This window comes from Camelus dromedarius, chromosome 15 (genome assembly GCF_036321535.1).
Source record: "Camelus dromedarius isolate mCamDro1 chromosome 15, mCamDro1.pat, whole genome shotgun sequence".
In the NCBI taxonomy this organism is placed as follows: Eukaryota; Metazoa; Chordata; class Mammalia; order Artiodactyla; family Camelidae; genus Camelus; species Camelus dromedarius.
Genome location: NC_087450.1, coordinates 58,809,192 through 58,880,283, shown reverse-complemented (window position 1 = coordinate 58,880,283; position 71,092 = coordinate 58,809,192). Strand labels below are relative to the sequence as shown.

The window sequence follows — 71,092 nt, the reverse complement described above, 5'->3', positions numbered from 1 at the left end:
GCCACGTAGTGTGTCTAACTCCCAGGTGCCAGGCAGACTTCAGGGAGACAAGGATCCCCGTCTTCATTTGACAGATAAGAGCCCTGAAGAGCGGAATGATGAGTCAACACAGTAAATGGCAGAATTGGGGTGCAAACCAATGGACACACAATTCTATGAGGGCGGGCTGTATCCGTCTGATTCCTGGCTGTGTCCCCACAGTTGACCTAGCGTGGTGCCTGGCACAGTATAGATATTCAGGAAATTTTACTTATTTGATGAACAAACGATTAAACTCCTGAGTCAGTCATCCATGCTGCGCAGGCAAAACTCAGCAACTTCTCAACAAAGTCAACTTAAAAAAATAATAATAATTGTGACTTTAAATGAGTCTCAGCATTCAGGGAACTGGGAAGGTGAGGGTACTAATGTCTTGATAAGAGGCACTAATCACCACCACCCCCACCCCAACGCATGGCCCAATTCTTCCCCCCGGAGGCACAATCAAATATTTTTCATAAGACAGAATATGAGTGCAGGAAATTAGTGGTCTATGGTATGAAACAATTATGGTTTGCTTTGTTCTGCAACAATGGGAAAATCAGAGATTTCTTCATGAAACTCCCTTGGAGAAACCTTCAATGATGGAGTCAGACCACACCCTCACCCTGAGGGGTGGTTCCCACCACCCTACACCCTTGAAGTAACTCTGGGGCAAAGGAGAAAAGCCTCAAGGCCTCATCTCAGAGGACAAGGCTGCAGATTGCAAGATAATAGATGTTGGTGGCCTTGACTGTGTTGTCTCCAGATCGTAGCCTGGAGCCAGGGGCCCAACAGGCAAAGGAGAATTTGCTCCTCCTGCGGGAAGAGCCACTGGTGGGGGCAACAAAGCTGCCCCAGGGCCACTGGGGTGGGTGAGGCCTTGCCCCTTGAGCAGAGGAAGGGTTCCCAAGAGCTGTGTGAGTGGAGAGAAGTCGGGGGGTGGGGGGACTCCCAGCGGGGTGGTGGGGCAGACTGTGGTGGGTGCATTCTTCAGGTCCAAGGATTCTTCTGGAAACTGTAGCACCTCTGTGTACACGAGGAGCTGGGGCAGCCCTGTGTGATCTGAAAGCCATTGGGGTCGGGAGCGGGAGTGGGCAGGAGAGGGGACAGGAAGAGGCTGTGGGGAGGCACTCAGGGAACTCGCTGGTTCTCAGAGCAGAGGGAGAGTGCTGGGTGCACTGTGTTCCCAAAAGCAGGCAGGCAGAGCAACAGAAGCCCAGCCACCGGCCAGTGGCCAGAGGGAGGGACACTTGTTTCCTGGGTGCCCGGTATGTGTGGCCCTGCACTCGGTGCTGGATACAATGTCTAATAATGCAGACACATGAACAGACAAGGTCACACAGCCGGATGCAAGAATCAGGGCCCAGAGCCAAGCTGGCGAATCCGGACGGAGCCCGGTGCTGCACTGTTCTCCTCGGACTCTCAGCGCTAGGCGGAGGGCCTGTGGTCCTGAGATACCTCCCAGCCCCCAGGGCCTGCGAACCTTCTTACCAGACAGCCCTCTGGGATGAGGGCACCCTGGCAGGAAGCACAGGTCACAGCAAGGCCAGGGGCGCTGGGGGAGGGAGGGGCCGAGGGAAGGTCTCACCACCTCTGGAAAAGAGACCCAAGCCGCCTGCTCCTTCTGCTACCAAATGGGTCACAGATACTCCCCCTCCTTGGGCAGAGAGAGAGGTCCCGGAGCTCAGAGGCTTCCAAGCTGCCAGCCTTCTCCTGCCCTGCCCCTCTAAATCCTTCCCTGCTCAGCAGGGCTTGGAGAAAAGGCACAGCGGCAGGAGACAGGACGGAAGAGGGGTGGCCGGCGGTCAGAGTCCCACAGGAAGCTGGGCCCTGGGCAGAGCAGCCTGGGAACTCGTTCCCGAGGAACTCTGTTCAGGAACTCCTCGGGAAGCCCCAGGACCCCCACCAGCCTCCTGACCGGGCTACCTCTGGGGCTGGGGGCAGCAAGGGAGCTCAGGACAGACAGGAGAGAGACTGGAAGGCCGCACCGTCAGACCCGGGGGGCTGAACCAGGCGGGCTTCCCAGCCAGGGACTGACTCCACCACTGGAGGGACCGGAGGAGCCACATTCATGCGAAGGAAGAGGAAGCGGGAATGTTCCAAGATCCTCCTTTCCTCTTACAGAAAATTCAGGCATTTTCCAGGAATGCTGAAGAAGTTGATGAAGTTGCTTTGCACATCACCGCTGAGATCAGAGACACTGCCCCCATCACAGATTCCACCGGTGATGGCAGCCCTGTTCCGAGGGCAGGGAGCAGATGCCCCAGGCAGGAGCCCAGAGAAACTGGGGCCAGGGCCACCCCTGGACTCAGGAGCCAGTGCTCACCTGGGCTTTTTGTAGGAAAAAGCCTTTCATTAGTCTGTTCCAGCTTCTCCTTCCACCTGAGGCCTCACCCAGCATGGGGATGGGACTGCCCAGGACAGCAGGACCCAGGAAGCATACCTGATATGTGAGCACCTGGCCGCTCAGGGCCTAAGGGCCAGAAGCTCGCGCCCCTCCAGCTGGGAGGAGGAACGTGGTCCTGCCAGGATGGGCTCCCTGAGTGTGTGCAGCCCAGCCTGGTCATGGCTAGGTGGGGATGCAGTAGCTGGAGGGAGGGGGTTCTGCCAAAGGCAGGGCTCAGAGGAGAAGACCAGCATCACATTCGTGTTCACTCCCTAGCACGCACTTACCAGATGCCTCCCTATAAGCAATCATAAAATGGAAGCGGTCTCTACCCACGGGAGCTCCTGGCGGAGGAGAGAGACGTGAATATATGACCCGAGCAGAGGGATGCAGGTAGGTGAAGGCCAGCCCAGGGTCGCGCAGGGACACAGCCCGGGGGAAGGGGACACGCAGGGGGACAGAGAGGGAGTGCGGGCCGGGGTGCAGAGGAGAGAAAGGGAGAGCAGGTGCACGTCCCGCAGGCCCCGGGGCTCGGCTACACAGATGCCTGTCTAGAGCCTGGATTGAGGAAGTTGGGGTCAGAGCTCCAGACTGGAGTCCTTGCTGAATTCCCCTTCCAGACATGAGAGGCCAAGAGGAACACACACACTGGACACCACCTGCAGCTCTTCCTGCTCAGTGGGAGAAGCCGGTCGTCCTGCATCTGGCTGCGCGCGGCAGGTTCCCCTTGGGGGAGAGCACGCGCAGATTCAGAGAGGAGGGCTGGGGACCTCCGGGAGGAGCTTGGGTAGGCCCCGCCTACAGCCCACGGCCACGCCCACCGCCCTCGCCGCCTCCGGCCGCAGGGCTCCTCCTCCCTGCCTAACTTGCCCACCTCCTGCGGGACAGCTTGCGTTTCTGCCGGTCCCGCTCCAGCTCCCACTTGCTATTCCTGTCTCCCAGCATCACCTGATCTGTCAAAATCACCTCTTTCTGGTGAAGTCCGTTTCATTGCTTTTTCTGATGAATCCTTTCATTATTCCTGAGCCCTGATAATCTTTCCCTCCTTTACACCCCCCCCCAGGCCCCACCCCACTCTCGCAATGTCTGCAAACATCTAATCCAGCAGGTCAGACTCTATGAGCTTCAAGCTTCAGGCAGACCCTGTGCCCGGCCCACTGCGGGCACTGGGGGTTCTTGGAAACCATTTATGGTGGGATGAGAGGCGACTTGCTTCCCTTCTGTTTCACATCACACCTTCCCCCTTAAGATTCTCATGAACCAGGACGGGAAACACCGCTCCCCTACCCCACCCCACCCGCCCCATCCTGCCTGTGGGAATAAAGTTTCCTCCCACCCTGACCTGAGTTCTCCATCTATAGGACCCACTGGGTGCTCCTCTGAACAGCCAGGCTTCCTTCCCAACTGCAATCCTGAAGGGCAATTCAGCTCTCCCGTCGTGAACCTATTGTGTGCTGAGCATTAGGCGAGGAACCAGGAAAGCCGTAACACCCTGCTGGTCCTGGGCAGGGGTGCTCAGCAAGGTGGGAAGAGTGCGGACCGTGGGGACAGGGAGACCCAGCTTCAAACTCCAGCCCTGCCTCAGGCTGTGATGGTAATCTTGGGAAAGGTGTCCAACTTCCTGGAGCCTCTGTTTCCTCAGCTGTAAACTAGGGACAATGATAGCTATCTTGCAGGCTTGTCATAAAGATTGAAGGAAAGTGTGGCACATGGTGGGTTCACAACAAACATGAATTATTATTGGACACCCAGGTCACTGGGGAATAAGAGCACAAGCTCTGGACCCAAATTACCTGTTCAAACCTTGGCTGTGTGACCTGGGACAAGTTTCCTCACCTTTCCGTGCCTTAGTTTTCTCATCTATAGAATGGGGATAATATGCTTAACAGTTTCAGAGTTTCTGTTTGGGGAGGGATGATGAAAAATTTGGAGAAATAGATAGCAGTAATAGATGCACAACATTGCAAATATAATTTGTGTCACTGAATTGCATACTTAAAATGGAAATTTTTATGTTATGTATGTTTTATCACAATTTTACAAAGTTAATGCAATATACCAAGAAGCAATGAATTGTATGCTTTTAATGAGTGCATTGTATGATACGTGAATTATATCTCAATAAAACTGTTTTTTTTAATAAATGGAGAAAGATAATAATACCTACCTAAGAGGGTTATTGGAGGGGACTAAATGAGCCCATACAGTGCTTGGAAAAGCTTAAAACTGTGTCCAGCACCGTGTCCAGTGTTGTATGTAAATATACCTTATCCATCATTTCATTTAAAATTCATAAGACCCCTACAAGGTTAAGAAGTACTTTTACTCATTGTATGGGTAGAAAAATTGACAATCAAAGAACTTATATCAGTTTTGCATGTAAGTTGCAAAGCCAAGATTCAAACCCCAGGTGTGTCTGACATCAAAACCCATCACCATAGACTTGAGAACTGTGCTGAGAAGACTTCTGACTGAGTCTGAGCGAGCAGCAAGCTGAATGGTACCCAGGTTGCAAGCACTGTGCCCCACAGTGGCAGTAGGCAGACAGCAGTTTACGCCATGCGGATGGAGGACAAGTAAGCCTGCAGGTAAACAGGTGAGTGCCCTGGGTCCTTGGGGGCCATGTGATAGCAACTTGGCTATCCTGACAGGACTCGGAGATTTGGTCAAACATTATTCTAGATGTTTCAGTGAAAGTGGGGTGGGTTTTTTTGGATGAAATTAATATTTAAATCAGCAGATCAGAGGAAAGCAATTAGTCTCCATAATGTGGGAATGTGGGTGGGCCTCGTCCAATCAGTTGAGGGCCTTGACAGAAAAAATCTGATCTTCCCTGAAAAAGAGAGAATTCTGCCTGCAAATGGCCTTTGGACTTGAGCTGTGACATCAATTATTTCTGGATCTCCAGCCTGCCAGGCTACCCTGTAGATTTTGGACTTGCCAGCCTCCACAATCTCATAAGCCAATTCCTCAAAATAAACACGTCTCTCCATAGATAGATAGTCCATAGGTAGGTAGATATGATATAGATACAGATACAGACACATATATATAGTTACAGAAACCTACTAATGATTTGTCTCCAGAGAACCCTGACTAACACAGGCTACAACTTCCCTGGTCCATTTGTGACCAGAATGACCCAATCACTATTGCCATGTGCCCCATCATGGCCAATGTACCTGAGATATGCCCTTGACCATATCTCAGTAAAAAGAGCTGGAAACCCTGTCACCTTCCCAAGGAAAGAGAAGCACAACTGGGTTTGGGGATCTGGGAAAGTCTGGGTTTTCTGGGGCTTTTTTCATTTTCTTTTAGGATCCTTTTTTATTATTACTCAAACCACTCAGAAATGTCTGAACTTTCCACTTCTAAGTTGGCTGTAAGTCACCTGACATGGGCGTTGCTAGGTGAGAATTAAAGATCTCAAGTTTGAGACACCATCCTGCTGGGATACAAGAGGAAAGGTTCCCATGGGAATGCTGCCCCATAAGTGATTAGACTCCCAGCTACTGAGTGTGGAGCTTGGTCCCCTAGAGATAGCACCCACATGGCACCAGACACCTCTAGAGGCTTCTCCTCTGATACCTGTGGCTGCAACCATTCTTCACAGCTCTGGGCTCAGGAGCGGAAACCTGGCCCTAGGCTGCTTGGTAGAGCAGGAGATGCTGGGCTCCAAGAAAGAGACTGACAGCTCTCAGAGGCTCAGGTAGGGGGTGGGTGAGAGGGGACCATCTTCCACATGGATCTTGAGCTCTGCTTCACCTGCCTGAAGCTGAGTTCACATCTAACCCCTAAGGACCTGGTCAAGCCACAGAGGTCACACTGCCAGGTCTAAGAGGCAGGACTCAGCCAGCAGCCAGAAGACAGAGCAGTGGGTCCAAAGCCAGAGGGTCTCCTGGTTAATTCACTTAGTTCTCAGAACAACTGCAGGACGTGAGTGCAGCAGACTCCAGGTGCAGAGGGGCTGAAGCAACTGGGAGGCCAGTGGGACCAAACCAGAGGGCAGCATGGTGGGGGAGATGGGCATGCGCAGATGGAAGTGGGGTGCGAAGGTGCCCAGCCAGGGGCCGACCCCACAAGGCAGCAAGGGTTGTCCTGGGTCAGGGCACCTCTCAGGAGCCAGAACAGCTCATTTCAAACCAAGACAAGGCAGACTAGCTCAAGACAGCACGTCTACAAATTTTAAACCAACCCCAAATCTGGGAAGGGTTTGCAACTAAATCCGAAGATGACACATTTGCTTTGCAGTGAGAAAAATGAGGTTTGAAAGCAAATCTTGAACTGAGGGTATGATTCTAAAGGAGGACTGACAGGAGTTGGAGGGCCCCTCCACCTGCCTGGCCTCCCCAGGTCACCCACAGCACGGTCGCCTCCCCAGGATTCCAGCCAGCCCAGGTGGAGGGCACATCTGACCTTCGGAGGCTGTTGGCTCTCCTGCGGGCTGACCGCGGGAGTGCGGGGCCCAGAGGACCGCAGCGTGCTCCCGAGGAGAGGAAGTGAGCTCGCCCACTTCTGCTCCCTGCTCTCTGCCCGTGGCAGAACTTCCCAGGGGAGCAGGCTTTTCACCCACATGGGGGCTGGGGAACCTCACTTTCCCCAATAAAGCTCTGCATATTGGAAAGATGCCAGGCACGATGTAACCAGGGGCCGCCTCAACAGCACAGCACCCAACACCACCATCCGTCCTGTTCCCTGTGTCCCCAACTCATTATCTCCCTCCAGGCGTCCTCCAGCAGCCTCCTACCTGGACTGCAGTGACAAAGGGCACCAAAGCTGCCAGCTCTCCCTGGGAGGGCCCTACTGTGAGTGCCCAGGGCAATGGTGTAAAACCCCCAAAGGCAGTGTGATGCCTTTGGGGGCTCTAAGAAGCACCTCCTTTTCTAGGCATAGTCTTCAGGGGACCAGGATGGAGGCTTACTGATCTACTGACTCAAGCTGCTCTGGGAGACGATGCTGGAAAACACACCAGCCACCACCACGCAGGCCACTGGGCCACACACTGTAATCCATTTCCAGAACCCACACAGAAGCTAGAAGAAGGCTGTCAGGCCAGTTGGGGACGGTAGAAATCTTAACTAAAAGAGACTCACCTAATAACATCAGTGCCCTGGGAGTGCAGAGGGGGAATGGCCCCGAGGACTGCAGTCAGAAGGTGGTGAGTGCCCGGAGCAGGCGTTGTTTAATGAATATTTGAATATTTATGACCTATTTAAACATCTACAAGCCAAGAAGGCTCAGTAAGGATGAGCCAAAGAAGCACAGTGGTATCACGGTGCCCTAGAGAAAGATGCCTGCCTTGTGCTGTTTAAAAGTGACCCAGCGGCAGCGTTCTTCTCCCAGCTCCTCCCTACCCCCCCCCCCCCCCCCCCCGTCACAGGTCTTGTGATATATAACAGCCTTTCCCGAGTCCTAAATATCTTCTCAGGGCTTTCTGGCTTCCTGGTAGGATTTGGAGAGAGTTGTCACATTGTGCTTCTCAAGGTTGCAACTTTGTAATCTTGTACTGTTAAAATCTAGCACTTGATAAACGAGCAATGACTGCACATTTGCAATGAATCTCCATGTTTTGGAGAGTTCCAGCTTGTACATGGAAGCTGGTTCTTATAAATATTGGTTAATTAGCTGTACTATAGTTTGATTTATTGAAGTAAATAGTTGCTCTCCGTCTATGTGGTGGTTAACAGTTTGTGAAACGGTTTTTACATACATTAGCCAGTGGCTGGAACGTAATCAGTGCTGACTAAAAGCTTATGGAACTGAATTGAGGTATCTAATTTGATTTTCAAAAGGGCCTATGAGGGGTCAGATATTTGTTGGAGGGAGAGGCTGCCTTTTTCAAATGTGATCACTACAAATGTTGTACAATGTCAAGTTAGCCTCCTGCCCATTTCAGAGCCCCACCCACACACACACTCTCTCTAGAGGTAACATCATCCTGGTTCCTATGGATCTGTCCAGAAATTTCCCATCTACACAAATACATACAAATACCTTTCTGCAAAGAATGGATGTGTATCTTTGCCATGAGTGTTTATCTTTTTGTTTAACTGTAATAACATCTTGGCATGCTTTCATATAAAATGTATCTTATGCATTTCAACAGCCGTGTAGTATTCCCTCTTATGGACATGACATCAATTACTGACCAAGCTCCTCATTTATCACCTTTACAAATCTTGCCGTAATGAGCAAGCCTGTTCCCATGCCTTCACTTGCATCACCAGAGTCTATCTGAAGAATAAATTTTTCTAGAATTAGAATTAGAGGCCTCAAAATATGTGGTGTTGATAGCTGATGTGAAATTCCCACCAAGCAAAGTGAAATTGGGACCAGTTTACACTGCCACCAACTGGGTGTGGGAACCCTCTTTCTTCACGCAGCTCAACACTGCAGTGACCAAACTGCCACTCCACTTGGTGAAAAATGGCGTCTCCGCCGATTGGCAGTTATGAATCAGGGAAGCTGAGCACCTTTTCATGTATTCCCAAGTTGTTGGGTTTTCGTTTTGTGAAAGTGGGACGAAGGCTCAGAGAAGATGTACAGCAAAATTTTCAAATGATTTCTCTCGGGAACTGGGGAGCAGCCACCCCTGCCTGATGTCAGCTCCAAGGTAATAACTCATAAGAATCCAAACGGACCAGCCAACAAACACCCCCAATTTTATGCTCAGGCCAAAACTATTTCTGCCAAATTTATCTGCAAACTCAGCTGCCAAATGGAGGAGAAATTGAGTTGACTTGTTTGGTGACCGGATGTAACGCTTTACGGCTCCGAGTTTCCAGGGCCCGATCACCCAAGTGTCTGTTAGCCTTTATTAAAACTCTCCCGCTGTCATGTGCAGAAGGAGCCAGCGGGGTGCCCTGACGTGCCTTTGGAACCACTGTGTCTGTTCATCCCAACTGAGCAAAGTTTGTCTCCTTTTTATTTTTCCCGTTTCCCATATTAACATCGTCTTTAATTTCCTCTCTGTGTAGGTGAGATATGCATGTGGTTCACAACTAGAGACAACAGACCCAGGTGAACACTGAGAGATCATCTACCTCTCCCCCTTCCCTCTTTAGCTTCTCATCCCTTTAGTGTTAATAGTTTTTGTCATTAAAATAACAGGAGCTTTTCTTCACTTCATTTGAAATTTCCCAAATTTCAAAATGTATAATAGTGCATCGGCTTTTTCAAATGCTTTTGGAGGCCTCTGACCCCCTTGCCCTCACCCAGAAGTCGCCCTCGTCCTCCCTTCTGAGAGTCCCTGGACCGTAGCTCTCCAAGGCCCTGCCCAGAACTAAGACCACAGGGTAAACGTGAGAGGGAGCCAGAGTTCAGCTGCTATTAAAAAAAAAAAAAAAAAAAAATCTTTTAAGTATCAAAGTTTCCCAGCAAGGAAATTGCCGTTTGGTGAGTGAGTGTCTCCTCCCTGGAGCTTCAGGGAGATGCATTCAGGGACACTGCAGAGATTTCTGCACTTGTCCAGAGGAAGGAGCGTTTCTTCTACTTTCAAAATTCCATGTTGAAATTCATTCATCTGTTTAATCAGTAAACATATATGAAGCCTCCTGTGTCCTTAGCAAAGTGATGGGAGTCACTTACGCAAAGCTGAAGCGTAAATCATACCTGCGTTCAGGGAGCTGATGGTCCGACAGACATACATCCAAGTCCAGGACTGTCAGACACAGTGGTGCCGGTTTTGCAACGCACAGATTTCCCAACTTCATGGATGCCCTGAGTCAGACAGATAACTAGTTAGCAGACAGACAGACAGACACATAGGAAAGACTATCATTAGATGCCGAGTGTCAGTGGGAGGGGGTGGGTGGGAAGCAGAAGGTAACAGGAATAGATTTGGAGAAGAGGGTTCCTGGCTGAATCCTGAGCCTCTCCTCACCCACAGGCCCCCGCTTATCAGGCGCCACAAAGGTGAGATGGACGTGCTCTCAGAAGGAAGGGGCGCCACCGGGATCTGGGGAGGAATCAGGGGACCTGGGCTCTGTTCGGGGCTCTGCCTCTGCCTGACTCAGCCTTGGGCAGCCAGGCGGCCTTCCTTCCAGAGTCTTCTCCATCTGAACAACAAGCTACCTGATTCCCACTCCCGCTTTGTGGAGCCATCAGCCATGTGCACAGGGCTCTAAAGCCCCATAAAAATCCATCCTCAGCTGGTGACCCAAGACCCAGACTCTGCTGAAAGAGGAAAAAGGCAGTAATTCCACGAGTCTCTCCAAAGAGAAGTGGCATCTCTAGGAGGAACCCAGAGGCAGAAGGGGAGGAACCCCAAACCTCTGCAGGGCCCACTGTCCTCCAGGCTGGTCCCTCGCTGAGAGTTTATCCCAAGCTGCAGAGGAAGGGTGAGGGCGGAAAACAAAGGGAACCACACGGGGTGGCATCTAATCTGGGCCAGGCCCGTGCTGGCCACTCAATATCCATCGTTCTACTGTGTAAATTTAAAATCATTACTATGGTCCCAACTGTGTGCCCCAAAACTCATTTGTTGAAGTCCTAACTCCTGGTACCTCAGAGTGAGACTGTATTTGGAGACAGAGCCTTTAAAGAGGTGAAGTAGTTAAAATGAGGTCACCCGGGTGGGCCCTAATCCCACATGACTGGTGTCCTTATAAGAAGAGGAGATGAGGCCACAGACACGCATGGCCCATGTGAGGATCCAGGGAGAAGACAGCTGTCTGTCTAGAGGACAAGGAGAAAGGTCGCAGTGAGGCAGAAAGCCCTGTAAAAAAAGACCGGCAGGACCCCCAAGCAGGGCCACTACTCTCGTGCCAGCACCATCCGGTTCCCCGGCCCAGAGGCTCTATCTCACTTTTTGCCTCTGAAATGGCTTACTTACCCCTAAAATTCTATTGGTTCCCTGAGCTCATGTCTGGTCATTTCCTTCACTCCTGATTGGTCTATTTCTACAAGGCTTGTTCCTGGTTGGTCAACTTCTGTTATACTTTATTTGCATATGATGTTGCAAAGTGTAAAACCGGCAGCCTATAAAGGCCTGTGTAAACCTACAGACGGGGTCCAGAGCTTGGAGAGTTAACTCCTCTGGGCCTGCTGGTGTAATGAACCTGAGTTCTCCAACTCTCCAAGTGCTGCTTGGTCTCTCGCCCAGACCCAGGTTGCTGTCACAACTGAGCTGTAACACCGACCTGTGACACATTTTTCCGCAACAGCAGGAGAAACCAACCCGGCCCACACGTTGATCTTGGACTTCCAGCCTCCAGAAGTGTGAGAAAATGAATGTCTGTAGTTTCAGCCCCCAGCCAGAGGCATCTTGGTAACGCTGTCCCAGCAAACTAATACAAGTATTATTTATCACCCCGATACTTTTCATCTTTCTTCTTTTTTGAGCCATGTGTGGTTGCCCTCCTTCTATGAGTTGGTAAAAAGTCCTTATAAGAGGAAGCCACAGGCTGTGTCCCCTGTGTACACACACACACACACACACACACACAGTCCGTAATGCCCTCCATCCATCAAGCCTTCTGAAAAGACGTGCTCACGTCTACCAATTCAAGCACTGATTATCATCCAGGTGAATCCTGATTCATGAGTGACCTTAAAAAATGAGAGAGCCCCTTTGCAGTGTGACAAGAGGAGCTCGAGGGACCACCGACCCGTGTGTGTAAACAGCCTCGACTGATTTCTCCTTTTCCTCCTCACTGCCCACGCCCCACCCCGGGGAAGCCTTTTCCCAGGTCATCAGCCACTTGACCAAACGTTTCCATGGCGTGTATTTGGAGGAGATGATACACTTCCCTTTCCTTTTTAATAAATAAGGATACAGATATGATTTTAAGATTGGGTTCAAGCAGGAACCAGGAGGTCCGTGGGGAGCACTGAAACGTTCCCTTCCCTCCAGGCTCCAAGTGCACACGTCCGGTGGCCGCGGTGCTGGACAGCGCCTGAGCTGACCGGGTCCCTGACCAGGAGGATGGAGACATCCGTCCAGAGCCCTGCAGATGTCCCTGAAGGTCCCTTAACTTCATTTTCCTCACAAGGGGTCACCCCAACCACCAGGAGCTCAGAAGCATCCCAGGATTTGTAACCCACTTTCGTTCCCGGCAAAAGGCTGGTCTTTTCTGAAGGAAGCCGCTGCTCTGGAAACAAGCGTCATAGACGAGCTGAAAGGGCATCTACCCACCAGAAATAGTAAGCCACTTTGAGGTGGCTGTTTTCCCTGATAAACTCTTGAAAGATACCATTTAGTCCACACTGGAATGTGGGCTTCGTCTTCTCTGAACGGCTCTACCCAGTGAAAACGTACTCCATCCAGTAAAACCGTTGACATAAAACACTTTAAATAAATTTTTGTTTTTCACGATGTTATTTTACTGAAACAGAAACAAAACAAAACAAAACAAGAGACTAAAACAAGAATCCAAATTACCCTCGAGCTCATCCCCTAATAAAAATGAATCTTTCTCTTTATCCAGACTCTTCTCATTCATAGGTAACATTCAGTTCTCACCCATAAAAAAATGTTAAATGAAGTAAATAAGATGTAGTTCATTTTTCCCTTTCTGAGAAACGTGCTGTCTTCGGGAAGTCACAAGGGTAATAATGTGAAAATGAACAGAAATCACCAAGGATGTGAGTCATGGGGTTATCGGCTGTCCTCAGATGGCCCAGGGCCTGAGGTGAGGGCCCCCGTCCCAAGCGTAAGGGGGTTCTGGCTGTGCCTGCTTCTCTCGAGGGAGGAAGCACCGCCACCAGCCCCAGAAGCGGGTCACCAGAGTCTCTTACAATTTGAGCAGCACTTTGCCTTCAAAAGATACGTTTACACACATCCTCCCCGTCAGTTACACCTTAGGCTGGTAAGACTGGTACCTATCTGAGAAAACCCACCTGTCCATGTCAGAATGTCCCCTCGCCTATGTCCCTGCCCTCCTTACCTGCACTGACTTCAGAGGAGTGGTCCGGCCAGCAAGCCAACTCGCGAGGACCGGAGGCTGACTCTCATCCTTTCCCAGACAAGTTGTATCAAGACACCTTTCCTCCAGGAAACCTCTCTGGGCAGCGGGAAGCATTTCCAGGTTTGGAGGGCCCAGCCCTCACCTGCTGCAGCTTTTCCCTCTGCGCCTGCTTCTGGGGCCTGAATTTCCCGGGAGAGCAGTGTAGACAGCGATCTTGCTGTGAGGATGCTGCAGGGCCCCCTTCCTCCCTGCCCCACCCTCAGGCTGGCCGGAGCCCACCAGAGGCTTCTGCACAGGGGCTGCAGCCCAGACGCCTGGCTCCGGCCCTGCTTCCACACCCCTCCCGCCCCATGCAGCGAGACGGCCCTGTGGCCTCCCTTCTCGGCCAAGTCTGCAGCCTGCCTCCCTCCTCGGCCCTGACGAGGAAGTTCCACTACAGCCCCCGGAACCCTTCAAGGGGAGGGGAGAGGACCGAGGGCCCCCTAACCATGTACTGTGCCACATGGTCAATTTCAGAGCATCAGAGACCAACTCAGAACTGTGGGGGACAAAGCAGGAGAAAGTGCCAACCGCTCACACCACGACAGCCGGCGCCCTGCTGTGCCCCAGCCTACGCTCCAGATTCATCTCTCTCTTTCTTTCTCCAGAATAATGCTGGCACCTGGCCAAATACAGACACACACACACACACACACACACACACACTCACACATATACACACACACAAATACACACACATATACAAACACACACATACAAACACACATACACACACAAATATACACACACACACGACACACAGACTGCCACCCTCATTAAACTATCTGTGTCCAGAAATTGCAATATTCAATAGGACAAAAGGAAATTAAATGCTTCTGGTAGAACCAGAGGAGGAAAGAGAGGGTCGGGGGCACCTTTGCTCAGATTTCAGCTCCTAAGCGTTACCAACACCGTCTCATCCAGTGGAAGCACCCACAGCATCACTGCCAACATTTCCCAAGCACGGCCCTGCATCCTGCTTCCTGTATCCAGTTCTTCCCCCTTTCTGTCCTTCTCTCCATCACCCAAAAGACACAGACATCCTGCACATGCAGCCGCCCTGCTAGGAGGAAGGCCTGATTATCGTGAGATATGGCAGCACTTGGTACCTGTGGTCCATGGAGGGGAGAACAGCAGGGGTTTTCTGGAAGAGGCCCCAGAGACCACTCCCTGGGCTCCAGTTTGGGAGACAGCCAGGGCCATGGTGCCGTCTCCAAGAGACAGAGGGCGTGACCTCTAAGAACGACTCAACCCTCCCAGGAATTCCGTGTCTGCCTCCTCCTGGCAGCCTGCCCAGGGGCCTCTCTGTCTTCCAGCCACAGCTCCCTCCACTGGGATAAGGAGGACTCAAGGAGGCACCACCTGCAGGCAGGCGAGCTGCTCTGTAGGAAAAGCTCCTGCTCCTTTCCTCTCTAGAGAAAGAACCAGAAGGACACAGTCCCTGCCCCCACGGGCCAGGTCGGGGAGGGTTGGGTTCAGGGAGCCCTGAACTGGGCCAGAAGTGCTCCCCGAGGCAGACCCGTGCGGGAAGCCTGAGTCCAAGCTCCCCCGGGGCCTGGGTCCACAGGACGGAGGCAAGGTAAGCTGGAGGAGGCGCTTTGCTGCCTCCGGGGTAGATGCCACAGTCATGGGACCCACTCCAGGGGGCCGGGCTAACTTCTGTTTCCTCAATCAGGTCTGCAGAATCCCAGCTGAGCCAAAATTCAGAGTCAAAAACCCTCGAGCCGGGTCTGCCCTCTCCACCAGGCTCACAGCAGAGGCCTGGGATCTGGGCCTCACAGCCAAACGAAGCAACATCGGTCACCAGACAAATGCTGGGTGTTCTCCAGGGCTTCCACAGCAGACAGGAGAGGCTGCTCTGAGTTTTTAGTAACTTGCCAAAAAAGCCCCTTGCTTTCTCCCAAGCTTCCCCCCGCGTGGGTTCTTCCTTTACGCCTGGTTCTCCTCCAAGCCCATCAAACCTGGGCCCTCTCATGGTCAAGGGCTCGAGGGTCCCACAGGTTTCGAGGGAGAACGGGCTTCCTGCTTTGAGGGGCAAGGTGTGAACACCTTCCAAAGTCCAGCTTAATTGGAAATAACTCACAGAACAATCCAGGCCACCAAGAGCTCTCTTGACAGCAATGAATTCTCAGCAAAGGTCTCGGGCGTTGAGGCCCCCAGAGCGGAGGGCACCTCCTCTGAGGTGGCCCCCGGTTCATCATAGGCTGGGTGAACCACTTCCCTCAGATGATGTGAACCCAGGCAGCCGAAGTCCCAACCACAGCAACTGAGGAACCAGATGCAGAGTGTGACCCTCAGAAACCCCCACGACGCGGCCTCAGGCACCTACAGCCGTCAGGGGCACGGAGGGGCTGCAGCTGTGGTCTGGTTGCAACTTCACAGTCACAAAAAAATTAATGGAAAGACTCAAGCTCTGGATGAACATTGCATGAAAGAAATAAAACGATCTCTCTTTTTTTTTTTTTTAACTTGGGAACTGTGTCATACCTCTCCGTGCACATTACACATTTCACAGTTCAGAGACCATGAGCATCAGTCCTTCTGATGTAGCATGGCCTCATTCACATATTGTTTCCTGGAAGACAGGTCTTGAAACTTTAAGTAAAAGAATGGGAAGGATGCGAACCATGCTGTCCATGTGAAGAACAAAGAATCATCGTTCAATTTAAATTAGAAAGTTAAAAGTAGTAATAAGATAGAAGCGAACCTTACCTTCCCCTAACTCAAGAACCATTCACCTGCAATCACTGCGGAAACCCTCGAAAACATTTGTGAGGATGGAGGCGGGCTTGCCTGGATCCTGGACCCTCATCCACCACTGAGCAGCGGCTGGAGCCCTTTCCAGAAGCAATGAAACAATACGTGCATTCTTAAAATGTTTTAATCATTTGACCCAGAACCCCGCCTGCTGGGAGCTTGCACTAAGAAAATAATTTAAAAGAACAAAAATGCTACACGGACAGATACGTTCACTGTGGCGTTATTTACATGTTAAAAGTTGACCGCAACTTAAGTATTCAGCACTGGACACAATCAGTAAATTATGTCCTATCACTTGAATATAGTCTTACAGGGGGTTTAAAATTAGCCTTGCAGCAGCAAGGGAAAGGTTGTTAGTACTGCTCCATGAAAACCTACAGAAAACGTGTGACTGCTGGGTAAGGTCACGAAGGCACTTCCCCAAAATGAAAGCAGTTGTTGACTTCCTTTTTTTCCCAACCGTCTATCTAAATGCCCTTCATTTTGTTCTAGAACATTCTCAGGGAATAATTGTATATTTGTTTTATTAGGATGCTGCAAAATAGGGGCTCACTATTTCAAAATCACTTTTGAGAATTTATTCTAAGGAAATTATCTCACATTCATTGCTATACTATTTCCAATTTTTTTTAATGAGAATAACATAAATGACCAGTAATAAGGGATTACACATGTAATACATGTCCAAACAGTGGACTATCGTGGTGCCAATCAGAATTACAACATGGGAGAAGACTCTCAGGGAAATGTTTCAGATAACGTTGAGTGAGTAAAGCAAACTATAAAATCGATCGGAAGTCTGATTCCTCTTTTGTAAAGTATGCACTTTCTTTCATTTTAATTTCGTATTTTTTTCTCTCATACAATAAAGTTATTTGAAAATGGAAGAAAGGTTCACCGCGCTGAGACTGGTAATTTAAGCAGAAAAAATATCCAAGAGTTAGGAGCTAAATCTGTAAAACGCGTAGAAGAAAACATAGCTGTAAATCTTGACGACCTTGCATTAGACAGTGGTTTCTTTCATGTGACACCAAAAGGACAAGCAAGCAAAGGAAAAATAGATAAACTGGACTTCACCAAAATTAGAAACTTGTGTGACAGAGGACAAGAAAATGAAAAGAGAAACTACAGAGTGGTAGAAAATATTTGCAAATTGTGTATCTGGTAGGGATATAGCATCTAGAACATACAAAGAACTCTTACAATTCAACAATTAAAAGAAAAGTAACTCAATTCAAAAATGGGCAAAGGATTTGAGTAGACATTTCTCCAGAGAAGATGTACCAGTAGTCAATAAGGGCACGAAAAGATGCTTACTTGCCATCATTAGCCATCAGGGAAATGCAAGTCAAGATCACCGTCAGGTACCTCTTTACAGCCAACGAGGATGGCTAGAATCAAAAAGATGGACGAGAAAAAGCACCGATGGGGATGTGGAGAAATTGGAGGAACGAAACATGGTGCAGCCACTGTGGAAAATAGTCCGGCAGTTCCTCAAAAAGGTAAACACAGTTAACACATGCTCAGCAATTCCACTTCTAGGTCTGTACCCGAGAGAGCTGAAAACATATGTCTGCACAATATCTAGCACAGAAACATTCAAAGCAGCAGATTCCTAATCGTCAAGCGTGGAAGCAACCCAAATGTCCACCAGCTGATGGACAGACATAGGAAACATGGTCTGTCCATACAATGTAATATTATTTGCCAATAAGAGGAATGAATAATCGATACAATGAAAGCGACAGCATAGATGAACCAGGAAGACATCACGTTCAGTGAAAGAAGCCGGACTACATGGTTTACCTACAGGAAGTGTGGCAACTCCATAGAGACAGACAGTAAAGTCGGGGTTGCCAGGCCTGGGGGAGGAGGGAAGGAACTGCTTCCAGGTAGGAGTTCTTTTGAGGATGTTGTAAATGTTCTGGAATTGGATAGTAACCGGCTGTTGCACGCTCTGCGAATACGCTAAACACTACTGTATTGTACACTTTAAAGGAGTGAACTTCATGGTGAGTGAATTACAGTTGACCTGTGAACAACACGGGGTTAGCGGCGCGGACAGTCCATGCAGTCGGAAATCCCTGTATAACTTTACAGACTCTGTATCCGCAGTTCAGCATCCTTGGATGCAGCCAGCTTCAGCTTGCGCAGGGTCATAGTGCATGTTTGTTGGGGAAAAAGTCCACGTATAGGTGGATCCTCACAGTTCAAACCCGTGTTGTTGAAGAGTCAACTCTGTATCTCAATTTTTTTTAAACATAATATACATATATGTGAGAATAAACTATGATGAATTATTATTATTTACAGGTCATTCTAAACCCAGATACAAGGAGTCTCTCACCCAGAACTTTTGAATTTCCCACTGACAGCCACAGGGAAAACATGATGACCTCAGCAGACAATAAGCAGAATGCTTTCTCCTTGAGTTACTAGCACAAGGCAATGCTCACACGGAGATTTCAGATCTGTTGGTGATTTGGGGGGAGAAATCACATTAGCTTAAGGAAAATGATGATCAAGTCTATAAGCATTAGGTTTAAATACTCTGCAGATGAATCAGACATGGGAATGTTGCAGTCACGCAGGAATCCCCAGACCTGGAATTTTTTGTTATGAACCTGTACTCTTGACTTAATTCTTGGGAGCAAAGTACAGCAGCTACAATTCCTGTAAGTCCTGTGGATCACACTCCCACCCCAGCCCCGGCGTTTTGTCCACATGCTCTCCTCTGTCTCTGGCTTTGAACCAAAGATCACTTCCTATCATCCGAGGAAAGGAAGAAAAAGTACCAGCCAGCTTTTCTCAGGAGGCTTAGCTGAGCTGTCCGCAGACAAACAACTTTCTGATGCCGAAGCATCACCTTCACATTTGAATCGGTTTGTGCTTTGCAACCTGCGCTGAGAAGCCTCACCTGGCCCCGGCCTCTGATCCAGGCGACAGCACTAAGTTAGAAGGCGGCCCCAGATCAGAGGTAACAGACCCACAGGTGAACAAGACGTGCTTTTCTCTTAAGTGCGAGGTCCTAACTTTCCTTTTGACGTAACCCAGACCTGCCTTCAGGAATGAAACCTCTGCTTTAGGAACCCAACCACAGAGGTGACCTCAGGAAAGTCAGGGGCCCAGACACTCCCAGAGAAGGAGGCTTGTGAGTCACCGAGTCCAGCGTTCTCACCCCTCCAGGAGCCCCATCCAACACGGTCTTGCAGACCCAGCATGCTGGGGGCGCCGAGTACCGCAGCCGCAGCCGCTCTCCAGCCCCAGGAGGCCCTGCTGGTTTGATTCTCTTGGGCTGAGCTGCAGTTTGCCTTGTGTGATTTCCCACAGAGGCTCAAGCTTATTGCTCTGAAGCAGCTTGTAGAGGGAGTGTACTCCTAGCCCACGTGAAAGTCCCTCAGGTGGATAAACAAACCAGCCGGATCTAGGCCGTTAGTTCAGCAACACTGAGAGCAGATGAAACCAGGAATCAGCGACCGAGAGATGTGGAATTCTAACCTACGTCTCCAGCTCCAAGCCTGTGTGACTGGTGGCCAGACACTTTCATTTCTCTGGGGCCCACAGACAAAACACAGACACCACCTCCTCACCAGCATTGTAATGAGAAGTGCATTAAGAGATAGTTCATAGGCACAAAGCAAATCTTTCTTGGTTTTTGTTTGTTGGTTTGTTGTTTGTTTTTGAGAAAGAAATTGGCCAGTACAGACACCCAGGCTTGCAAGCCTGGTGGTGACAAAAGTCAGTGACAATTGCTTTCTCCATGCTTCTCTTCCATCCTTGCAGATGCTAAGGGCGGGGTCCTCTTCCCAGGGAGCCCCTCCCCGTGTTTCCTGAAGAGGACCTGCTCAGCTCCACCAGCAAATGCATCTTGGGGAAGAATCATTCCCAAAGGATGTTGGTGAAGAGGTGGGGGGGATGCTGTCAGGAACAGCACATGCTGAGTCCACTGGCCAGAGTTCTAGCCCCGCCCCAGCCACCAACCACAGGGACCTTGGGGAAGTCATTTCACCTGGGGGGGAAATCCCCGGTGCCCTCATCTATAAGCGGGAAGGACTGGAATCCGAGACTCCCAAGGTCTGTCCTAATCTCTTCCCCAAGCCCGGACTGTTGTTTGCAAGCTTTTAAAGCAGGTCCCAGATGCACTGAACACCAAGCGACTGATCGTCCCGACTGCAGTGAGAAATGGGTTTGGCAGAGCGGAAGCCTCTTACGGGTTAGCGAGGACGTGCCTGGCCAAACGAACGGCCACAGAAGCAGCTTTGTTGTTTTGCAAGACAGTCTTTTCCTTCATTTCTGGTAAAGAAAAAAAAATGCCATCGTTCTTAACCTCATCTGACTACTGGTCAAGAACCACTCACTCTGTGACAGTTCTGCTACGACATCCTGTAAGTTTCTGGAGGGAAACTGAGGCCCAGTGGACTGCAGAGAAGGCCCCACTTTGTGTGGATATGGTCAGAGGACGATGCCTCCTGGTTGAGGGGCCGGGGGAGCCGGTGGAGGAATCAGGGAGGGCTGCCCTCTCCTCCCTTACCCCCTGACATTATAGACCCCCAAACAATTCCAGGGGGCATTCTTGGTCCCCAGCCTGGGGCTGGGGACCACCAGCTCTTTGGATGGTGCCTACAATTACAAATCCCAAATATGAAAACAAACATATGTATGTGTATGCAGGACTGGGACACTGTGCTGCACGCCAGAGACTGACACATTGTGACTGACTGCACTTCAGTTAAAAAAAAATCCCAGAGCTCCTCTTTCTCACACACTGATAAGGCTGACAACCCACAAACTCTGCCACGTCCACCCCAGTCGTCACCATTCCAGCGGGAGCCCTAACCTGGACACTGCAAGGTCACGTGCATTTTGGAGCTTCTGTTTACCTGCCCTTTGTCCTGGGAAGGGATCCACTTCGGTGGAGAGGATCCAAGGGCAGGACTCCACCCCCCCACCCCCCCCACCCCACCCCACCCCCCGCCAACTGCCTCTCCAGGGCAATCAGGTTTTGTATGACAAAACCGCACGCGGAATTCCCTACTGATAGGACAACTGCAGTGAGCGGTGCAGAGAGAGACGTCTGCAGATAAAGGAGGAACCTCTCCTCCCTCTTTACGGCCCATCCCGAGGCCGGAATGACCTACGTGCTCTCTCTAGCGGGAGGAGAGTTCCAGGCAGACCAATAGTTGATCTTTATGGCCTGTGTCTGGGTCAACTGCACATAAACCAGACTTTGCATCCTGTGGTCAGTTTATTATTTCCCAGGGTAGGAGAAGGAGGCTGGCCCTCTGCAGACTTTGAAAATATGTCAAACAGAGCGAGTCATTTTGCCTGATCAGGCAAGAATCAGTCTCAGTTTTCTTCTGCATGTTTCTCTTAAGTAGATTCTGCAAAAAAGGTCTCACTCATGTGATACAGGACAACTCAATAAAGGCCAGTTGTCGGTCCAGCTTGAAAGCCCTGTGCTGCGCCTCCGCACGGATTAGAGGCTCAGATAAACTGCAGCCAGGCGGCTTCCTCGGTGCGTGTGCAGAGGCCGGGGCTCGACACGAGCTCGGGCAGGGCCATCTGCAGGGTTTCCCCAGACTGTCGTTGAGTGCTGAGGGTATGAGAGAAGCCTGGTGCCCGGGCTACCGCAGCTCAGAGCAGCCACAGGGGACCCCAGCCAGTCTTCCATGTCCTCTGCTGAGCTGCCTGGCCCTGGACAAGTAGCTCACATGAGCCTCGTTTCTCCAGGGAATCCCTCACGTAAAAGGAAGCAGCAGCACCGACCTCACAGAGTGATGGAGAGGGTTCGAGGGTCCGCAGAGAAGTGCATCCGACGGGTGTGCCTCTGAAGTCCTGTCCCTGTGTCAGTTATGAAGACAACCACGCTGAGCTCAAGTAGCTGAACAGGTGTCCCCGACAGGAAGTTCACCCCAGTGTCCAGACCCACCCCGTCTCCCCCAAGTCAACAGAGGCTCGCACAAAATAAAAAACCCGAGAGCTGCCATCACTGGCCACCGGCTCTGCCCACACAGTTCATCCCTCACAGCTACTCTCCTGGTCATCAGTGTTGCCACATCATGGAGAAGGACATAGAGTCTGGGAAGCTCGGGGACCGGCATAACCACCAGGAGCTGGGTTTGAAGCCCAGCCCTGAGAAGTAAAGACATACAGATGAATGGATATGCAAAACACAGAGACTGCCAGACAGACAAAGCAAACTAGTGGTCACCAATGGGGACGCTGGCGGGGGAGGGGCAAGTTAGGGGTATGGAAAAAAAAAGAAGTGAAGAGAAGGAGCAAGCAGCCCACCCAAGGTGGAAGGAGAACCTGGCGCTGCTCGGAGACCCTCAGCCCCTGCCTCCCTTCCCTCCGCCCCCGCCGAAGGGAGCCAGCTGGGACCGCACAGCTCCTGCCCCCAGGATGCCACACGGGGCACTGGCGTCCACTCCAGAGCCTGGGACCTCACCGCTCCATAAAGGATGGGCTGCAAGCAACTGTTTGCTTTGAAGCTCTGCCTCCCAGGGCAGCTCTAGGGATCCTGAAGTGATTGTGGGCTCAGGGGAGCCATGCGGCGCTGGGACTCGGTGGGTCCTCCCCAGCTTCCCCGGGGAGAAGGGCTTTGCTGTCCCTGTTGACCCTTTCTGGTGCCCTAGTTGGTTGACGTTGGCTTTGAGCTTTAACAGTGAGCGTCTACAGCACTTCCCCAGAAACAGAGTGGCCTCATTCCGCTTGGAAGGCTCCAGACCCCTTCCTTCCTCCCATGCGTGATCGGGAACTTCGGGGCTCAGCAGACTGGAGGAGACCAAACACTGTTTCACTGAGGATGTCTCCAGCTGAGACGATGCTGTGGTTCCTTTCAGAGCCCAGGAGGAATGCTTAGCCTGCCCACACAAAGGGGTAATAAATTTTGTCGTCAAATATTGAGAAACTTCAGATCGCTCAGGGATCGGTGGCCTTGAATGCTGCAAGCCCTCGGGAGGCCTGGGTCCCAGAGGCAGTATTTCATTCTAATGTGATGCTTTTATAGGTTATCACAGAGGTGGAAGCTGTAACGACCGAGGGTGAGCTAGTCTGACCCCCTATGTTGGGGAGAAGGACACTGAAACCCAAGCAGACAGGGATTCATCCAAGGTCCTGGAGACACCGGACGCAGAGCTGAGAGCGGCCAGACCCTCAGGTGGTGCCTGTTGCGGCTGAACTCTGTCCCCCCGAAACTTATATGTTGAAACCCCAACCCCTAGGACCTCAGAATGTGACTGTATGTGGAAACAGTGTCTTTAAAGAGGTAATTCAGTTAAAATGAGTTCTTATGGGTGGTCCTAACCCAGCATGACTGGGGGCCTTATAGGAGGGGGAGGTTAGGACACAGACACACACCGAGGGGTGACCACGTGAACCACAGTGAGAACAGGGCCACCTACGCCCCCAGGAAAGAGGTCTCAGGAGAAGCCACGCCCGCCAACACCTTGATGTCAATCTTCTGGCCTCCAGAGCTGTGAGAAATATATTTCTGTTGGCTAAACCGCCCAGTCTGCGGTGCTTCATTATGGGAGCCCCAGGGCACTGATGTCTCCCCCAGCCACTTCCCCGCGGCATGGCGGCCTTCTAGGGGAGGGGAATTTTCAAGTACCCTGTTTTTGCACCATTACTGACATTGACATGTCAGGCAAAGCACTTCTAGTTTATTACACATATTTGGGAGAATCCCTGGGATATTGTTTGTATTGTGCGGACAGTGATGGAAAGTGGTGGAAATGGCTTTCCAGTTATCTCTGCAATCAGCTCCCAAAGAAGTCATTCAAGAAGCAGAGCCACAGACATAGAAAACAGATTTATGGTTACCAAAGCAGGGAGAGAGAAGGGAGGGATAAATTGGGAGTTTGAGGTTAGCAGATACAAGCTACTATATATTAAATAGATAAACTTCAAGGTCCTACTGTATAGCACAGGGAAGCATATTCAAAAGCTTATAATAACCTATAATGAAAAGAATCTGAAAAAGAATATATATACATATAACTGAATCACTATGCTATATGCCAGAAATTAACACAACATTGTAAATCAACTATACTTCAATTTAAAAAAAAGCCCCTGGCAGAGATGACATCCCTGGAGTGATTGTTCAGGGGGAGCGCTGCGCACTTTTATGGACAAGATCAAGTTCGTCTGTTTGAACAAAGGATAACAAGCATCTCATGAATGTTTTTTCTCACTTCTTAAGTTATGGAAATGGACGGAGAAGGAAAAAGCACGGAGGTTTCTAAGAGAAACATGAATGGAGGTAGGTAGAGGAGGGAGTTAAAGGAAACTAGAAAATGTCTCTCACTCACCGGTGCATCATGGGAGTGACCAGCATTCTATGGGCAGAGATGGACGTGAGGATGGACATGAAGATCTGCACCACTGGTGACAGACCTGCAACACGGCAGCCACACTTGTGGACTTGGAGCCAACCTGCCTCCCTCGCTTGCTGGCTGTGTGAGCTCAGGCAGGTGCCTTAACCTCTCTGTGCCTCAGTTTCCCTGCTATGTTTTAAATAGAAATCACAGTAACACCCCTCTTACAGGCAGTTGTGTGAATCCAGTGAGTTCACACGTGCAAAGCTGTCAGCACAGTGAGTGGCACAGAGAAGCCCTTGCTCCAGTCTCGTGAAGTCAGATTCTGGGAAAAGCAACCACAAGAAAATGCAACCAGTGTCCTAATCAAGGGCTTGGCAGGGAGTACGCTGCCACTGGAGAGAAAGCTGTGCTGGGGAGGGTGATGGGACATGGGGATGGAGGGGTTGAGAGGCGCCAGCCGTGAACAACCTCTTGGTAGTCCTAAAGCAGAGACTGGGCTGAATCTTAAGATGCTGCGGGGCATCAGAGCCTCTTCTCTCCCTGTGCACACGGGGCATTAGGTCCCCGGCCTCCCTGACAGTTGACTGCAGGACCACGGGACTAAGTTCTGGTCAGTGGGATGGAGCAGAATGTCGTAACACGTTTCCAGGCTTCAGGCAGGACCCCCTGGTCCCCTGCCCTTCTGTAGCACCTAGAAGTCGTGGGCTCCAGGTAGCATGGCTACAGCTGGACCAGGACGCAATCCCTGGAGGAGAGCTGCTGGGAGACGCCCTCCACCCCCATCAGCTTCGTGTGGGCAAGACACAGATGCTTTTTATGCCAGGCCACTGACATTCGGGGGTACTTGTTACCAGAGCACAGCTCACCTGTGCACCCAGGGGAATCAGAGGACTGGTCATTGGACAGGGCTGGGGAGAGAGGGGAGTCCAGGCAACTCGCTTGGGCGACCAGGTGACGGTGGTGCCATCGATGATGGCAGGAGACACGGGTGGTGTCTCCACTTTCATCCTAGACATGTGGGTCTGAGGTGCTTGTGGCAAAAAACACATGGCGGCTAGAAATGTGCACAGGAAATGACGTCAGAGAAAAGGCTGGGGCTGTAGCTGTGGATTCGGGGGCATTGGCTTCCGAGCAGTGACTAAAGTCTTCTAGAAGGAAAGTGGGTGGTTGGTGTCGGTGAGGATGTGGAGGGCAAAGGACACTAACAGTTAAAGAAAAAGAAGAAAAGGAGGCAGGGGATGGGGCAGGGGAGACGCCACTACTCAAGAAGCAGAGCAAGGAGAGTCTGATGAGGATGCCAAGGGAGCAGAGGCTTCAGGAAGAGTTACCAGCAGGGTAGAATGCTGCAGGCAGGGCCAGCCAGATTAAGACCCAAAAGCACACACAGATCCAGCAAACAGCAGGCCACCAGAAGCTCGTGTCCAACCCAGAGCCATCCCAGGGACTGTGGGAAGGGGCAGCAGATCCCTGTGGCCGAGGAAAGGGGTAGAGTGAGCATCTCATGGGAGAAGCCTGGTGGGAGGGGAAGAAGGAGGCTGAGGGAGATGCAGGGTCCAGAGAGGTGAGCATCTACGGGGGAGATGGAAGAATGACCATCCACAGGGAAGCAGCCTAGCAGGAGGGAAGTGAGAGAAGACAGCGCAGAGAGAGGGGATATCTGATGGAAAGACACTGACTGCAAAGGAGGAAAGAGCATGGCAGGAGATGGCGAAGAGGGCAACCACCCCCTCCCCGGGCAACTTCCTCCAGGAGCCTCTGAATTCCCCGGACGGCCGGCTGCTGCCCTGGGATGCTCTGCCCCAGCGCCTACCCTGAGATGCCAGAACTGCGTAACTGCTCAGCCCCTGAGTCCGGGGATGGCGTCTGACACCACACAGGACTGGGTTTGGCTAAATGATAACCTAGTGCGAGACCCCTGGCTGGGCATGAGGAAGATAACAGGGGGTTACGACAGTCCCAAACCTGAGGCCCTAGTGGTCCAGGAAGCGAGATAACGTGGGTTCAGAAATAACTCACCAGAGGCGGACGGTAAGAGGTGCCCCAGGAGAGGAGCAGATACTACACCGAGGGAGCCCCAGAGGGAGATGACTCCCAGCTGGGAGAGACCAGGAAAGAAACAGCTGAAGCAGGGCCCTGGGGTCCAGGCCTAGTTTGTGGACGCCAGTGTCACTTCCAGGTTCTGGAATAAACGGTTTCTCTCCCTCAGCTGGCCTGGGCTTCCTTCTGGTTTAATTGGTGGTGGCAGTGGCTGTCACAATGGAAAGTGTTTTAATTCCCTTTGTTCCTTGGACGACCAACAGCAAAATGAATCCAAGGTGGTAACACGAGCTGACGCCTGGGTCTCTGTGGGCACCCCTGGGATTGTGGGAACAGAGGTGCTAGAGCTGGACCCCAGGAATGGGGAACATTACCTCCCATGCAGTTCTGTCCGGCAAAAATCACAGATTCTGCTTTAACAGTTGCAGGCCATGCTCCCTTGACAATTGCAGGCCAGTCCAGGCTTCTATAACAGAATCCCACAGGCGAGGTGGTTTAAACGGCAAACATTCATTTCTTGCAGTTCTGGGGGCTGGAACAGATCAGAGCACCAGCTGGTTGGGTTCCAGTGAGAGCTCCCTTCCTGGCTTGTAGATGGCCACCTTCGTGCTGTGTTCTCACTCTCTCATGTCTTTTATAAGGGCACTAATCCCCTTCGTGGAGGCTCCACCCTCACAATCTAACCACCTCCCAAAGGCCCCACCTCCAAATGCCATCACACTGCAGAGGGGTTAGGACTTCAACATATGAATTTGGGTAGGGACACAAACATTCAGCCTGTAGCCCTCCTTTATAAATTACCTCCTGTTGGATAATGAAAACTCCAAGAGGTCAGCGTCCCGTCTCAGATCTCTCAAATGATTACTGAATTTGGACCACAAAGGGTGTCAATAATTTTAAAGGGAGGGGAGTGAGCACCCTGAGCACAACACATAGTGAACTAACTACTTATATGACCCGTATTTTTTGAATAATGAAATGAGAACAAAGGTCAGTAACTTTTTCAAATGTGTTTTTGCATCTCTTAACTTGATTTCTTCTCCCACGACCCTTTGCAGTCACTGGGGAGAGAACCAAGATGTGAATTGTTTTAGATCAAGCTAAAGTCACAAGGTCACTTGTGGAGAGACAGGTTTGTTCCAGAAAGACACTGGTTATTCTGGAAGAGTTCTGGTCAACTCCGGGGAAAGTGTACAAAGAGAAGGAAATCTCCCCCTGGGGCTGTCATTTTTCTGCTCTGTGCACTACTTTCCGTGGCACAGTGACCACATCCAGGGTTGAATCTTTAAGCCACACACTCAGAAAATTCCCAAGAGCCAGGGATGGGGGGAGCAGGGAAAGCTGACGTCACCGACAGCTCACCCTCCAGCTTCCGTTATCAGAGTCTGACGGACTTTCAGAAAGGTGTGCACTGAGCTCTGGGACTTAGCACACCGCGCTGGCTAGCATCGGCATCCCGCGGTGTCCAGGAGGGGCTGAGGGCTCCCAGGAAGTCAAACCCCAACACGAGTCCCACTTTCTACAGACGGAACCTTCCTCGCTCAATCTGAGCCTGATTCACACTCCTCGCCCCCAGACACTGAACTTCTAAACTTAAAAATCCCATTGGCAGCTTTCCCCCTGAAGCACACACATCACAAGCCTCTGGGGGCAGCTTCCGGTCCCCACCCCCTCCGTCTCCGAGAGCAGTTTGCATCGGGTTTATGGTTTGGAGTCAGAAGCCTGTGGCTTGGTTTCCTTTCATTCTAGAGCCAATCAGCTGGGAAAAGGTGTTTTTACAGGGCACAATGGCAGTAGACCGTCTTCCCCGCTAGCCACTTCGCAGACATATGGCCTGCCATCCCATCAGTTAGGAAGTGATTATTGGAGCGGCACAAACAGATTTTTTTTGTGAAAGTAGAAGTGTGATTTTCTCAGGTTCTGTGAGAACACACACACACATATTTTTACCAATCCAATCTGTTTCCCAGCAGCCGAGTGACCGCGGGGGCTGGGAGGCCAGTTTGGATGTCTGGGAGTCATGAAGTTGCTGTCTCTGGAAGCTTCCAGCATACCTGACCCGACGGGAGGCTGAACCACTGAGGATCAGGCAAGTTGGCCAACAACCCTTGAATAAGGAGGAAAGGTGGGCTGCGGGGAGAAGAGCAGGCCTGGGGGCAGGGGTCCCATGACTCAGCCTATGACTCCAGGCAACACCACCCCTTCCCACCTGCCCAAGCTCTCACCTGTGACAATAGGGACCGCTGCAAATTCCGCCTCCTTACACAGAGCCATGTAACAGTTCTCATCTACCACAGGGACAGAACTTTCTTTTCTAACTCATTATTGCTCATTTATCTCTAAGATCTCTTTGAAATAAAATTCAAAATTCACAAGAGATACCAGGGCAAAGATGGCAGAACACATTTTTTAAAATTTTATTACCTCCCTAATTACCTTGAAAACAAAAACTTTTTTGTTTTGTTTTATTTTACAGTAGAGATCTGAACTATCCAAAACGGTATCCACTAGTCACATGTGCTGAATTTACATTTTTCTTAAATGAATTCTAAAATTCAGTTTCTAGGTCACACTAGCCACATCTCAAGTGTTCAAGAGTCACATACGGCCGGTGACTATCGTATCGAACAGAGCAGATTAAGAACGTTTCCATCACGGTGGAAAATTGTTGGGTGGTGCTGGTGTAGCCCCTCTAGGAGCAAAAGCCGCGGGCAGAGCACAGTGGGAAGGTGCTGGAAAGGGCAGGATGGGTGGTGACTGGCTGGGTGAGTAGGATAAAGCTGGATCCTAAACCAGAATTGGGGGATGCAAGAAGAAGCCAGACCACCCCTGCCGTTTGCGGGTCCTGAGCAGGAGTGCCAAAGGCAGCCCCACGCCCTAACTCTGAAAAATGGCAAAACCATGATAACAAGCTTCATTGAAAGGATTTTAAAAGTCCCATCTCTCCTCTACCTTGACTATGACAACTTCTAGATGATGGGAAAGACAACATATAATGAAGTGGCACACACTGAGCGGCTTGAAACAGCAGAAATCTATCAGCGTGCAGTTCTGGAGGCTGCAAGTCTGAAATCAAGGTGTGGGCAGGGTGGTTTCTTGTGAGGGCTCCTGGGGAGAAGCTGCCCCATGCCTCTCTTCTGGCTTCTGGTGAAGTCTCGTGATCTTCTCTTTCCTCGGTTTGTAGACTCATCACTGGCACAAAGATCCTGATACTGGTGGTTCCCCAGCAAAACAGCCCAGCCATATCCCTTTATGATGAAGCCCATGTCAACGAGCTCAACCACCCACTCAGCGCTGCCAGTCAGCTTCTTAAGTCCCACTCGTTCGGTATGGATGCACCAGTGACCAATCTGAAGAAAGCCTCTGACTTGAGAGATAGAAACCAAAACAGAGAGAAAGAGGGCAACTTGGAGGAAACAGAGATAAGGCACAAAGAAGAAAACATTGAAAACAGAAAAATGTGAGCCTCCTCAGAGAGATAAGATATGGCATCCATTTTTTAAAAAACAATGCTTTTTTTCTTAAAAGGGAAGATTTAGAGAAAAAAATAGCCACGGAAAATTTCAAATGTAGGCTCAGAAATAGAAATCTCATTTATCAGATTGGAAGATAAGAGAGAGAAATAAAAGAAACAGAGCAAAAATTGAGGTTTAGTTCAACAAGTTGAACATACAAAAATAGAGTTCAGAGAGAGAAACCAAGAAAAACAGAGGAAAGGAAATTATCAAGATACAATTTAAGAAAATATCTCAGAACTAAGAGAGTTTCTAGCTTAAAGAACTCACTGAATGGCCACTGAAAGAGATGAAAATAGAGTCACCCTAGGTTAAACATCATGAAACTTAAGAACATGCATGACAAACAGAAGGTTCTACAAGTTGTCCATGTCAGACATTCAAGGTGTCAAGATATTTACCACATACCTCGAAAAGACACTGGATGATTTTCTCACCCCAAATAAGAGAAAACCATGAAAAAGTCCACGGGATGCAACCCAAGGGAAGATCAAAGAGTGAACTTCAGACTTCTGGTTTCAGCTCCAACATGTAAAGAATTTGTGAGTCATCATCCACTATCCTTACAACAACAACAACAACAACAACAACAACAACGCTGGACAAATAGGAAAACCATGCCTTTCCTTGGACTCCTTAGGGAATTGATGTGTCAGGGCAAAATGCCACCCCTAAATCTGGAGAGACAGGTACAACCAGAGTCATAGCCAAGATCTCACCTGGAGCAAAATCTGCTGAAGTCATAAACTGGTAGGGACACTGAAATGGCAATTTTAATGAATTGCTGGAGTCTTTCAGTGGGGACTAACTTAAGAGAGAAAACTCGTGGAGCTGTGGGATTGGGGGGGCTCTCACCCTTTTTCGGGCTTTAGTTACAGGAACCCCACCAAGTTCTCACGCTGAAGATCTGAGAGAGACCCCCCTATGGCTCTGGCAGGGGGAGGGAGAGGTACCAGGTGAAATGCGCCCAGAGTGTCGTCCACAACAAATGCCAGCCCTGCAAGGGAGAAGACTTGGCCAGAGCCTGTCCCAGCTGGGGGCAGGGCATTCCTCCCAACCCAGCTCCCTCTGGCCTTCCTGGATTACCTATCCAGGAAATGGCTGAGGAACATGGTTTAACAGGGATCATGGTTTCAAGGAAATAGATTGGGAGCACTGTATCCAGGGAAGCAAGTAAAGGACAAGAAGACAAAAGCTACCTTGTTTGTGAAAGTCACAGCCTCAAAACACAGGTCCATTAAAGACTGAAATTTAATTAAAAGATAATAGAACACTCTCCCCTTCCCAACACAGTATCATTGCACCAACAGGGCTCAGGATAATAGCTGGATTACAGTAGGAAGAGCTGCGAGACACAGACCCTCTCTGAGGAGAAGTGATTAGGGGATCCCAAAGTCAAGAGGGGAGGGAAACAAGGATATTCAGGGGATCTGAAGCCTCTGGCACCTACAGCAAACATTTAGCACAGCCCAAATTCTAGCCAGATTTACACAAATCCTCACACTCAAGCCTGTTTACCTCAGTTCCTTCTACCCAACACGACATGTCTGGCTTTCAACAAGAAAGTATAAGGCATGCCAAAAAAAAAAAAAAAAGCAAACAAAACCAAAGTCTGAAGAGACAAAGCAATCATCAGAACCAGACTCAGATATAACGCAGATGTTGGAATTATCAGACAGGGAATTTTAAATAACTATGATTAATATGTTAAGGACTCTATTAGCAAAAACAGACAAAATGCAAGAACATATGGGGAATGTAAGCAGAGAGATGGAAACTTTAAGAAAGAATCAAAGTAAATGCTAGAAATTAGAAACACTATTTTGTCAAAAACACTGAAATGAAGAATGCCTCTGATGGACTCTTTAGTAGCCTGGACACAGTGAAGGAAAGAATTAGTGAGCTTGAGGATAAGTCCAAATGAATTTTTCAAACTGAAATGCAAAGAGAAAAACAGAACGAAAAAATGGAGCAAATATCCAAGAACCGTGGAACAAGTTCAAAAGGTATAACATATGGATAATTGGAACACCAGAAGGAGAAGATAGAGCAGAAGAAATATTTGAAGCAAAATGGCCAAGAACTTTCCATAACAGATACCAAATCACAGACCCAGGAAATTCAGAGAATACCAATCAGGATTAACACCAAAAAATCTACACCTAAGCACATCATATTCAAAACTGCAGAAAATGAAAGATGAAGAGAAAATCTTGGGTTGCAGCCGTTTCGGCAGAGGAACAAAGATAATCACTCCATCAGACTTCTTGCCAGAAGCCATGCAAGCAAGAAGGGACAGGAGTAAAATACTTAAAGAAAAATAAAACAGCAACTCAGAATTCTATATCCAGAGATATTATCCTTCCAAAGTAAAGGAGAAAACTCTTCAAGTTTTATACACTAATTGTGTACAGCTTTCTGTATGTCAAAAGAAAGAGGGGAGGATACAAGGAAACTGTTGGAGGTGACGGATATGTCATTGCCTGATTGTGGTGATGTTCACAGATGTATCCATGTGCCCCAACTCACCATATTATACACTTAAAATATGTGCATTCTTTCCTGTGTCAGTTATATCTCAATAAAGCTTTTTCCAATAAATAAATAAGAAAGAGAAATTAAAACTTTCTCAATCAGATAAAAACAGAGAATTCATCCCCAGCCTGCCTGTCCTGCAAGAAAAGCTCAAAGAAATTCTTCAGAGAGAAAGAAAATGATACAGGTAAGAAACTCAGATCTACATAAAAAAGGAAGAGTGTTGGGGAAGGAATAATAAAATCTTAATGAATAATAGGTAAAATAATAAAAGGTAAAATAAAATCTTCTGTTTTCCTTACTTTTAATAGATCTAAAAGATAACCTATTAAAGCAATAATAGTAACAACGTATTGGGTAATTATAGCATGTGGATAAGGGAAATAAAAGCCAGCAGTGTTACCAGGGGTAACAGGGAGGAATTCAAGATTGTGGTTAAAAGCTACCTGAGTGACATGTGAAGTGATACAGTATAAACTGAAGGTGGACGTAGAGTAGTTTAAAATGTATACTTTAAACTTTAAGGCAATCACTATTTAAAAACATTTTAAAGTATAACTGAAACTCTAAGGAGATAAAATGAAATCATATAAAATATGCAATTAAAACCAGAGAAAACAGAAATGATGGGGGGAAAAGAAACAAAGAAGAAATGTAACAATAGTAAGTAGCCAGAAACATGGTTGATATGAATCCAACTATATCAATAATCACTTAAAACATGAAGGGTCTAAATACACCAATTGAAAGACAGAGTTTATCAGAGTGGATAAAAAAAAAAAGACCCAACTATATGTTGAATACAAGAAACCCACTCTAAGTGTACAGACACCAATGAAAAGTAAAGGGATGGAGAGAGCATGTGCTAACACTCATCAAAAGAAAGCTGACGTGGTCACATAGATTTCAGACAATACAGACATCAAAACAAGGGAGATTATCAGGGGTAAGGGGCGACTTACATAATGACAAAGGGGTCAATTCTCCAAAAAGACATAGGGACCCTAACACCTATGTACCTAATAACAGAGCATTAAGATGCAAGAGGCAAGAACTGACAGAAGGTCAGGGAGAAGTAAACACACCAACTGTTGTAGCTGCGGCGCCGACACCCCTCTGTCAGTTACTGAAAGTCCGTGAAGACAGAGGTGAACTGGACAGCCTCTGTGGCCTACTTGACGTTTACAGAGCAGTCCATTCTACAGCAGAACACATATTCTTCTCGAAGAGCGTAAGTCAGCTCATATAAAGGTGAGAAACAGCAAAGCCGATCTGCTATCAGCAGGCAGGATAGTGGTTCCCTGGGGGGAGCAGGAGAAGCGTGGTAACTGGGAGGCACATAAGGGACAGTCCCGGAGTATTAGCGAAGTTCTACTTGGCAGCTGCACGTGCACTTGAAGATAATTCATCGAGACACGCCCTTATTCTTTCTGTGCTTTTTTGTATGCACGTTGTGCTTCAAGTAAGTTAATTTTTTAAAACCCAGAAAAACAAAGGAATGCCCCAAGATGATGGAGTTGCCTGTAGCACAGTCAGTACAGATGCCCAAGGGCTGCAGTCCAGTCTAGAGCAGCTCAGAAGATTCCAGAGTGAGTTATTGCAGGAGGATGAAACTGACCTGCCCCCAAAACATTCAGAATCAGAAGAGGGAAGTATCGCAAGGGCAGGAGAGGTGGATGGAGATGGGGTCGTATGTCCACAGACTCCCCCAAAGTGCGGATGCTGCCAAGGAACTTCCTTCTCTCCCAGAGGGATGGGGGGAGGGCAGGTGGATGATTTGATGACTTAGATCAAGACCCACGGGATTAGGCAGAAGGCAGCAGAGCCCCCTGTGCTCCTAGACGTTCCATCAGCTCATACAGTGGAGTCTGAAGAAGCAGGAATAGGATTTTCCTCCCTAACAGGCTTTCTTTCACGTAGATGCATTACATATTGTCATGTGGCCTGGTGGCACTTGCTGTCTGAGTGAAGACAATGACCCTATTCGAATTTCTTAAACTCTTGGAGACAGGTGTTCATTTCAAGTTTAGTCTCGGTGCAGAGCTAAATGCACACCTAGCTCGCTTGCTTTATCTTCACATTTTTTCCCCTCGTGGATTTAATAAAGGGCTGATTTTCCATTTCCATAATTTTCCATGATAACAGGCAGAGGCCAAGAGAGCAGAGATAAACGAGTTATGGAATGCTCTCTCCAGACTCTCCACACTCTTTCTCAATCCCAGCATTTACTCCCTCACTCCTCTTTCTAACTAAAGGTGTATTTACTCGGTTAAGGACACACGAGGGAAGAAATAGATGGTTTCAGCGGAGCCACCAACACCTAATAAGGCTGAAAGCCTTCACCTTCTCCCCGTGCTTTTCCACTGCCAGCTGCTGATGCCAAGGAGACGCAGAACGGTCGAGATGCAGACATCAAAGGGGCAGAAGGGAATTCAGCAACTAGATCAATCCACCGTGAAAAATCAGGAGGCTTTTTTTTTTTTCTGGTCACGTTTTTATAATTAACCTACAAACCTAAATTCTGTGCAAAAGAATCCAGTGCAAAATCCCAAAGTAGTCATCAGATCTCTGCTTCCGGGTTTCACATTTCAGGTGGGCCTCAGCAGTCACCGCTCGCTTCCTCCCGGACGATTCAGCTAATAACGAGTGAACAAAGTCCTCCATCTTCAACCTGTAGCTTTAAATTTAATCCCAGGTCCCGAGGGGGCCTTATTGCTTTTCTAGTCTGGCCTCCTCATTACACAGATAAGAAAACCCAGGCCCAGGGAGACAGCATTCTGCCCAAGGTCACACAAGGTCAGAGGCGCTGCTGGAAACAGAACTCAACCCTGCCCTCACCTTTACCTGCGTGTCCCCACCCTGGGAAGGGAAACCCCAGTCCCAAAGTGGCCCATGCCCTGCCACAGCCTGGAGACCCTGCACTCTGACCCCCAGCCCTCATGCCAGCCCGAAACTTCTCCCCTCCTCGAAGCTCAGAGCTGCCTCCTCCCTCCCTGTCAGCACGTCCCTTCTCCTCCAGAGGACAGAGGCCACCAGCAGAGATAGCCAGGCCTGCCTCCAACCTGTCTTGTCCCTCCATCCCCGGAAGGCCATCTCTGTCTGGGCTTTTGACCGCCCCCTTCCTGCTTCTCGTGGCTCCTGTCACATGGACGAGCTGTCCCTCTCTTTCTCTTTCTCTACCAGCTTCTTGAAATTGACTTTCAACGCTGGTGTCTCCCTCTCAGAGAACAGCACACGGGCGCCCTGCTCTGGGGCTCTCTGCCTTGGGTGGCCTCCTGTGAATGTGGTCCCCTGTGCCCTCACCTCCCCGCACTGACCTTCATGGGATCGGGGAAAGAGGAGCAGCTGGTCCAGGTGACCAGGTTCAGGTCGGTCAGTTCACATGAGTCCCCAAGCCCGAGGGAGATGAGCTCAAACTGGTCACCTCAGTTCCACTGAGCAGGAGCCTGGCATCCTGGCTGCCACGGTCCTCCAAATGACATGGTAAGGATGTGCGCCCGCCACCAGACCTCTCTGTGCTGTCTGCTCCAGGTCACTGGGGAGTGCCCCCAGCCTTCCGGGACCCGAGGAGTAGGGGCCCGACCTTTCACATGACTGAACCTTAGATCACCCAGCCCACCCTGGCACCAGAACCGCACCGGGGCCTCGAATCCGCAGCCACATGCGCGATGCCACAGACAGACTGCCTGTGAAGAGCCAGGTGTGACCTGCCGATCAGGGCTGGTCACAGAGAGCTGCTCCAGCAGGGACCTGTGTTCAGCAGGCTGCCCTGCACTCAATCATCCTTTGAGAACACAGTCAGCAGCCCCTTGTGTAGGACCAACAGGATCGGAGCCCAGAGAAACCAATGAACACTGGCCTGGGACTAAGCCTTCCATCTCAACATGAAGCTGCGACTCTGAGTGTCTGCCAGGCTGAGGCCAGATGTGTGCACCTGCCCAGGGACTGTGTGTTGGATGTCGTGCACACAGGCCTCAGACAGCTCCCAGCTCAGCTGCTCTTGGTCCCTCCCTCCCTCCTCCTCCCCTTCACTGTCCCTCACAAACATCGGTAAATAGTGGGGAATCAGGGCCACCATGCACCCCAATGAAACATGTCACTTTCCGGGGATGCAGCTCCCCGAAAACTCTGGATGCGGAGGTGACATTGATCTGGGGAGGAAAGCAGGCAGGAGCAATCAGAGCCTTCCCGAGTCCCGGGAGCCGGAGCAGCAATGTCAGCTGAGAAGCCACAAGTCCTCGGGTGAGTCATGTAACCGCCCAGATGTCCCATGTCCTCATCTCTAAAATGGGGGCAAGAGCGTACATTGTATATGCCTCACGGGTACATTGAAAGGTGAACATCACTTGGCCAGGCAGTTATGCTTTTTCCTCTTCTCTTGGCAAGTTGGCCAGTTTTTAATTATTCCAGACAAACAGAATAGACTGATTTCATGCCCTCTTGACAGCTCTATTATATTTCCAACAGTCACACTTTATTTCCTTACTTATGGGAGATGTTGGAGAGAAAGTGCCCCAACCCCCACAGATACCCGATGGCCCCAAATTCCCTCCTTATTTACTGGGCAGATACTAATGAAGGTGCTTCATTCTGCAAGGGGGAGGGAGATAGTAAATGATAAGCTTAATACACAAATAAGTTACATAGTAGGTTAAAGATTACATGTATTGATGGCGGGGGAAGGAGTCGGGAAGGGGGCCCTGGGAGGCCGGGGAAATGGGGCAGGCCGTACCTGAATTAGATGGGTCTATGTGGACCTCACTGAGAGATGAGATTAGCAAAGGGAGTCAATCACGGGGAAATCTGGGGAGGACCCCTCCAGACCGAAGGACTCGGAGTTGACAGCGTGCCCAGCATGTTCACAGCTGCCCCTGAATCCAGCCACCTGTCTACACCTTGCCCCCTGGTTGGGATCCTGGGCCTCTGTGGGCCACCAGGATAGGGGCCCGGCCTTGCCCCTGTGGTCCAAGCTGAGACCCTATCTCCTGGATCTGCCCAGGTTTCCCTGCTCCCGCTGGAGCTCTCTGTCCCTACAGGAAGACCCCTCAGAGCAAATGCACTCAGGACACCCATCTTTGCTATTTCCCTTACACCCCGATCAGCCTGCCAGACTGGATTTTCTCGACCAGCCTGCTACAGCATCTCACCCCACTCACCTCTGTGGGTCCAGCAGTGGGTCTTAAGGCATGGGTCCAGGTCCCCAGCCCAGATCTCCTCGGATGCGCCAAGTCATGCAGCTAACCACACACTGCCGACCCAGTCACCACTCACGGCCACCAGGAACGGTGGTGGGACTGGAGGTGGCCCTAGGAAGGGGTGGCTGCCTGGATGATGAGTTGGAACAATGGCTGGATGATGGGTGGGTAAGTGTGGGAAGATGGATGAAGGAGAGATAGGTGGGTCACAGACGAGCAGGCTCGAGGAGAGGAAACAGTCTTATGCTTCCTCAAAAAGGGTTCTGAAGAGAGATGTCCTCTCACCCTGAAAACACTGTTTCTAGCACCCCCATCCCCACAAATGCAGCACCCTCAGTTCCCAGCCTTCAGTCCCAGACTCACACCCAAAGTGACTTCACCCACCGCCCTGCATCAGTGGTCGTGGACACGAAGATGCTTCGTGTATACCATCCAAGCGTCTTAGTGCTGCACGCGGGGCACCAGTCATTCCCAAACGCTATTCAGCAGCAGAATGATTCCTTCAAATGAGAACTCATGAAGAACTCTGGGAGACAAAACAGAAAAGGGAAGCTGGTCTGATTGAGGTGAAAAAAGGGAACGTGGCTGGAGCGCCCACACTCACCCCCCGCAGACACCCCTTTCCCTCCGCTGGGCATTCCTGGGCTCCACAAACCACCCGGCAGCCCCAGGGCCTCTCGAGGAGGAAGGAGAGCCCCAGTTCTCCTCGGCCTGTGGTCGGAGCAGAGATACAGGCCCAGCTGAGTCGGTGAGGGGTGTGTGTGTGTGTGTGAGAGAGAGAGAGAGAGAGAGAGAGAAATGTGGAGAGAGATCTCGAGTCATGCATAATTTAACTCTACAGCTAAACACACAGGCCGTAGTTACGGCCATTTCACCAAATGACCATAAAACTACAAGATAAACGGGACATCCCTGGATGACAGGGGTTGCTGTGAGTAGGGAGCGGTGCGATAAAGTGCTATCTGAACCAGGTCAAGCTGGCAGTGACCCGGGTGGAGCAGACAAACAGAGGAGGACCTGTTTCTCCCCGTCAGCGGCCCCATAAAACCTTCTCCAAGGCTGAGAGCTGGGCTCCGAGCCCCAGGTCGAGGACAGGTCCCCAAGACTGAGGAAGTCGGAGCTTTCTGGGAACCGGGCCTCACGGAGAGCAGCCAAGGGGCACACCCAGCACACGTGCACACAGACACACACACAGAGTCACTCGCACACCTGCACTTTTGATGCCTGCCTTCTAAGTGACCTGCTCAGGGACTTCTTACCCCCAGGACAGACTGACCAAGTCCCTCCATCTTCCCACCCCCCCCCCCCCAGTCCCCGACTCCGGGCCTTCCCTCCCCAGCTCCCCGGAGGAACTGGTGCCTACAACGGAACAGCCACGTAAAACCTTTTTTTTTTTTATTTTAATCCATTAAAGAAAGGCTGTAGGCTTGGGAGCCTGGGGCTGGCAGAGTGTGCCGCCTGCAGATCCAGCCCGGGGGCTTCTCCCACCGTCAGCCTGGAGGAGGGTCACATTAGCGAAATCACTGCTGCTCCTTTCTCCTGGCCTCGGGGCTGCCCAAGCGGCCAGGACCAGCCAGGGCTGTCAGGCAGTGGGGGAGCCCAGGAAGGCACAGCAGAGGGAAGGCTCACAGAGAGCAGAGGGCTGCCTGAGGCAGGACAGGGATAGAAGCAGGAGGCAGGAAAGTGACAGTTTTAAAGTCAGCAGGGGCGTGGTGGGAGGCAACACTCGTCTAAGCACTGACAATGCCAGGCCCTGTGTCTGATGACACCTTCCCCACAGTCTTCTGAAGCCTGGATCATCTTGTCCAGTTGATGGGGGAAGGAACTGAGACTCAGAGAGGTTAAGACACTTGCCCACAGTCACCCAGCTAATGCATGTCAAGGCTGGGAATGAAACCATCCATGAGAGAGAAGCAGAGGGCCAGCAGCAGGGGGCCAGCGGGGCCTGCACTTTGTGGCCCTGGTGTCCTGCTGAGTATGTGGGGACTGTGTCCCCTTGGGGCTGCTTCACTCAGCAGAGCAGGACGGAGAAGCCCAGACACCCCTCCAAGTGTGCCCGAGGGCACACAGCAGGCCAGGCCCCCGGTCCAAGAGGCACGGGGCTGTGGCTCAGCCGGGGCACAGTGGCTCTCCACTTGGATGGCACAGTGTATCCAGCCAAGTACTGAAGCGGCCCACAGTTTTCCTGCTTTCCCTCTGTGACAAGGAGCTCACTGAGCACCTCATTCAGCCATGCTGGCAGAGCTGGACTTCTCACAGCCCCACTACTCACCCACGTGCACAGGGTGGGGGAACCCCGGGGCCCATCAGCAGCGGGGTGAGGGGCAGGAGAGCCGGTGGGCCCGGGCGGGACCCTGGGGGCACAGGGTCTGGTCGCCCCAGCTGCCACTCGGCCATCAGGAACAGGGTCGCCAACAGCCCACCCAAGTCTACAGTCAGGACCATCGACTCAGAATCGCCCCGAGACCCCCTCACCCTGGTTCTCAGAGCGGGGACTCTTGTGGAGGTGGGGGGTGGTCAGAGGACTTTAAATCTGGGTCCTCGTTTCTCTGGGAACGGCAGCCTGGGGTGACTGGGGGTGTCTTTCCCTAGGAGCAGCCCCGCAGGACTGACCTGTGCTGCACACGCCTCCGATCATGTCCCCAGCCATGGACGGCTGTGGTCACCTACCTGATGGGAATTCGGGGACCAGACTAACTCAGGCACTTGGTACTGACAAGAGTGTGTGTTTCAAGAAGCAGAGTGAGGCCAAGGTGACTCAGGCACATGCTCTTCTCGGAGAGACCAGAGACAGGTGGCTGGTTCTGGTCCCGGGGACAGTGAGTTGGCGAGATGGATTAACCTTCCACAGAACGGTTACTTCCCCAGAGGTGACATTTGGGGTACAACAGTCATGCCCTTCTTTCTAAAAGTCTTAAGGCTGATGTCTTTTCATTTGATTTGAAGGAAAGAAATTTTCTTGATTCAATTTTGAAAAAAAATTTTAAATAAAAGCCAGATAAACACCCCACTGCCTCAGTAACGCGCTCCGTGCCTTTAAGACACGTCCAATTAATGAAAACGCACCTTAAGAGGTTAAGAAGCGCTGCCTGTCACCTCCAGATTTTTTTAGGTGTGTGAACATCCAGAAATCAGCATGGTTCTAATTTCAACCTGACGAGTCAGTGTAGCAATATTTAAAATGAGAGGTGTGTCAACTTCAGACTTCCCGTAGCCTCCCTCCACCTCTACCGGGACTGCCAGTGGCCTCCGTGCCGCCTGCGTCCAGTTCTGTCTCTGGCGAAAACTGGGAGATGGCAGGACAGCACGTCCATCAGACGTGTGCCCCTTCCGGCCAGCCTCAAAGCTGGTGTCGAGCAGGAGCGATGGGTAAATGTTTCTAGAGAAAACTCTGCTCTGGCCCGGGGTGAGCCACTCTGGAGGCGCCCTGAGGAGAGGGGAGAACCTGGCCCCACACCCTGGGCCTGGATGTCGCGCCCCTTCCCCCACTTGCAACGTGACTCTGCCGAACGCCCGGTCCTTCTGTGCCTCAGATCTCGGGGGATCATTCTAGAAGCTTTCAAGTCAAGTCCTTGTGAGAATTAAGTGAAATAACAGTGTTCCCAGCCAAGCACAGTCAGCAGCCCACACACCTGAGCTATGATTACAACAAAAAGGCACGATGCTCAGTCAGTTACTGTGGAGGCGTCACATTAATTAATAGAAAATTTAATGGGAAAGAATAACACTGCCTTTCATAACGTTCTGGTTTAATGTATTTTACCTTAATGATCGTTTTATGGAAATATAAAAGCCGTGGATAAGATCATTCACTGAGCAAAATATTACAGTAAGCGTCTCTGCACATTATACTTTGATTCAAAATTTATTTTAAAGGGCACTGAACTACCCTTATCAAGTATTATTGGTCTTACGGGCAGGATGTACTCATTTTTAAGGATTCAGGGAATGAGATTTTTACTCATAAAATCATAGAATATGTGCCAGTGAACGGGCTACTGCAATGGGTTTTATTGATTTCGCAACTAAAAAGTCTCAAAAGTTTATTTTTCCAAAAACATTTAACTTTAAAAGTTCCTATTCTGGCGCTTCTTAAGTATGACCACCTTCCTCCAAAACGACCCCCTCATTGTTCAAGCCCCTGCAGGTGCCCGGAGCCCGCTGTCCAGGGAACGGGATTAGGTCTCTAAGGAAACAGTCAAAAACACTCACACAGTGGGAACGGAGAGGACTTGACGGTGGTTTTCACAATTAGATCCGTGAGCTTGGAAGGGAGAGTCAAAGCTTTCTTCCAAGGTGCCCTTTGTCCCCCTGTGGCCACGGCTCTGCCGTGACCGTCTCCCCCACCCGAGCCCCCTCGCTCCCTGCGATTGTTTCCCGGGTCTCCCCGCCTCCATCCTATCAGCTCATTGTACTCATGTTTTCCCACCGCACACAACACGCCCTTCACAAGACCGCGGGGCTCTTACTAAACCCAGCTAATCCTCCAAGATAGGCAGACTGTGCCGGGGTAAGAAGTTAACCCAGGAATCTCCGAGGCTTCGGGAACCAAGGTCACGCCTCGCTCACCCCCCAGGTACACGGGGCCCATGGACTCCACATCTTGGGACCCAGCCTCGTGAACGTGTGGCTTCCAAGCCTGCTGAGTCAATGAGAAAGGTGTGGAGAGCGCACATCAGAGCTGCTCACAGCCCCAGGCAGACGTGGCCTGGATCCCTGGGGGCCGGGAGGACTTGAGGGCCCGGGAAGGAGAGGCATCTGGGTCACCTCTCGAGTCATGCCTCTGGATCCACGGCTTCTGAGCTCCCACCATCTGCCCAAGTCCCCGGCCCTGCCCTCCGGCCACCACCATCGCACCCTCTGCAGATCCAGCTCCGACCCCCTGCCCACTCCCTTGTCCAAGTGATCGTGGTGCAGACTCTCTTCGCAGAACCAGGAGACTGGGCAGCCAGGCGTCGTGGGGCAAGAGGCAGGACTGTCCAGTCAGGGAAGCCAGAGGCCTGGACCGTGGCAGGGTCCTGGGCAGGAATCGTGGGGAAAGAGTGGGGCTGGAGGGCAGCGCCTGGCAGCCGAGAGCAAAGGAAGTTGCAGGCACAGGGGTCCTGTTCCCCTAGAGAGTGACTTTCTGCCCCAGAGCCCAGCTCCTCTGAACACAAAGACATTCTTTATCACTTCAAATCTCCAGAAATCACGAACCTTGCAATCCCAGGACTGGACAGCATCCTAAAATGTCATCTGGTCCACCCCACCTGCCAGAGGAAGGTGCCGTCAAGCCTTCACAGAAGCCACGGGGTCGTGCAGGGTCACTGGGCAGGAATGGGGTGGAGGGCGGTGGCCCAGCTCCTGCTCCTTCTCCCATAACCACCTGAGACAGGGGCAGAGTCAGAGGCAGGACCTGGGCCCCTACTTCCCGTTGCAGCCGGACAGCCCCCGTTGTGCAGCTTCAGGGGCCTGGGGAGCCAGCGAAGCTGTGGGGGCTCGGGCTGGGGGCCTGGGAGCCCACAGGCCTGCACCCTCACTTCTGGCTCGACCACTCTTTCCAGCTGCAGAGCCTTCTGCTGACTATTTAACTCCCCTGAGCCTCGGTTTCCCCAGTGGAAAAGAGGGGCGTCCAGGATGCCCCTCAGCCCTCATCAGAGGTGAGCTCCCCTTCCCTTCCTCCTCCTCACACCAAATTCAAGTCAAGCCAAATTGATTTTTCTAATCAGCCTCACTAATTTCCTGTCCTGGCATTTCCCGAAACTCAAACGCCTTGTTGTTCGGGGCCCGCGGTCTGAGCTTCCTCTGGTCTTCCCGTGGGGGCCACATACCAGTGGGGCGGGTGAGGACCGGGGTCAGCCCCGAGGACCCCGGGCCAGCCCGGCTCATTGTCCCGGAGCCAACGGTTTACTGATTAACTCTTTCCCCCATGCGGCCCACCTCCCACGCGCATTCACAAGATACTAAACTCATCTCGTGCGACACAGCCTGGCCGCCCACATGACAAGAGGACCAGCGTGCTTGGGCTCTGAGTCACTGGCCAACACCATATTTAATGCCTTTCCAGGGTGATTTGTCATCGAAGATCATTTCGGCTTTACCTGCCAGCATCTCCCGTTCCAGCCTCACATCCCTCGGCCTCCTGGGGCTGCTCAGCCGCCTCTCTGTTCCTTCTCTTCCAGCTCTGACCGCCCTCACCCAGAGTCAGTCTGTTCATCACAGATGCCCTCACCCTTCTCCAGACGGCAGCCTCCTGTCACACCCCCGGGCCATCTTCACCTTTCCTTCCTTCCCCGTCTCTCCTCCACTCTCAAGCACTCTTATGTCTTAAGGAAATTCCCCATTTCTGCCGTCAGTCTGCGATGCCCCCTCCTCCCATCTCCCCTCGGGGAGGTCCCACTCCTCTTTCCTTCAAGCCGTCTTAGTTCCATCCTTGGTCTCCTTCGCCAAGCTGGCCGCAGGCAGCATGCCCCTAACCCAGAATCCTTCAAGTGCACAAGGGAAGCAGGTGAGGGCTCGGTGTGTTCCTTCCTGTGGCTGCCTGGACAATGACTACAAATCAGGTAGCTTTAAACAACACAGAGTTATTCTCTCTCAGCTCCAGAAGCTAGAAGTCCAAAATTAAGGTGTCGGCCGGGCCACGCTCCCTCTGAAGTCTCCAGGGCAGGACGCTTCCTCGCCTCACCTTAGCTTCCGGTGTTGCCAGCAATCCTTGATGGTTCTTGGCTTGCAGGGGCCTCCCTCCAATTCTGCCTCATCATCACATGGGGTTCTCCGTGTGTCCTCTCCCTAAAGGGGTCCAAATGTCCCTCTTCTTATAAGGACCTCAGTCATTGGATGAAGCCCACCCATATGACCTCATCTGAATTTGATTACATCTGCAAAACCCCTATGTCTAAATAAAGCCCACTCACAGGTACCGGGGGTCAGGGTTTGAACACACCTTTTTGGAGGTCACAGCTCTGCCCCCACACTGGTCGTGCATCTGCCTGAGCCTAGGTTTTCTTATCTTTAGGATAACACCCACTCCCTCGGGGAGGTTGTGAAGACGTGATGAGATGGAGTGGTGGAAACTGGCCACTTCCTGGCACAGATTTCTTAACCCTCTTCTGTCAGGACCCACAAGACATTCTTGCAGGTGTAACTTCAGGCCCTCCCGGCTGCTGCCTCTCCTTCCGTCTTTCTTTCTGTCCTGAAAAAATACAGAATGAGAGTGACAATCGTAAAGGCCAGGCCTGGAAACTCTGCAAATATTTTATTCTTTTTAATTACAGAATCACTAGCAAACCTTGCCACTTCATAACGAAGACAAGTTTTGGAAACATCATTTTGTTTTAAACAATTAAGAACCCTCAGTTCAGACACAGCATGAGTTCCTTAGCAAGCACCTGCCCCTCACCCCTTCCCTACAGCCCAGGGCAGCCTCGGCTCCCCTGGCAGCTGAGGCCTGGGGCCCGGATGTCCAGCTGAACCCCAACTCGCTGTTAACTAGCCAGACAAACCTGGGCAAGTCCTCTCAGTGATCCAGGGCTCTGGTTCTCATCCATGAAATACTGGCCCCCAGCTCACTGGGCTATTGTGAAGATGGGACGGCATATCCTGCTGACACACATGCACCTGGTGGACCCTGAGAGCCCCGTACCTGTGAGCTGCTAGACTTGCCGTGCAAACGCTGCCCCTGGGGCAGGAGAGACTCCAACCTGAATCCAGAGGCCAAGGCCGGAGGGATTCCCTTCCTGCCTGAAGGCCTTGCTCAGTTCAGCACAAAGCTGTTTGCTGAGTGTTGTCAGAGGCCTCCCAGGCCCCGTCAGCCACTTCAGTTCAACTCTCCACACTCCGAGCTGGAGATCAGGGGCCCAGGGAGGACGAAGGCCCTGAGGGGTGTGCAGAGCTGACACCCCATTACAGAGAGACTGGTTCCCCACCAGCCCCCACCTCTCCTGGACCTCTCTCCATCTGGGGGGGTGGGGTGTTGAGAACTATCGCAGCAGTGACCCCAGCCAAGGATTTCTAGTCAGGCCACTGACAGCAAACATATTTCTAACTCTAGAGAATTAAAACTAATTCTGTTCTGAAAACGTCCCTGGAGGCTTCGAGAATGTGCAGACTCCTGGGTGGCTGAGATCCTGCGCTCAGGCTGCAGACTGCCTTCCGCACTCCCTGTGCCTCACAGACTGTCCTGTCTCACCCTCCAGGGTCCCTCTGGGCCCGGAAGTTAGCCTCACTCTGTCTCCCTGCACCCCAGGGTTCCTCTGGCCAGAATCTCTGTTTCTAAAGCAAGAAAGAGACAAGGCTGTTCAAATCTCTTCTTTCCTCTTCCCTGCATTTCCCTCCCTCGCTTTCCTAAACCTTTCTCCTCCATCTCTGCGGCCAACCCCTTTTCTGTTCAAGGTGCAGACAATTGGAGACTTTTAGAAGGATTGATAAGAATGAAACACTGGGAGGAAAGAGGAGCTAACATCTTAATTAGATGTTAAGGTTTGGCCAATGGGAAATCATCCTGACGTGCTAGACGTACTTTCCCAGAATTGCTGCTGCATAATTATTTACCATTTTTCTTTCATTATCATTCATTCACGTTGTCCACATGATAATTCCTCCTGCTCCTTCCTAGTCCACGTTAATAGTAATGCGTCATTTTCCCCAAGTGGGCATGGCTGGGTTTGTTTTGTTTTGTTGATGAGGGAGTCGGTTCCTTTTTTTAAGGAAAAAACTGTTGTTTATCTCCTTCTGTAGATGGGGAATGAAAGGACAAAATTAAAAGAGGTTTCTTACCATGCGTGAGTCTGGAGCAGATTTAGAGGAAGAGTTTCCCAGCGGTGGCACCTGCCGGGTAGAGGCAAAAATGAAGTGAGTTCCCCAGAAGGGGAATGTTTGGAATGTCTCAGGGCTCCCTAAGTGGGGTGTGGGTCCCTGTCGGCCCGGATCCCTGCCGGCCCGGATCCCTGGCAGTAATGGGACATTTTCTAGAGGCCAGGGCATTTTCTGGGAAGGGACCACCTGCTTAGCTGATTTTTCACCCGGAATTCCTGTTTCAAGGATCAAAGTCCTGACAAGATACTGTTTCAAGCTCCATCGGAAAAGTCATCCCAGCTCTTGGTTTCTCTACTGATTTCTCTTTTCCAAAGCGGCAACCTCTCTGGTCCCCCAGACCAGGAAGGCTCCCCGGCAATACTGACTCCCCAGGACTCAAGAGACCGCGGGGTAACTGCCCAAACCGCCTCCCTCCCCCCTTCCCCTCCCCCCACCCAACCCCCAAGCCCCGCCCACCCATCGGCCCCCTTTGCAGCGTGTTCAGCCCACGCAGCCTGTGCGCTGGGAGCTGTCCCTGGAAGGGGGCCCCCTAGAATACGTCCCTGGAAACCGACATCTCTGCACCCTCTAGGGCTCCAAGGGCTGCCTGTTAAACTCTCCAGAACCCAGAGGCGGGTAACCTAACACTCCTTTCTGATAAGCACTCGGACTGTCTTTTGCCCAAATACAATGGTCCTCATTAGCTTTCACTGGGGCTTTGAACTCCGCACAAAACCCTCCCCTCCCCTAACTGCCCGCTGGAGCTGGAGCCGGCCCTGGGGGCCCGCCGCTCAGCGATTCCTCTGTGGTCTGTTTTTAAGGTGTTTATAATGGACCCTTTTCCTGCTCCAGACTCACCCCCGGAGGTGAAATCTCCTCGGTCTAGGAGGCTCTTCTGCTGCTTTCCAGTCACCGACAGCTTTTCGAGCCTGAGAGTAAGCTAAGCTGCTTCGGAGCGGGGCCAGTTTTTAGCCCCTGTGGGGAGTGGGGTGCAGGTCATTCCGATGCCCTTCGGAAGGGCCGGTGGGAACAAGGCTGAAAAAGCGAGCTTGCTGGAGCCCGTTTCTCCCTCTGGCCCCAACCCACCTCCCCAGCTGTGCTCCAAAAAATCTCTGGGAAGTGAAACAGCTCAAAGGCAGACTGCTTTTGTCCTCAGAAGCGGTGTTTTAGCCGTCCCGCAGGCCCCTGCTGGCCCACAGAATTTGAGTCCATCCTTGGGTTGCTGGCCTCTCACCCCAGTGGTGACCCACGCATGCTGAGGCCCGGAATGGGTTTGAGGGGCAGCTCCAGGGGAAGGGGATCCGGATAGGGAAACCCCCCTGCCCTCCAGGCAAGGTGCGCGGGACCAGGTGCGGAGGGGTAGTGCTCATCCCAGTGAGCGCTCACCCCTCCATCTCTCTGCCCTTTCTCCCTGGGTGCCAGTCCAGAACTCCGACCCCAGAGCGCACGCTACAGCACTGTATCCTCAGAGGAGGAAGTCAGACAAGCCTCCCCATCCCCAGGCCCCCACTCTCCCTCCAGGCTAATCCTTGCTCCCAGTGCCCAGGCCCAGGGTCTGGCTTGACCCCTGCAATCAAGACTGGGGAGAAGGGCAGTTAGCCGCGGGGCCGGCCCTGCACAGCAGCTGCGGGACAGACAGCAGTCACGTCACTCGGCCTCCATGGGCAGTTCCTCCCCTATCAGCTGAAGATTTTGGGCCCTAGACTGTCTCGTGAGGTCTCCTGCATAGACACATGCATTTTTAAAAAGAAAAGTTTTGTGAACCCATGTGAATAGCTACCTGATCGCCTTTGATTCAGCATCACAGGTGTGATGCAAACACCGACAGTTTTGAAGAAGCTACCTGGAAGCCAGTGGCCCCCAGTCCTCACTCCTCAGCTGCCCCTGGTTTCCAGTATCTTTCCTTTTCCCACGCACACATCCCCAAAGCCCCCAGCTGTCCCTGAAGGCTCTTATGTCAAGGACACCAGAGCTCCTTCAGCAGAGGAGGCAGCAGAATGGTCATTTATAAATCCACGTGCCGGTGAAGCCGGGACCTCCTGCGTTCTGGGGACCCGCAAGTCTCTGAGCCCCATGTCTGCACACAGCTGCGGAGACACACCTCCCCAGGCCCACCTGTGACACCGCCTCCTTCTGTGAGTAATACCCACCAGCAGGTTAGGAACTCTAAGTGCAGCAGAGATTGTCCACTATCTGTGAACGCCCTTGAACTCTCCATTTATTATGTTACCTCAACTCTCTCATGGAGCTTTGGCGAGTAAACCAGGTGTCACGTGACCGCAGTACTTCCATGGTACCTCCAAGAGGCCACGGGAACGCCCGGTGTTTTCTCTAGAGCTGTGTGGCCCAGAGCTTCAGTAAACCCAAGATAGGGAAGAAGATGATGACATAATTAATGATGGTACACTTAAATTCTTCGTAACAGATTTTCTCTAGGTTTGCCTTTAGTAGAAAAATGCACGCCATGTGTGGGCAATACGTATTTCAGAGGTGAGTGCTCATCGTCTTATACCAGGCAACTTTTCAATAACTCGTATTCCAAAAAGCAAGGTGTCCCTACAAGGATAACAGAGCATCATTTAAAGAGTAACAAGGCCTCACTTAAAAATCTTGCCAGAGATTAAACGGAGCACCCAGTGACAGCTCCGTTTCTACTCCATGAGGACACCTTCTGCCCGCGGGGCCATGTAGACCTGAGAATAAAGCTCTCAACGCTGCGTTGAGCCTCCAGGGTGCGGATTGTCTGGGCTTCTCGCTCCCTTCTCCAGCGCTCCTGCCTCCAGCTGACTTGCTGGGAGACAAGGGGAAAGGCAAAACCACTGGTCTCTCGGGGAAGGAAACGGAAAGGGTGCACCCGTCTGCCGTTTGGAATTGGCTTGTCGGCCCTTGACCGAGCTCTCAGTAACATCTCTGCACAGGCATGTGTTCACCCCGAGGCTCTGTGCCCCATGCCAGGCCGGACGCTGGGCAGGGAGAATGCTCCAAGTGTGGTTTCCATCCCCCTAAGGCAGGCGATTGATCTAGTTCAGTGGTTCCCAACCAGGGGCGATTTCAGTGATGCCTCGAGAGATTGTTGGTGGTCACGGTGGGAGAAGGGTGCGATTAGGATCTAGCGGGTGGAGGCCAGGGAGGTCGCTGAATACCCTGCAAGGCAGCAGCCAGCCCCTTGCAACAAAGAATGACCTATTCTCATTGAGGAGTTGAGGCCAGATGAGCACACCTACCCCCAAAGGGAACATCACACACAGGGGGTGGGGGCAGAGGAAGGGAGGTCGGTCACCAGGGCCACTGCAGCCTCAGTTTCCACTTCTGTAAAATGAGGCTTAAAGTGTGTGCCTATTAACTGCCATCGGGGGAGCTGTTTCCAGCCCTTCCCCTCTTAGACATAAAATTTTGCTCTGCGCTCACAGCCTTAAATTAGGACTATTTGGTGGTATGATCATGTATGTTTAAAACCAAACAGAAATTTCCTGTTCCCCAGCACAAAATAAAATTTCAAGTTTATAAAAGGGCCTGTAAAATCTCATAATCAAGCCCATTAGCCCAGCAAAATGCTCCACTTTGATTTGGTGGTGTTTCGTTTCTTTTCTTAGCACCACTTCATTAGCGTGCTTGTAACGGATGCTCTTCCAGCCTGCTTCTTGAAATTGCTGAAAAAGAAAACACACGACTTTAAAGCACAAATTCCAAGAGCAATATCCCTCCCCCTTCAAATGTGGAGGCTCCGGGAGAACAGAGAATTTGGGGGAAGGCGGACGCCTGGAAATGCAGCATGGCCCCAAATACCACTTCTTACTGGGGCGCTGGAATCTTCTGCGTATTTGCTCCCTGGACTCATTGCCAGTGGCCTCGCTAATTTCCAGCTCTTTGCTGCTTCAGAGGACCAGATTTTCTTGATTAATAACAAAAGGTTTTGTTGGGATCAGAGCTGTTTCCCACCGTCTCTATGCAAACCCCAGCAACACAGGCTGTGTACATTAGCATTTCAAGGCACTTCCTATCACAGAGGGCAAGAAAAGCCCCTCTTGGTGGGTAAAATCCATTTTGTCCTCTCTTGTGACATCTGTTCTAGCTTTTAAAGCCAGAAAGGAAACTAGATAATGCCAGTCCTTTGATTTACAGCACCAGTCCCTAGGATGCTGTGAGCTCGCTGACGGCTCAAGAATCTGCAAATTCCCTTCACACGGGAGAACCCAGAGGTGATTCTGAACTTGTCGTTCCAAAGCTTCTTTGTCTTTTTCATGATTTCTTAATTATACGCCCAAGGACTTCTAAACCTCACAAAATGAAGTTCAGTTTGGGGGGTGGGGAATATAAATGTTCATTGCTGCAGACGCTCCTCTGTTTCACCTTTAAGTCCCCCAAAGCTAAGTTGGCTTCAGTGGGGAGAGGAGATCGAAGCCGATTCAGTGAGGCAGCTGAAATACACGCACAGATATGGGGCGGGGGGGCCGGCAAGTGACAGGATGAAAGGGGAAAGAGAGAAATCCGTCAGATCGCTGCCTCCTGCTACCATCTGGGCTGCAAGCCCCAGGTCCCTTACCCTGGTCATCCCCGAACAAAGCTGAAGGCAGATTCCAGCCGGTTCTCCATTCACTATTCATTCAGGGGTCCATCCGCCCCACATGCATTCAGCCAACTGCTGTGCTAAATCAGGGCCTCCTCCCGGGATTGACATGGTAATGAAGTGTCCGTGCAGCTCCTGAAAAGGCCGCCCTAGGTATGTGCCCCTCCAACAAATCCACCCTTTCACCCCACAGAGGCCCCCAAATTATCTCATAACATTACAACATCTGTGCAGAGGGCTCTTGTCTTTGGCGCTGGGCGTGTTTATCACTCAGCCGGGCTCCCTCTTGCCAGGTGGGGCCGCTGGCCAGCCACTTGGGGCAGGAGCCGCACATCCCCCTACCTCCCCACCCCGCCCCGGTCCACAGCCTTGGTGCTCCAGAGCGCCTGCGCCTGCCCCAAAGTGCCGCGGCCAGGATGCTAAGCACCTGGAATTTCTGTTTGATCATTTTCAGATGTTAAAGGTGGACCGAAGAGTTAAACTATGTCACGGGAACTTGCTGTCTGAGAACCTTATAATTAGTCCAGCAAGGAGGCCAGACAAAAACTGGAGGGTTGCGGGTAGGGGGTGGCGGCCCTGGAGGGGAGGGAAAAGTTAGCTAATGAATTTTGACTCTACCAAATGACATTCGCTCAACTAATAAGTGTGTCTGAGCTTTATTTAAACTGGCCCCAGGTCAGTAAAACCTAAGGGGAAGCAGGGGGGTTGGGGGAATTTATAGAAAGACTGTACCATCTGCAACTTATATGTGCTCTGCCCTGATACAATGGTTTCATTTAATTTGACTTGACATTTAAGAGCCCTTTTTGGAAGGAAAAAATGAATATTTCTACATTCTGTTTGCAATAACCTCACCTGACTCTGCACATAGCCAAGAAGAATAAATGTCACATCCATTGCACACAGCTGTGGGCCGTCCTGGAGAGGGGACCCGGGACGGGGCAGGGCGGGGGGCGGGCAAGCAAGGCTCCCAGTCACTGCTCCCAGGCTGTACCTGAGGGCCTGTTTGGGCTCTGAGTGCTCGAGCTTGGTTGGTTTTGTTTCCCTGTGTCCAAATTCAAGGGCTGATTTGGATATAATGTTCTTGACCGCATAGGAGATGGATTTGGGGATGCCAGCCAGAACACACAGAGCAGCCCAGGCAGCCAGGCAGCCAGGCAGCCAGGCAGGGCAGCAGGGAGACGAGGCCAGCATGACCCCAGCCACCTTCCCGTGCCCCATCCCCTCTTCCATAGCCTTCAAAAGCTTTTAGGTCAAGACTGAACTGTCCTGCCATCACGGGACTTGGAAATGCGTCCCTGGCAGATACTTCAGTCATCCTGGGAAAAGAAGCCCTCTGCCTGCTTACCTCCGGAGGCTGCAGGCTCAGGGGGCAAGAAGACGCAGGAGGCAGAGGACTTTGGTGGTGATGGCCTCTGCCCCGAACCTGGGGAATGAGCCCACAGGACGGACTTCAGAAATGTCTTCTAACTGGGTCTGTCTTCAAGTCCCCCGGCCACCCCCTGGGCTCAGATCCCCAGCCTGGCTCATCCAGAAAAGTCAGCAAGCAGCCTTCTCTCTGGATTCCCTGAACCCACCAGCCCCACAGTTCAGTTCAGCCTCCACCCAGTAGCCTGGTCCCAGGCTTCCAAACCAGTGTGCCCCAGATGCCAGTCACACGTTGACTGCCGACGGGGTCCCATCCAAGGTCTGAGGTCACTGTTCAGGGTGCAGTCAGAGCTGAGAACAGGGTTCTGAAGCATGTGTCTCCCAGTGGCTCTTCAGAGACAGCCTCCGCCTTACATACCTCCTAAGCAGGCCCCACTGCGTGTCCGAGCTCCTGGCCCCCTTCCTACCAAGGTCCTTAGAACCCAGACCCTGACCTTTCTAAGACCCCACTCTGATCCCTACTCGGCTGGACTCTTCTCCACAGGGCTGTGGGCCTATTACGGGTTGAATGGCTCCCTCCTGTAAAATAGTTTTGCTGGAATCCTAACCCCCAGGGCCTCAGAGTGGGACCTTGTTTGGGGGTAGGGAGTCAAGGTAAAGTGCGGCCATTAGAGTGGGCCCTAATCCAGTCTGACCAGTGTCCTTGTAAAAAGCAGAAACTGGGAGACACACGCCCAAGGGGAGCACGTGTGAACTCCAAGGGGTCATCTCCAGGCCAGGAAGACACCTGGAACGGAGTCTCCCTCTAGAAGGCACTAACTCGGCCGGCACCTTGATCTTGGACTTCCAGCCTCCAGAACTCAGGAGAACCGAGAGCCCCAGGGAGGGCGTCCGGGAGCCCCAGCCCCCAGGCCCAGGCCCACAGCACCCTCCTCAGTACAGAGGCTGTCGTTCCGGGCCATCACGTGGGGTCCTTTGTTGTACAGTCCTAGAGAACTAACCCGCCTTTATTAAGGCCTGCGTCATCACTTGGATTCTAATTTACCAGTGTTTTTGTGTTTTGTTTTCTCTGTTTTATGATCTTCCTAAATCATTGCACCCTGCTTCTCCAAAAGTCCAGCTTATAGCAGCCAAATAGTCTGCACACTGTAGTCTCATTACAAAACCTATTTATCTTCCTTAAATATCTCAGAGCAGTAAAACTAAAGATATGATCAACTCATTTTGCCTGGAGTTACCAATAGCCTTTCCACAGCATTTAACTTCCTCATTTCTCTGACCTGAGTTTAAAGGAAAAAAAAAATATATGTACAGATCACTCTGAAGATCTACATTTTGGAAGGATGTCACCTAATCACTTTTCATCTTTCTGTCAACATCTTCCCTCACCTGGGCCATTCGGTGCCCCAAGATGCCTCCTCATTCCCAGAGTCGCCTGATTGGAGGGCCCCCCTGCCTTTCCTGACACCCTCCCCACCCTCTATCCAATTACACCTCTGGTTTGGAAACACAATTCTTAGTCAATCAAATCCTATAACTGGTCAGCAAATATTTACTGAATGAGCTTCAGGCAGTGGGCGTCCCTCCCGGCCCCCCCACCCCCCCAATACCTCCTCTAACCCTGTCCTCCTCCCTCCCCATCCAGCCACAACCCTCCTGAGCTTCCAAATTCCTGCACTCCCAGATGTAACCACTTCCCCCCTCCCCGGCCCCACCCAACAAGCCACCAATCAGAGATGGCTGATCACTAGACTAGCAGAAGGGTCCCATGGTTGCAGGAACAGAGCAAAGGACTCACACGTGGCTAGTTCTCTTTTTTTCAAACTAAAGGCTTATTAATACTCAGAAAAATCATCTTAGCATCCTGTGATTCCACTTTATTCAGTGGATGTTCATCAACTCTATACTAAGAAGACCCAGCAAGGCATCAACGGATAAAGCGTGGTACCTGCCCCTACTGTCTGGTGAGGAGCGCAGATGCGGATACAGGGGAAGTTCACTTGCACAGAGATCCAGGCTAGCGCACAGGTGGGCACAGGTGGGCACAGGTGCGGTGGGTGCTCTGGGGAGGGGGATTCTTCAAGGGTGGGGGGACCTAAAAAGGCTTAATAATGAAGGGCGCACTTGAGCAGGCCCTTGAAGGATGAGGAGATTTTGCCAGACAGGGAAGGGAGAAGGGAGGGTCCAGGCAGACGGGCAGGGGGGCCTTTCTTTACCTCCATCAGTGAACCTGGGCTAAGGTGACTGACAGCTGATGGGGTGGGTCAGCCCAAGGCCAGGACTGGGATGAAGGGATTCAGAGCAGTGGGGCTTTGAGTGAAAAATTGAAGGGGATGTCAAAAAAAAAAAAAAAAACTCAGTGATCAAGATAAATCCGATTTTAATGCAATATTTAAGAAGTCAAAATTAATGCAAGAATCCATTGCTAACAATATACCAAACTTAAAAACAAAGCCAGCGTTACTGATTTTTCCTTTTGGGTCTGGCTCATTTTCACTGTTAAAATGCAACTTTTAAAACGAATATATGTATGTGTGTGCATGACTGGGACATTGTGCTGTACACCAGAAACTGACACATAGTAACTGACAGTATGCCAATAATAAATAAATAAATAAATAAATAAATAATTTTTAAAATGCAACTTTTTAAGTATTCACAGCTACCGGCATGTGTGCACTTGTTTTTACCAATAATCCCCTTTAATTTCTTCCTGGGGAAGATGAGAGAAAGAAAAAAACATATGAAGATGTGCCAAAAGCTCATTCCTTCCTGTCCTGGTCTTCAGCAAAATTCCCTCCTCCTTTTGGAAACTCAAAACATTTTCAACCAAATACTTCAGTTCGGGAGCTGGGGAGCTTTCCCTCACATTGAATACGGTTCAACACCCGTTTCCTCTGCTACCTGACGACCAAGCCAAAGGCACGGGCCAGAGGCTGCGAGCTGGCCGGAGACCCTGCGGATGTGTGTGCATCCTGCCGGAAGCAACGGAGCTGGGCAGGAAGTGGCAATTAAGAGGAGGGCAGGCTTCAGCAGAAGCTGAGCAGTGCTGGCCCCAACAACCTGGGGCTTATCAAAGGAGGTGGCTGGGGCTGACTCTGGTAATTAACAGGATTGCAGGTTTCAAAGGAAAAGGGAGGAGGCCTCGCCAGCTTTGCTGGCGCCCAGCACTTTCCCTAAAGGCACAGACAGAAACAGGATGAGCAGCCACGGGCAGGCGGTCCACAAGGCCCCTCCCTCGGGGAGGGAGCGTGTCCTGCTGTGGGGCAGTCACTCCTTCTCCATGTCCTTTAACAGTCACCTGTTTGCTCCAGACCCTTTCTCTTCTATCATTACTGACTCCTTCTTAACTTTTCAAGATAATCTTCCTTGGGAATGAAGTTTCTTACTCTTGGACCTTCCCTCGGTGACCTTATTTTTGGCGTTTAAGGAAGATTTTCCAATTTCTCTTTTAGGTTCTGATTTCAGCTAATTTTAAGCCAAACTTACCAGGAGTAACTAAATATTTGAAACATGTGTTTGAGCAAAAGTGAATCAATTTAGTCCCACGGGCCAGACAGCACAAGACAAGGGGACTAGGGTTTGCCGAATGCAGCACCCACCAGGATCTGCCCAAAGTGAGGAGGGGGACGGCCCGTCTGCTGCGGACCGTGTGTTCTCTGGGGACCCTGCACAGTCAGCATGGCTGGTCACACGTGTGAGCCACTTCGCTTTCAGAACCACCAGCTTCCCCATGCGAGCCCGGAACCTGGGCTCTCCATTCAGAGCCTACAGGCACCTGCTGAAACGGAACATCCAGGGAAAGGCTCAGAGGAAAGGGTTCTCCCTCCCATGACCCTGACAGAGACCTGATTGTAGCCTGCAGGGCTGGATGGAAAGACTTAGACGAAAAAAAAAAAATCTCAGAACCAGGCAGACAAAAGGTCACCCTCGTTTGGAAAGCCTGCTCACCCCGGAGTCAGGAAAGCTGCCCTGGAATCCTTCGACCTGCCTGCTGGGTTTCCGAGGTCCACCCTGAGCCGCAGTGTCCTTGTGGGGACAAGGGCTGGGGCTGATGGTGTGCGTGACACTCCCTCCCTCGCATCTCCTGCCCACTCCAACCCTGCTCCCTGATCTGTTCCCCCTCTTACACTCCCTCCCTCCGGAAGCTCTCCACGCAGCCTCCAGGGATCTCTCCAATGAGACAATCAGACCTTGTTCCCCATCTGCTTCAAAATCACCGCTGACCACGCAGGTCAAACATTTATCTGCAAGGGCACACTGCCCACAACGTTAGCTACGCAGTCCTGGTCCTCCGGGATGTGGCCTGGCCTGAGGTCCTGCCTTAGCACCCGGTGGACACACAGCAGGGCTCTTCGCTGCCCCTCCACTGGTGCCCGCTCCCCGCTTCCCTCTGCTTGAATTCCCTACCCTGTGCTCAGACTCCCAAAGGGAAAGCAGGGCCCACCTCTGGGAGAAGAGACACGGAAGGCAGACCCTTCAAGGCATTTCCTTACCTGTCACCTCATCAGCGTTATCATTATAATTGCCCACCATGCCTACCGTCTTCTGAGCCCCCCCTCCCCAGGAAGTCTTGTCTCCCACGCCCCACGCTCCCCAGGTTGGTTTAAGCCCCCTGCTCTGGGCTTCCCGGCACCCCAGGCTCGCCTCTCTCCTGGAACGCACCACACAGCCTCGCAACATGCACCTTTGTCCCTCTGCCTCACCTCTCATCCTTGCTTCTGAGGCTTCCATTCTGGTAGTTGCCGCAGCACTGATGATCAAGCTGAATGAATGAATGAATGAATGAATGCGAGAAGGAACACATCTATCCCACAGTGGGTGCACAGAGGTTCCTTTATTGTTGAGTCTCTTCTTAAGGACATCTGATGATGGAAGCAGAACTCTCCCTGCTTCCCTAGCCTCCGAGGCTCTGAGGATGAAGATTCCTGTCTGCCCAGCCACACCCTCCCTGCCGCCGCTGTGGTCCACACACAGTCAACCAGCAGCAGAGCGGAGGGCGGAACCTGTGTCACCCCAGTTTTAGACCTCTGTCCACCTGGAACACGGACTTCTCACCGCATGTTTGTCCTGACAGTTCCCACCAGCTCGTTCACAAGACAGGAGGGCTGTTTTCTCTGCAGTGAATGTCTCGGGCGTCCTCTTCGGGAAGGAGGCTTGACTCCGAAGTTCCCAGGCACAGTTTCCCTTAACATCTTCACTTGGGAGCCTCGTCTGTCTCCTCTCCGTCTCTCGGAAATAGGAACCCGGCTGACATGTCTCAGGATGCAGCCCTCCCAGGCCCCCTTCCTGGAGCTGAAACTAAGCAGCTTCGTGCAGAAAAGGAGACAAGCAGGTCATCCGAAGCCTTGCAACCACCTGAACGCAGCCCTCAGTCACTCCTGACCTCTCCCCCAATTAAATAACCTCAGTTCCTCAAACTCCCTTCGAAAGCATCACCTACGCAGCAAGAAGAGTGAAACGCTCTGAGCCTTGAGCTGGCGAGGAAGGAACCAGGCTCTCTCCCAACTGAAGCAGCATCTGGGGGGGTGGGAGGCAGAGTGGCTTTATAGGCGACAGGAGGAACTAAACACTAAGATTTTCATTTTAGTGCAAGTGTCAGTGGCACACCCCTTCTGGGGCAAATTCCCAACATCCTGATCAATCGCAGACTAGCTCTGAAAATGCTGGTTTTCTTCAGGTGATAAATCAGAAATTTCCAGGCATCGTAAGGAGTGCTTCCCAGAAAGAAACTTTTAGAGGCTTATTATGTGACTTCAGTGCTTTAGAGGAGTGAGGTGCAAACTAATGAAAAGGGGAATGTGTTTTCCCCCCTCCCTTTTGAAATGGCAGTAATATTCCAAGTGAAGGCAATTTCCAGAAGCACAGTACCTCTGAGCAATGCGACGGGAAAGGATATCCTACCGAAGCTGGTCATCTAATAGTTCACACTGTACCTGCTTCCCCGCCAGGCTGTGGTCTTGCCTCGTCTTGGGAAACAAGTAAGTCAGAGCCGTGATGACAAGCTAACATCTACATCCTTCAGTCTTAGAAAGTCAGTTGAAAGCAACAAGGGACTAGCTGACGTTCGCACTTCTCTCCCCCTGCTTTCTGTGCACCCCACGTCCGAGTGGCTCTGTGGGTCCCCCATGCAGACCCTCCTATTGTCCCAATGCACCATTTGGCCGGCAAACCTGGTGGCTGAGCGCTCATCTTCTCAAACCATGTAGTGTCTCCTAGAGGAAGAATGTGTGTCGATTAAGGTAAACGAACTTGTCAGTGAAATAAGCCAATCAAAATTTGCCATCAGTATATATGTCCAGGTCCTTTTCTTTCTCCCAATGTCGTGGATACCTGTGACCTGGTTATGTGTCTCTTATTCATTGTCATCTTACTTCTGCTGAGAATAAAATTGATTCAGTCAATGAGCGTTAACTGAGGACGTCTGGGTGTTTGGCAGGTGCAAAGTGCCGGGGAAGCCTGTAACAAGACGCACTGAGCTGATCCCCTGGAAGCTCACTGCGTCCTGGGGAGGCAGAAATAGCAACAACCTGGTACGAAATGCTCCCTGGGCTCTTTATGCCTGGGGGGCCGGGGAGGGCTCTACAAGGGGCAGGAACGGGCCTCTTCTAACTGGACGGTGGGCCACGAAAGTGCCTGCAGATCTTAAATGAGAGACCTTCCAGGCTATACCGGGGGAGAGTTCAGGTCTCCAGGTTGGTGGCAAATTTTCCCTTTGCCCAAGATTTTGGCAAAACCCAAAGAACACAAGGAGCTATGTACCCCCTAAATTCTTGGAAAGCCTCCAACAACGGGGCAGGTACTTATTGGAAGTGGCACAATCAGTCTGATGACTCCCCAACACCCCTACACCCCTCGCCCCCACCCCCTAGCAGCCCAAGAGAAGAGGAAGGGGCGGGCTTGCCCTGGGGGCCACCGTGCTCCTGGTGAGAGGACCCCTCCCGGCTCTGAGGGCATCTCTGCTGAAGACCGGGGCACCTGGCAGAGCCGGAACCCTGCTCCTGGTGCGGACGTCTGCCAAGGATGCAGGGTGCAGAGTGGCTGAGAGACCTCTGTTTCTCAACTGTAATTTTCAAAACAGCACAAAGTGACCTTCGGGGCTCGTTTTTGGCAGTAACATTTTTATGAGTCGATGAACAACATAAATTAGATATCCGGGCCTGATCAAGCCACAGGCACCTTCACCGGGACTCCAAGCAGTGTCCACCGCTCGAGTCCTGGACTTCCGCCTCCTTTTCTTCCCCGACCAGAGGCTCCTTAGTGCTGCCTCCCGACGCCGTCGGGTGGGCTGGGCTAGAAGCCCGGGGGCCACGGCAGCAGCTGAGCCTTCAGCTGGAAACACCGACGCGCGCTCAGCTCCCTTTCGTCCTGTCCAGTTCGGCCTGGTCCCCAGTGGACGTGTTGACACTTGGTTGTAAGCTATGGGTGCTAAGCTGTCCCCTTTGAGTGTGCCTTCAGGACACAGGGGTCACCGCCCGGAGGCTCTGGGTGTTTATGTTGAAACCTGAGGGCACACGGACGTGGGGTGGGGGTGGGGGCAGAGAAGCAGCCGCGGCTCCTCCCACGTTCCCTCCCCAGCCCAGGGCGGTCAGAGCCGCCTGGGGGGCTGGTGGGAAGAGACCTCTGGGCCCCCTCCCCGGGGCTTCTGATTCAGCCAGTCTGGGGTGAGGTCTGAAAATTGGCATCCCTGACAGTTCCCAGTGGCACTGATGTCATGGGCCACACTCTGTGGGCCACTGCCCCTGTGCCCTGGTGGAGACCGAGGTAGTTCTGCCCCCTGGACACGGCTCCACCTGGAGTGATGAAAGCTCTCCCCCCTCCCAGGGCCACGCACCACCGCCGTCCCCCTGCGGAAGAGCTCACAGGGCGCCCCCGGGAAGTGGCCCGGCCCGGCCTGGCCCAGCGATGCTGGCTCTGAGGGTGACGCTCTGGGGGAGGCGGCCCCGGTGGGCCAGGGAAGATTTTAGAGGAAGTGACTTTTGAGACTGAAGGACAAAGAAGGGCCAGGCCAGGAAAGAGGGGTGAAGAGAGTCCCCGAGAGTGGGACAGGCAGGCGCACACCCCACCAGGCTCAGGAGAGCTCAGGGCCCCAGGGAGCCGCGAGCAGGCCTGGCAGCAGCACCTGCGAGAGCAGCAGGGGGTGACAGCTGGGGCTGGAAGGGGGCCGGGGCGCACTCTGGGGTCCTCGGGACAGTCAGAGCCTGGACGTCATCCAGAGGGCTGGGGAGCTGGGAGGGACCAGAGGGGAAAGTGTCTGCCAGGGTCCCGGGCCGCTGCGACTTCCCAAAGGGAACGGCCCTCAGAGGGGCCAGCTTCAGGGACCCAGGGACCCAGGACTGAGGTGGGGAGTATATGGGTGGGGGGACGCTTAGCTCAGGCTGCTGTCACAACTTACCACCGTCTGGGTGGCTTTAATGACGATCACTTATTTCTCACAGTTCTGGAGACTGCAAGTCCAAGAGCACGAGGCAGGCAGATTCGGTGTCTGGTGGGAGCCGTCTCTTCCCGTGGGGTCGGGGGTGTGGCTCTCTGGTGACTCTTCTTATCAGGACCTGACTCCATCATGGTGGTCCCCACCTCAGGACCTCATCAACCCTGATCACCTCCCAAAGGCTCACCTCCAAAACCATCACACTGGGGTCAGGGCTTCCACATAGGAATCTGAGGAGGACACAAACATTCAGTCCATATGGGGGGAGGGGAGAGATCTGAGCTGGAATTTACTTAAGTTTCCAAAGGACTTTACATAGGGGGAAAACCAGTACCATCCAAGGGAAACTGTGACATCTCTGCGAAGCCCTGCGCTGCCTTCCCTCTGCCCACCGGCATGCTGGCTCTGATAAACAGCAGGTCACCTGTAAACACAATTTTCTTTCCAGAAGCAAGCTCAAAGGGGGTACTGTCGGTTAAAAATTAAACAAAATGAAACTCCAATCATGTGAGCATCACATTTTTTTAAAAAGCAACTACTGGTTTTCTCTTGATCCCGACAGGATCAGAAAGCACTTGGAATCATTCCCTGACGGTCAAAATCCATTGGTAAATGGTTACACGGTCTGTGCTCAGCCTGGACTTCCGTGTCAGTGTCAAATTCCTCAGCTTTTCCTTCTCCCTGGAATTCCTTGCTCAGCACACATTTTCCAGGACAGACACGGGCCTTCTCATTGCCTTGTTCTCGGGCGACTTGGGGGGGAACAGGAGACACTGAGTTCTTGGTTTAAAATGAGAATCAGTAAATGGACTTTGATGTAGAGAATTTTTCATTACAGCCAACGTTTCCAATGCATCTCCATTCATTCCTTCACACGCTCCATGCCGCACACAGTTGTAGGTACTGGGGTACAGGGTGAGGATGCCCTAGGCCCTGCTCTCCCAGGATTTATTGTATGAGAACATTCCGAGGGTATTAGGTACTGTTCAAAGAGTCAAAACAGGTTGACAGGAGAGAGGGTTATGGAAAGCCACCGAACCTGTCTGCGTCTGGGATTAACTCTGAGTCCAAGACTGACTCTTCGGTGCCACTCCCTGAGGACCAACTGACATCCTGCAAAGCCTCCCCACACCAGTCTCGCCAGTCTCGAGTCCTCTGTCCCAGGCCCTTCAAACATCCAGTGCAGAGTCTAGACATTAAAACGAAACACACAAAATAAAACCCTCTTCCAGTCTTCAAGCTCCACTTTATGACTTAAAAAGCAAAATCTTTCTAAAGCATAACAAGCTTCTTCAGCTGAAGAAAACACTGAACTCTAAAAGGCGAGGAATCCAGTGTCTGCTCTCTGTCACATGATCACCAAATACCGAGAAACCATCCTGGGACCAGGAGGCCGGCCCAAAGCAGCCGCTTCAAAGACACTGCTCTTTAACGGAAGGCTTAACACATGACCCCAGAAACGCAGAGGGAAAACAGTCCCAGAGCTCAGGAGCTCACACTGGCTTTCCAAGGAGGTCACCAGCGTGGCCCTCCCAATGGGATTCGCAGCGTCAAAATCCCGTCTGCAGAGTCTGCCAAGTGTCAGCGGCTGTGATGGCCTTTCAAAAGAGCCAGACTTCGTGCCACCTCGAGAGAAAAAGAAAAGAAGCTAAAGATTCACTAAGCTTAAAAATTTTAAATAAAGGGTAGCTTTCCCCCAAATAAATCAAGCTGATACAGCCATGGGGACAACTGCAGTAGACGGTGGGAGCTGTCTCTCAGGTCTCCCGGCCACTCTCCTTGTCACGCGAGGAAGAGACGCCGCAGTTACTGCCTCTTCCTCCTCCTCTCCGCCCAGCCTCTGAGCCACTGCTCTGCCCTGGGGAAGATGCCTTTCCCAACTTGTCCTCTGCATCCTTGAGCTGATCTCTCCAGTTTGGGTGTGAGGAAATCTGGGCCTTTTTTTTCCCCTGTTGTGTTCATTCACAAGGGTTTTGCTAAACAGTGTGAATGTTGACCGTATGTTGATTGTGTGGCAAAATACCCTGGGTCCCCTAAAAAGAGTCAGATTGCTGAGTCATGCTGAGTCACTCACCCAGAGGAATCCTGGGGGAGGGCATCAGAAACAGCTGGGGCAGCCCAGTGCCTGGCCAGCCTTCCTCGGAGGGACAGGCGTGTGGGGGGGGGGTGTGGACGGCGGGGCTGGAACAGCCTGGCTGAGAGCCCGCAAACTGCCGAAGCACCGCAGCTCTTACAAAAGAGCAAAGTCCTGTTAACATTGACTTTCTAGAACTTTGCCTCCAGAGCAGACTCGCCGAGCTGGAGCCAGAGCAGCAAGCAGGACTAAAGACACTTGTAAACAGAAATAGCAGTAAATGGGGGAAAAAAAAAAAAAAGCAGGATTTGATCACTATCAAAACACAAGGATTGCTTCAATTTGTATTTTTTTTAACTTGTCCTTTGCTGTCTCTCATATTGTACAATTGTCATTCACAAGTCAACGAACTAATTTATTTTGATTATAAGGAACTGTGTTTTTAAATGCAACACAGGTAAGCGTGAGTGGTTATTTTCTGTCGTTCCTTCAATGTCCCTCAAAATCAGAACTTTTATTAGATGACAAAATGGTCACTTCTCATCACCTTATGGCCATAAGGATCACCTGGGGGACTTTCTCTAAAATGCAGGTTCGCAGTGATAATTCCACATCTGCCAAGAAGCTGGGGCGGGGTCTCAGGAATGTTTCTTAAACATGACCCCAAGATTACCTAGGAAGCTTGTGAAACAATTTAAAGTGCTTGGCCCTACTTCTCACTCTACCCTTTGATTCTTATGGGATAGGTAGAGGTGGGGGGGTCTACAAACTCATGTTTTCTAGAAGCTTCCAGATCATTCAGGTTGGGTTTTCCCTGGCTGTGCTCTCAAGAACAAAACAGCAAAGTCCTGTCACTGCCTAGATGACCCTCAGTTTCTGAGCAGACATGGAAATGTTGCCTATGGGTCTTCATTACTCTCTTCCCTTCAAGAATAACTTTCTATTTTCCCCACATTTGACTGAAAGATGCAGGGAAAGCGTATCCATTATCCCTGCTTTGCTGCCTAATCCTGACACTTAGAGGCTCTGTGACCTTAGACGTGTTACTTAACCTCTCTGAGTCTCAGTTTCAGACTCATACTAAAAGAGAGCACCTGAAGCTGTAGCTGCTTCCATTGGGTTGTTGTTGGGATCAGGTACACACCCTCCTGCAGGCCTGGCGAGTGCCTGTCCCTCTCCTGCTTTGCTGCAGTCAAGTTCCAGCCATGTGAGCAGGGAGACTTGCTTTCTTCAAGTCTCTGCTCAAATGTCACCTTCTCCATGCAGCCTACCAGGACCACCCTATTCAAAACCGTTACTCTACCCTTGCTGCCGGCACTGTTCATTCACATCCCTGCATTACTGTTGCAGCCTTCATCATTTTCTGATAACCTCTGTGATTTACTCACCAATTTTGTTTCTTTGTCTCTCCCTGATAGAATGTAACATCCTGGTAGTCAGGAATTTTTGTCAGTTTTGTTCACTGATGATTCCTAAGTTCCCAGAAGAGTGCCTGGCTCATAGTAGGTGCTCAGTGAATACTAGATGGATGGATGGATGGATAGATGTATGGATAGATGGAGAGGTGGATGGCTGGCTGGCTTGCTGGCTGGATGGATGGATGGGTAGGTGAATGGGGGAATGGATGGTTGGGTGGGTAGATGGGTGGATGGATGCCTGCCTTTGAGCTGTATCTCATCTGAGCCACCATTCACACTGGCTGCACGTCTGAGCTTGGACAACCTGTCTTCTTTTCCAGCTGAGGTAAGATTTGATTACTCACAAGCCAGTGACTTCCCGCTTTAAAACCAACTTTGCTGTTTTATTCCTGACATGTTTTCACCAGATCTGTTTGCATGCTCATTAACTCATGTAAACATTAATAAAAAAACAACAGCTATGAAAACAGCTTCCTACATGTTTCCCCTTTCAGGTGTAATTATGTGAGCACACAGCACATACGTGGTGGGGTAATCCCCTTTACTGGGCTTCCAAATGACAGCTCCTCCCTGGGAAAACACCAAATCCCAGATTTTTACCTCTCCTCTTCCAACCCCCTTCTGTTCTGCTTTCTGCATAATTCAAGGTCCTCAAGCAAGACGAAGATATCAGAGCCCCTTCCCCAGGACACAGCAGCCAACCAGACCCATGCCCACCGCAAGGCAGCCTGGAAACGCAGCCATGCCTTTAAAAGTACTTGTCAACCAGGAGGATATTCCAAAATGTTTATTTCTGCCTTTGCTGCATCCTTTCCACAATTGCTCATCTGTTCACAGATAAACACTTAGTGCTGCCGAACATGATGGCAAGTGGCTTCTATCTTCCCTGTCCCACCCAGTTCCGGCGTCCCATCCCGCATGTTCCTGCTACACTCCCTCAGCCATAGAAGCAGCTCTGCCACGGGCTTAGGGGTCCCGCAGCAACAGAGGACCGGACTCGCGGTCACTGAGGAGGAGACCGGCCTCCAGGCACTACATCAGTTTACTCTCTCCCTGATCGTGCGACTGGGCTCCACTTCCAGCCTCCCTGCAGTCAGGTGTGGCCATGAGGCAGCAACCCAGTGGTTCTCAGCCAGGGCAATTCTGCCCCCAGGGGACACTTAGCTTTGCCTGGGGACAGGTTTGGTTGTCACCATTGGGGGGGTGCTATTAGAATCTAGTGGGAGAGGCCAGCACATGTCCTGCTCAGGACAGCCCCCTACAACCAAGACTTACCAGCCCAAGTGTGAGCAGTGCCGACACCGAGAGATCCGGTTCCCACCAGCTGGATGTGAGCTCAAGTGCTGTGAGCCAGACCCAGCTCCCTCCCATTCTGCAGTTTCCATGGACACAGCAGAGCCTGGGTCCCTGAGTCACCACCTGGAGGAGAGACACCTGCCCATCACTGAACCCACTGTGGACTCGGAGGGACAGACAGACACTGCGCTTGAGCCGAGTCTGAGTCAGCAGACGTGACCTGGGGGATTTCTGGAGATGTCCTATCTCAAGTGGGAGAGAGGTTTCCGGGGTATTTCCCTGGACATCGATTTATAACAGAAACAATGAGCTGGCCTATGCAAAGGGACGGGGGGCAGGGGTGGCCCGTGGACCTATACATCTGTGAGGGACTTTGGGAATTGCAGCTTTTCAAGTAAGTCGTCTGATGTTCACTTCTGTCCATTCTGGCCCCACAGGACTCCAAATCAGAACCTTTTTTCTTAATTGAAGTGTAATCAGTTTACAATGCTGTGTCAATTTCTGGTGTACAGCATCTTGTTTCAGTCATACGTATACATACATTTGTTTTCATATTCTTATTTCATTATAGGTTACTACAAGATAATGACTAGAGTTCCCCATGCTCTGTAGTAGAAACTTGCTGTTTATCTGTTTTATACGTAGTCGTGTGTATCTGCAAGTCTCCGACTCCAGTTCATCCCTTCCCGCCCCCATCCCCCCTGGTCACCATGGTTTGTTTTCTGTCTCACTTACACGTGGAACTTTAAAAAAAAAAAAAAACCCACAAATGAACTTATTTACAAAACAGAAACAGACTCAAATCAGAACTTTTACACTCTGCAGTCTGTAAGTTTAAAGACATCTTCTCCCCCAGGCATCTTAACTAGTCAGAGCTCAGTGACAAGTAAAAGCCAGTTCCTGCGTCTTTACAGATGTCTCAGTTCTGTCACAAGCTTGCTGCTGTCACAGTGACCCTTTACAAGAAGGTTTAGATCTAGCAGATAAAATACAGGGACCCACTCATATTAAAAAAAAAAAAAGTATTGATCGTCCATCTAAAGTTTCAATCGGAGGAGCTGTGCTGCATTTTATCTGGTCGCCCTCCTTCCTGAGCACTTGAATTCCTCCAGGTGTCACACTTGGTGCACGACGGATGTTCAAAATACCATCCGGAGCAAGGGGCTCTCGGCATCCACGTCCTCAGACCGGATCAGAAGGGCCAGCGCACTCCCTGCACCACACGCCACCTGCGTGGCCGCCGCGCCGGGACCCAAGCAGGCTCACTCCAGGTGCTCCGGTGCTCCCAGAGGGGTACGCTGTTCCCGGGACGGCCTGGGCTCAGGGATGCTCCATCTTCAGCATCATTCCTTCCAGCCCCACTGATGGCGTGGCCTTTATCTTCTAACAACCACCATCAGCCCATAAGGGGACCTTAAGACACAATGAGGATGGTTAAGAATATTTTATTTCAAAATTATGTTTCGAACTGTCATAAAATATCCACTGTAAACGTCTCCTTTTTCAAAACAAGCATTTCTCCCGGAGATGATTAAATGATCTGATACACCTTCAGAAAGCTTTAGGAAGTAGCTCAGGGCAAACATTAGACTCTGAAGTCAGACAGGCGAGGGTCCCGATTCTGGCTCTGTCTCCTGGCTGTACTGACAGGACAGGTTATGGGGCAGCGTCCTGGCAGGGGAGCCGGGAGACCGCACCCCGAGGGTCTTGTGGGGCTTAGGGATATCGGGCCACAAAAGGGCTTGAGCCAGACTTGCACCCGAGTGAGGCAGCGCTCCAGGTTGCCCACCACCAAGAGGGGGCAAAGGCCTGGGGGGGGCCCTCGGCCTCCCAACCCAGCAATTCTCAGGCTCTGTGGTCTCAGCTGAGCCAGCAGACCCCACCTCTGCCCAGCGTCTGTGACCCAGGACCACAGCGGCGCCACAGGGCCCAGCACATCCCAGTCCTCCTCCTCACACAGGCACTCATTTGTTCCCCATCCAAAGGCTCTCCCACTTTGCACACCTCCCTGGTGGGACAGTGACGGGAGAGCAGCCTGGGCTTCAGCCCCGACCCCATCGGACACCCGGCCCTGCAGCCCGGCTCCCTGCATTCGGCCGCTTCCTCTGCAAAATGGAAAGACCCTGTTGGTCAGCGTGAGAGTCGGAGAGAACGGCGCTGTTAAGTCTGCCCCGTGAGTCAGTGCTGGGAGGTGCTCTGAAAAGACGCGGTTTTGAGGTCAAGAGCAGATGGATCGCTCACCTGTGCCTCGCTGGCTCCGTCCACAGCCCGGGGTGGGGGGCGGACCCTCAGCGGCGCAGGTCACAGACTGCGCTGGGCGGGAGTCACAGGTAGCTCTGGTGACCACGCGGGTTCTGACTCAGTGTGTCTGGGCTGGAGCCTGAGTCTGCCCGAGTCCACCGGCCTCCGGGCACCCAGGATGCAGGTTCTTACGCCGTGCTTTGAGGAGTAAGGCTCAGAGTTTAAGGCTCCCGTCCAGTCCCTCATCTGATTTGATGCAAGTAGAGGAGCCGGGAACCCAAGGTTCCCAGTGACTCACTGAGGGCACGCTGAGACCAGGGAAAGATGCTCACCAAGCAAAATTTTGGAAATAAAGTGTGAGATTAAAACCACCCCCTCAAAGATAAGGGCTCCGGCTCGGGGACTGGGGGGTGGTGAGAGCCTTCAGCTCCAACCTCCTCCCTCATCCCCTCTCCCACCCCAACACAGCAGCAGCAGCAACCGTGAGAACCAGGACACTTCACTGCAAGAGTTTCGCTCTTCTGCATTCCTACAGCGGCTCCTCTCTGGGAAAGCGGGGCTCAGGACTTCAAAGCCAGCCCTAAAGAATTGTAATTGCATCAGCCCGCTCCCGACTCCTCTCTCGGGACTGGAAATGGCCACACTGGGATGGCATCACAGGAGGACAGACGGAGGCTTTCTGGCAGCTGCCGAGAGCCATTGCCTGCAGGGCTCCCACCCGCCTTTCTAGGTACTCAAACTTTACATCTTCCAGCCAACAGTGCCTTCCGCGGGGTAAACAGTGTCCCAAGGGTCCCTGGAAATCAAGTCAGAGAGATGATGGGACAAACAGCCCCACCCTAACCAGGAAGCACAGTATCTCCACACTCAAAGCCTTCATGATGTGTGAAGAAAACCTGCCAAAATCATTTAAAACCTTGACTCTGAGAAGTGATGAGATGTTTCTATGACATGGTTTCTGGAATGTCTGGGGGCATCAGATGCTCTCACTACCCCACCAGGGAAGCTGGGTGGGAGCACAGGTGGCCACTTTCCCCCTCAACCCCCTCAGCTTTCCCACGCTCTCCAGAGCCCTGGAGTCAAGCCATGTATCCTCCTTTGTTTGAGCCCAAAATACATAGTCATCACACATGGTTATAAACTCTACAGTTTAGGGGCACTTTAGCAGGGATTCTTATTGGTGAAAAATAGACCCACACTATAAACCTGAGTTTATACCGGATATCACAACAGGATGGTGCTGCAGAGGATGAGGTGGAGAGCAGAGGCGTTCACCTCTGCTAGCCAGCAATGAGCCCCTCAGCAGTGTCAGCAGAGACCACCCGGGAGCCTGGATTTCCACCAGTGCAGGTGGAGACCACTGTGGGAGGTACCTCTCCCCTTCCCAGCCAGGGTGGTGTCAGCAGAGACCTGCTCTAATAGGAGGTTTAATTAAGATCGAGAGTCTCATTGAGACCCAGGTTTCAATGAAGATCACTCGTCATACCAACAACCAGGAAACACTCAACTTGAATGAGAAAAGACAACAGTAGCCAATACTGAGTTGACATGATGTTGGAATTAGCGAATAAGGATTTTATAACAGCCATCAAAAAAGTCTTTCAATGAGCAATTATGAACATGCTCAAAAAAAGGAAAAGCCAAAAAATTTCAGCAGAGAAATAGAAGATATAAAGAAGAACCAGCTTTAGAACTGAAAAATACAATAGCCAAAGCAAAAACTTCACTGGATGAGCTCAGAAGCAAAACGAGGACAGAGGAAAGAATCAGTGGACTTGAAGATAGAAAAATAGAAATCCTCAAATTACCCAATTGGAACAACAGAAGAAAGTAGACTTAAAAAAGAAAAAAAAAGACACAGCCTCACAGACCTGTAGGAATATAACAAAAGATCTAGTATTCCTGTCATCAGGGCCCTGGAAGGAGAGGAGAAAGAGGGAGGGGCTGAAAAGGATGTGAAGAAATAATGGCTGAAAACCTTCCCATTTGGCAAAAGACTTAAACCTACAGAGTCAAGAAGCTGAGGAAACCTCAAACTGGAAAAACACAGAGAAATCCATGCCAAGGTATATCATGGGCAAATTTCTGAAAACTAAAGATAAAGAGCAGGGAGAAACACGCCTTATCTGTAGAGGAAAAAGCAATTCGAGTAATAGATGTCTCATCAGAAACCACGGAGGCCAGAAGGAAGTGGCCCAACGTGTCAAATGCTGAAAGAAAAGAACTCCAGCCCAGAACTCTAGATTCAGCAAAAACATCCTTCAGGAAGCAAGGGGACAACAAGACCTCAGATGCAGGAAAACTAAGAGAACTTGTCACCAGCAGACCTACCCTTAGAAAATGTCTAACGGACACTCTTGAAACAGAAAGGAAATTATCAAAGAAAGAATACTGGAGTATCAGGAAGAAAGAAAAAACAAGGGAGAAAGTTAAAATGGGAGTAAATACAATCAACTTCCCTTGTCCTCCTGAGTTTTCCAAAGACAAATGTACAGGACTTCAAGAGGTCCCGGTGGCTCTTTCCCACCCAGAGGCAAACCACGTCACCGGTGGGGTTGATTTAAGAGGCCAGTTACTTACCCGAAGCTTCTCAGCCTGCAATGCCTGCGCCAGCTGCACCAGAGTCTCCCTCAGACTGTTTCCTGGGCTTCTCACCAAACCCAATCAGAATTTCTAGATGTGGGCCCCAGGACTCTGTTACATGCACCAAGGTATGAAGTCCTCAGATTCGAGTAGAGCTTTTGTTCAAAAATAGGCTCAGTCGCTCATTGTTAACTTCTGAGGACCATGAGAAGAAAGTGTTTTATAAATTCCCTGCAGGACTGGAACAAATTCCAAGGTAAAACAGTAATCGATCCCCAGCCTGGGGTCAAGGTCACACATCTCTCTGCATCATCACAGACTGATGTTCCAGGGAGGGTGGGTCCATAGAGGGATCGGTCATACTTCTGTGCCTCAGTCTCTTCCCCTATAAACTGGGGACAGCATCTGCCTTTCCCAACTCATGGGGTCAGGTGAAGAGCAAAACAGGAGAGCTGTGACAGGTTTATAAATGGTGATTCTTACCCAATGTGAATGTCTAATCTCTTAACCAGGGCCATCGTGTTGCTCTTTTTTCTTTGAAATGGGATGTCTCTGAATTTTTCACAGACTCCAGGAATAAAATATACCACTTAACCGACCTTTCCTCCAGGGTCCCACTGATA

The 71,092-nt window shown here is 51.2% G+C and overlaps 2 long non-coding RNA genes across 5 annotated transcripts; both read right to left on the bottom strand.

Annotated features, from left to right (window-relative positions):
* Positions 1 to 43,231: 43,231 nt before the first annotated feature.
* Positions 43,232 to 50,935, bottom strand: LOC135323088 (uncharacterized). Of its 2 annotated transcripts, none has more exons than XR_010384279.1 (3): positions 48,722 to 50,935; positions 46,474 to 46,524; positions 43,232 to 44,890 (listed from the first exon to the last, which is right to left on the bottom strand). It is a non-coding gene; the product is annotated as an uncharacterized LOC135323088 (long non-coding RNA). The 2 variants fall into 2 exon arrangements; XR_010384280.1 differs by lacking the exon at positions 48,722 to 50,935 and adding an exon at positions 47,350 to 47,767.
* Positions 50,936 to 57,243: 6,308 nt separating this feature from the next.
* Positions 57,244 to 62,996, bottom strand: LOC105091229 (uncharacterized). 3 transcript variants are annotated; one of them, XR_010384278.1, is made up of 5 exons: positions 62,932 to 62,996; positions 61,897 to 62,483; positions 61,192 to 61,281; positions 60,822 to 61,087; positions 57,244 to 58,641 (listed from the first exon to the last, which is right to left on the bottom strand). It is a non-coding gene; the product is annotated as an uncharacterized LOC105091229 (long non-coding RNA). The 3 variants fall into 3 exon arrangements; XR_837343.3 differs by having other exon boundaries at positions 61,192 to 62,483; XR_004141424.2 differs by lacking the exon at positions 57,244 to 58,641 and adding an exon at positions 59,528 to 59,930 and having other exon boundaries at positions 61,192 to 62,483.
* Positions 62,997 to 71,092: the final 8,096 nt, after the last annotated feature.